Genomic DNA, 72,089 nt, shown 5'->3' with positions numbered 1-72,089 from the left:
TAGCTGGTCCCTACTGCTTCCAGCACTTGTGCTAAGCTATAGGCTAGCTGCTCCTTACTGCTTCCAGTCCTTGTGCTAAGCTAGGTAGGCTAGCTGGTCCCTACTGCTTCCAGCCCTTGTGCTAAGCTAGGCTAGCTGCTCCCTACTGCTTCCATTCCTTGTGCTAAGCTAGGCTAGTTGCTCCCTACTGCTTCCAGTCCTTGTGCTAAGCTAGGCTAGCTGGTCCCTACTGCTTCCAGCCCTTGTGCTAAGCTAGGCTAGCTGGTCCCTACTGCTTCCAGCCCTTGTGCTAAGCTAGGCTAGCTGCTCCCTACTGCTTCCATTCCTTGTGCTAAGCTAGGCTAGTTGCTCCCTACTGCTTCCAGTCCTTGTGCTAAGCTAGGTAGGCTAGCTGGTCCCTACTGCTTCCAGCCCTTGTGCTAAGCTAGGCTAGCTGCTCCCTACTGCTTCCATTCCTTGTGCTAAGCTAGGCTAGTTGCTCCCTACTGCTTCCAGTCCTTGTGCTAAGCTAGGCTAGCTGGTCCCTACTGCTTCCAGCCCTTGTGCTAAGCTAGGCTAGCTGCTCCCTACTGCTTCCAGTCCTTGTGCTAAGCTAGGCTAGTTGCTCCCTACTGCTTCCAGTCCTTGTGCTAAGCTAGGCTAGCTGGTCCCTACTGCATCCAGCTCTTGTGCTAAGCTAGGCTAGCTGCTTCCTACTGCTTCCAGTCCTTGTGCTAAGCTAGGCTAGTTGCTCCCTACTGCTTCCAGTCCTTGTGCTAAGCTAGGTAGGCTAGCTGGTCCCTACTGTTTCCAGCCCTTGTGCTAAGCTATAGGCTAGCTGCTCCTTACTGCTTCCAGTCCTTGTGCTAAGCAAGGTAGGCTAGCTGGTCCCTACTGTTTCCAGCCCTTGTGCTAAGCTAGGCTAGCTGCTCCCTACTGCTTCCATTCCTTGTGCTAAGCTAGGCTAGTTGCTCCCTACTGCTTCCAGTCCTTGTGCTAAGCTAGGCTAGCTAGTCCCTACTGCTTCCAGCCCTTGTGCTAAGCTAGGCTAGCTGCTCCCTACTGCTTCCAGTCCTTGTGCTAAGCTAGGCTAGTTGCTCCCTACTGCTTCCAGTCCTTGTGCTAAGCTAGGCTAGCTGGTCCCTACTGCGTCCAGCCCTTATGCTAAGCTAGGCTAGCTGCTCCCTACTGCTTCCAGCCCTTGTGCTAAGCTAGGCTAGCTGCTCCCTACTGCTTCCAGTCCTTGTGCTAAGCTAGGCTGGCTAGCTGGTCCCTGCTGCTTCCAGTCATTGTGCTAAGCTAGGCTAGCTGCTCCCTACTGCTTCCAATCCTTGTGCTAAGCTAGGCTAGTTACTCCCTACTGCTTCCAGTCCTTATGCTAAGCTAGGCTAGCTGGTCCCTACTGCTTCCAGCCCTTGTGCTAAGCTAGGCTAGCTAATAATTTAGGAAAAACCTGTGAAATAACAGTGTTTCACTGCTGAACTTTGAGTTCTGTCACTTAATTGAAGGGGTTTGATTGTAATAATAATGGGAAAACCTGTAAAATAACAGTGTTTCACTGCTGAACTTTAAGTTCTGTCACTTAATTGAAGGTATTTCATCGTAAATGTAGGAAAAACCTGTGAAATAACAGTGTTTCACTGCTGAACTTTAAGTTCTGTCACTTTATTGAAGGAGTTTGATCGTAATAATTTAGGAAAAAACTGTCAAATAACAGTGTTTCACTGCTGAACTTTAAGTTCTGTCACTTAATTGAAGGTGTTTCATCTTAAATGTAGGAAAAACCTGTGAAATAACAGTGTTTCACTGCTGAACTTTGAGTTCTGTCACTTAATTGAAGGAGTTTGATTGTAATAATTATGGGAAAACCTGTAAAATAACAGTGTTTCACTGCTGAACTTAAGTTATGTCACTTAATTGAAGGTGTTTCATCGTAAATGTAGGAAAAACCTGTGAAATAACAGTGTTTCACTGCTGAACTTTAAGTTCTGTCACTTAATTGAAGGAGTTTGATCGTAATAATTTAGGAAAATACTGTCAAATGACAGTATTTCACTGCTGAACTTTAAGTTCTGTCACTTAATTGAAGGTGTTTCATCATAAATGTAGGAAAAACCTGCCAAATAACAGCGTTTCACTGCTGAACGAAGTTCTGTCACTTAATTGAATGAGTTTGATTGTAATAATTATGGGGAAACCTGTAAAATAACAGTGTTTCACTGCTGAACTTAAGTTATGTCACTTAATTGAAGGTGTTTCATCGTAAATGTAGGAAAAACCTGTGAAATAACAGTGTTTCACTGCTGAACTTTAAGTTCTGTCACTTAATTGAAGGAGTTTGATCGTAATAATTTAGGAAAATACTGTCAAATGACAGTATTTCACTGCTGAACTTTAAGTTCTGTCACTTAATTGAAGGTGTTTCATCATAAATGTAGGAAAAACCTGCCAAATAACAGCGTTTCACTGCTGAACGAAGTTCTGTCACTTAATTGAAGGAGTTTGATTGTAATAATTATGGGGAAACCTGTAAAATAACAGTGTTTCACTGCTGAACTTAAGTTATGTCACTTAATTGAAGGTGTTTCATCGTAAATGTAGGAAAAACCTGTGAAATAACAGTGTTTCACTGCTGAACTTTAAGTTCTGTCACTTAATTGAAGGAGTTTGATCGTAATAATTTAGGAAAATACTGTCAAATGACAGTATTTCACTGCTGAACTTTTAGTTATGTCACTTAATTGAAGGTGTTTCATCATAAATGTAGGAAAAACCTGCCAAATAACAGCGTTTCACTGCTGAACGAAGTTCTGTCACTTAATTGAAGGAGTTTGATTGTAATAATTATGGGGAAACCTGTGAAATAACAGTGTTTCACTGCTGAACTTTGAGTTCTGTCACTTAATTGAAGGAGTTTGATTGTAATAATTATGGGAAAACCTGTAGAATAACAGTGTTTCACTGCTGAACGAAGTTCTGTCACTTAATTGAATGAGTTTGATTGTAATAATTATGGGGAAACCTGTAAAATAACAGTGTTTCACTGCTGAACTTAAGTTATGTCACTTAATTGAAGGTGTTTCATCGTAAATGTAGGAAAACCTGTGAAATAACAGTGTTTCACTGCTGAACTTTAAGTTCTGTCACTTAATTGAAGGAGTTTGATCGTAATAATTTAGGAAAATACTGTCAAATGACAGTATTTCACTGCTGAACTTTAAGTTCTGTCACTTAATTGAAGGTGTTTCATCATAAATGTAGGAAAAACCTGCCAAATAACAGCGTTTCACTGCTGAACGAAGTTCTGTCACTTAATTGAAGGAGTTTGATTGTAATAATTATGGGGAAACCTGTAAAATAACAGTGTTTCACTGCTGAACTTAAGTTATATTTCGTATTGCATCGCGTCCCGCTCTGAGCCTTACGAGATACTCCTATCTCCTGTGATACCTAATGTATCTCCCACGAACAAAAACACATGCACCCCACCTGTATGGGGCCCCGCCCCTTATGGTGGCACCGCCCATATAACCATGACCCTGGTCATGAAACACCCTTCCTCTATTTTCGTCCCAGCGTATTGGATGCGTGCACCATACGAGCTAGCGGAATGAAAAGATTAAGGAAGATTAATAATGTTGGAAGCTTACCGGAGGTTGCTGGCCCCTGGCATCTTCGACGCATGTTTTCGGCGACACGACGGGCCTGTGATGTTCCTCGTTTGATGACTGCACATCGAGGTTCAGCTGTACAAGGCTGGCTGTCGGGCCAGCTTGTACTCAGGTAGGCCCTGTGTCTTCAGGCATGGGTATTAGTGTTAGTAATGCTGGTTTGTGTTGTTAACACAACCTTGTTGTGTGTTGGCGCCAGGGGCAAGATGGTTTGGTGAACGTTCTCTGCAGGGAACGGTTTCCAAGCTGTCTTGGGCGTGCTGCTAAAACATCTAAAGCTATGCTAACATGCTATCGCTACTGCCGCATGCTATCACTACTGCTAATTGCTATGCTGTTTTAATGTCTCCGCCGTGAGATGTTGTCACTCTCCCGCCTCTTGCCCGGTTCATCAATGAAGGTCAGTCGGTAGCTGTTGTGGGGTTTTGAGTTCTATTTACCTTTTTCGGGTAAATGGGTTGACAACGGGGTAGGTCGTGGCTAGGTTCTAGCCAGGTATTACCTTGTGTTCCGGCGGGGTTTGTTGAACGGTGTTCCCATCTGGGTTGGCGTCGGGTAGTGGGGCTATGGGTCCAGCCGACATGGTAAACATGTTGCGTGTCTGTGCACAGGCAATTGTTGTCTTGGGTTCCACATTGCCTGGCGTTAGGCTGCAGTAGTATAAGGGCAGGGCCGCTTGGGAGAAATGTGAGGCCCTGTGCGTTTTTAGACGCGAGGCCCCCCATCTCCTGGGGCGGCCCTGTGTAGGGGGCTATTGTTTCATTTTGTCACTCTGCTATGAGAAGGTCTGTCTTGCTACAGCTTTCTCTCCTCTCAAACCATTCATACTGACGGTCAATCGGTATACTGGGGGAGTAGTGCGGGGGGGGGGCTTTGTTTACCTTTTTTGGTAAATGGGCTAAACTAGGGCTAGTGTTCTGTTGTGAATATTTTGAATGAAGACGGGTCTGGTCCGTCTCCCCTTAAACTTTGTGTGTATGGGTTTGCTCATTCTACAGTTTTTGTGGTTTAGCTCTTTTATTCATTTAACCTTTTCATGGTCCACACCACAGTGGAGGGTGCTGTTTGCAATCACCACTGGTGCTCCATGTTAACGTCAGTCCTTTGTTTTTGATATATTGAAACAATGCCCCGCCCGGCCGACACCATGGGTCGGCCTGGCGAGTGGCTGGTGGGCTGTTAAGGCTTGTACCGCCACGGTATGGAATTGGCAACGATTAGAACTGTGTTCGAATTGGTGTTTTTTCTATTAAAGAAATGGTGTCTGGTGGAGGGGCCTTGAGGGCCGGCCGACGTCGACACATCGCGCAAGGTTGTTGACGTTATTAGCTTTGACCCAGCCGCAAGCTATAACCGCTCAGGGTTCCCCTCTCCGCAGGGGATTTTGGTCTTCTGCTGGAGCGCGGGCGGTATTGTCCTAGGCCCTACACCGCCTCACACCGCGCAGCCAGAAGAAGAGAGAGCACGGCCTCGTCAGCGGCGATGACGGGGCCCTCGACAGGCGGCCATGTTTCCCCCGCCAGTGGTGCCCTGGTTGGAGAATCGACAGGGTATCGCGAGGCCGACAGTCTTGGCGGCCGAGGGATCGGCCATTTTGGGTGATTTCGGTGTTGGTAAACCACTCCGTCGTCATTTTGCCGCGAGCAGCCCGCTCCCCGCTCAGTCCGCTTTCTGTTACCCTCAGAAGCGGGGCTCTGGGTGTGTTCCTTTGGCTGCGGGCCGTGAACCTTCTTGAAGCGTATGCGGCCCCATTCTTCGCTTCTCATGGAGACAGGGGCTGACACCCAGTTGATGGCTGAGCCTGGGTCTGTCCGTGAGAATGTTGTGCTGTCAAGCGGCTCCCACACCTTGAACTGTGTTGGTTGAGCCTGGTGTTACGTCTGTCAACTTAAGTGTTGTCAGCAGGGGGGCTCGAAACCTTTTGAGGCACACAGTGCGGGCTTCCCCGGCCTCGCCTTCGCCAGGCCAGGTATCATGTTGGTGCTCCCACTCCTGGAATATTGGCAAGTGGTCGCAGCTCACATGGTTTGGGGTGGTAGTGATATCACTGCAGGGCTACGGTGTGTAGGAACCCATGGGGGCCTTACACCTTGCATGTCCGGCTGCAGAACAACTCCTTCAGCATGTTCTGGAGGGGTGTTCAGTGGGGGGGCTTTTTTGATCGGAAGCCCCCCGTATCAGACAGGCCCTTTTCTGTCGGGGTTCCCCCTTGGGTGCGATTGCCTCGTGGGTGGTGTCAGGGTCAGGTGTTCCGACACGGAACGCGCTCCTCGCACGATTCCAGGGTTGTCTTCGCACAGCGGGGGGGACCGGGCCAACTATCTACAGTTCCTGGCGGACCTGCGCCACGTGACGGCGGGTGCGTTGGGAGTGTCGTCACATATGACTACGGCAGTACCATATGTCGAGGTAGATGGAGAGAATGGTGAGGCGGGGACTTGTGTTTACACAACCCCACCCGTTTTCAGGTTTGGTACAGACCCTGTTGTCGGGGTCTCCAGCAGGGACAGCTCTGGTCGACGAGATCCAATCTCTGTGGACGAAGCAAGCCATCGTCGTGGCGTTCTCCTCCCGGTGTTCTCTGCCCGAGAAGTCGGGAGGGAGGGGTGTAAGACCCAGGCTGGACCTGTCCCATGGGAAGGTTCAGCATTTTTTGGATCGTCTCCTACCTGTTGAACACTGTCAGGTGGGGGTCTGGTTCTCCTCCATAGACCTGTAGGATGCGTATGCGCATCCCCGATCTTCCATCCTAGGGCTTACCTACGCTTCCTTTGCAGGGTTAGCGTATGAGTACCAGAGGCTGCCGTTCGGTTTTCTCTGGCTCCCCGCATCTTCACCAAGTGCGTGGAGGCCGCACTGGGGCCTCTGCGTCATCCGGGGTTACGGAGTGTTCTGCCCTGATGACGTTCTGGTCCTTCGCGGTCAAGGTGGATCGTCAGGTCTCGTACCAGGCAGGTCTCTACCAGCCTGGGGTTGCTGTAGACTGGATGTAGAGTATTCCTCTTCCCAGTCAACGGTTGGAGGGCTATGGGCATCCATCTCGGAGCGTGTTGTCAACACGCTCGGGAGGTTCCGTCCTAGGACGGTTACGGCGCTGTCTCACGTCGCGTTTTCACCGACGCCTCCCTCGCTGGTGATGCGTCGGGCCAACGCAGTAGGGGGCAGCTGGCAAACCATGCTGCCCGGTCTGCGCTACGTTCAATGTGTTGGTGTTGAAAGCGGTCCTTCTGGTCCACAAATGGTGTTGATCAGGACGGACGATACGACGTCAGTGTCGTGTATCGACAGACAGGGAGGAGTACGCTCCCCCTGTCTGCACCAGGCGGCGGGCGGCTGGCTATGGGCGTCCTCCATCTGCGCGGCCTAAGGGCTCCCCACATCCCCGGCAGGGAGAATGTGGGTGCAGGTGTACTGTCGCGGGGCGGCCCTCATCCTGACGGGTGAGGATTGCGTCTGGACATGGCCAGGCAGGTCTGGGACCGATGCCGTGCCGCCAGGGATTCTTCCCCATACATCTGTTAGGTCAGTTGTTGGGACGGGTACGTTGAGGGGCGCAGGTTCTTGATCCTGATGGTGTTACCATCTGGAATGCGCATGCTCCCTCCACTGTCGCGCTTACGCGGGCAGATGACGTATGTTCCAATTGTGGTGTAAGGCGGGGGGCCAGGACTCAGTCTCCTGCCCCCTGGTTGCTGTCCTTAGTTACCTCCAGTCTCTCCTTGATAGACTGTCGGCTTCGACGGTGAGGGTATATGCAGCAGCTATATCCTCCTATCATGAGGGGTTTGAGGGGATGTCTTGTTCAGCCACCCTCTTGTGAAGCGTTTCCTGCTTGGCGCTCGACGCGTTAAGCCGGTGCAACGCTCCTTGGCTCCGACTTGGGATCTTCAATTGGTCCTCGGTCGGTTGTCCTTGGCCCCGTTTGAGCCGCTCGAGCGGGCGCCGTTGGGACAGCTGTCCTTCAGGACCGCGTTCCTTCTGGCTGTCACTTCCGCTAAACGCGTAGGTGAGCTCTGTGCTCTCTCGGTACATCCAGAGTGCCTGTCTTTTCTGCGACCTAATCCTGCTTTCGTGCCTAAGAATATCCGGAGTTCCTTCCGCTCCCGGGATATTGTGGTTCAGGCGTTTCGTCCTCCTCCTCACACTGGTGAGTTAGATGCGGGCCTTCACCTGTCATGTCCAGTCCGTGCTTGGGGATTTACCTCAGCCGTACTCAGGATTTCAGGGTTACCGACCAGCTTTTTGTCTGTTACGGTGGGGCTCGTGCTGGTAAAGCACTGTCGGAGCAGCGCCTGTCCCATTGGTTGTGCGAGGGTGTTACCCTCTGCTACACGCTGGCTGGGCAGGATCCCCCTGGGGGCGTCAGGGCGCACTCCACTCGTGGGGTGGCTGCCTCTGCCGCTCTCCTGGGTGGGGCCTCGGTGGAGGCCATCTGTGCTGCAGCTTCATGGTCCTCCCCGGGCTCCTTTGTAAGGTTTTTCCTCATGGACATGACCGGGGGTTCTGTCTCCCAGGCGGTTCTGGGGTCTGTGGCCTTTCCTGCTTCCCGTCCTTTGGTCGGGTAGCAGGAGTGTATGGGTATGGGCCGCAGTGTGTTGAGTCACACGTGGTTCCGCCTGTACGGTGTGTTCAAGGGGTTCTGGCTCCCTCTTGTTCGCATTCAGGTGGAGTTGACTGCGCCCCCCCTTCGTTAGGAAGGATGGGGTGACAGGGCTCCCCGCACCCCTTGATGTGGGCTTACGGGTCCTCAGGGGGTACATCTGTCGGGTCTCGCGCCCGCTCTTCCCCATTATCTCGTAAGGCTCAGAGCGGGACGCGATGCAATACGAAATATAACGATAGGTTATGTAGATAACCTAGTTATATTAGTATTGGCTAAGCGTCCCGCTCTGCGCGCCCTGAGTTCCCTCTTGAGGGATCTTTTCCTGGGACGGGTTTTGGCGAGGAAGGGTGTTTCATGACCAGGGTCATGGTTATATGGGCGGTGCCACCATAAGGGGCGGGGCCCCATACAGGTGGGGTGCATGTGTTTTTGTTCGTGGGAGATACATTAGGTATCACAGGAGATAGGAGTATCTCGTAAGGCTCAGAGCGGGACGCTTAGCCAATACTAATATAACTAGGTTATCTACATAACCTATCGTTATGTCACTTAATTGAAGGTGTTTCATCGTAAATGTAGGAAAAACCTGTGAAATAACAGTGTTTCACTGCTGAACTTTAAGTTCTGTCACTTAATTGAAGGAGTTTGATCGTAATAATTTAGGAAAATACTGTCAAATGACAGTATTTCACTGCTGAACTTTTAGTTATGTCACTTAATTGAAGGTGTTTCATCATAAATGTAGGAAAAACCTGCCAAATAACAGCGTTTCACTGCTGAATGAAGTTCTGTCACTTAATTGAAGGAGTTTGATTGTAATAATTATGGGAAAACCTGTAGAACAACAGTGTTTCACTGCTGAACGAAGTTCTGTCACTTAATTGAATGAGTTTGATTGTAATAATTATGGGGAAACCTGTAAAATAACAGTGTTTCACTGCTGAACTTAAGTTATGTCACTTAATTGAAGGTGTTTCATCGTAAATGTAGGAAAAACCTGTGAAATAACAGTGTTTCACTGCTGAACTTTAAGTTCTGTCACTTAATTGAAGGAGTTTGATCGTAATAATTTAGGAAAATACTGTCAAATGACAGTATTTCACTGCTGAACTTTAAGTTCTGTCACTTAATTGAAGGTGTTTCATCATAAATGTAGGAAAAACCTGCCAAATAACAGCGTTTCACTGCTGAACGAAGTTCTGTCACTTAATTGAATGAGTTTGATTGTAATAATTATGGGGAAACCTGTAAAATAACAGTGTTTCACTGCTGAACTTAAGTCATGTCACTTAATTGAAGGTGTTTCATCGTAAATGTAGGAAAAACCTGTGAAATAACAGTGTTTCACTGCTGAACTTTAAGTTCTGTCACTTAATTGAAGGAGTTTGATCGTAATAATTTAGGAAAATACTGTCAAATGACAGTATTTCACTGCTGAACTTTAAGTTCTGTCACTTAATTGAAGGTGTTTCATCATAAATGTAGGAAAAACCTGCCAAATAACAGCGTTTCACTGCTGAACGAAGTTCTGTCACTTAATTGAAGGAGTTTGATTGTAATAATTATGGGGAAACCTGTAAAATAACAGTGTTTCACTGCTGAACTTAAGTTATGTCACTTAATTGAAGGTGTTTCATCGTAAATGTAGGAAAAAAATGTGAAATAACAGTGTTTCACTGCTGAACTTTAAGTTCTGTCACTTAATTGAAGGAGTTTGATCGTAATAATTTAGGAAAATACTGTCAAATGACAGTATTTCACTGCTGAACTTTTAGTTATGTCACTTAATTGAAGGTGTTTCATCATAAATGTAGGAAAAACCTGCCAAATAACAGCGTTTCACTGCTGAACGAAGTTCTGTCACTTAATTGAAGGAGTTTGATTGTAATAATTATGGGGAAACCTGTAAAATAACAGTGTTTCACTGCTGAACTTAAGTTATGTCACTTAATTGAAGGTGTTTCATCGTAAATGTAGGAAAAACCTGTGAAATAACAGTGTTTCACTGCTGAACTTTAAGTTCTGTCACTTAATTGAAGGAGTTTGATCGTAATAATTTAGGAAAATACTGTCAAATGACAGTATTTCACTGCTGAACTTTTAGTTATGTCACTTAATTGAAGGTGTTTCATCATAAATGTAGGAAAAACCTGCCAAATAACAGCGTTTCACTGCTGAACGAAGTTCTGTCACTTAATTGAAGGAGTTTGATTGTAATAATTATGGGGAAACCTATAAAATAACAGTGTTTCACTGCTGAACTTAAGTTATGTCACTTAATTGAAGGTGTTTCATCGTAAATGTAGGAAAAACCTGTGAAATAACAGTGTTTCACTGCTGAACTTTAAGTTCTGTCACTTAATTGAAGGAGTTTGATCGTAATAATTTAGGAAAATACTGTCAAATGACAGTATTTCACTGCTGAACTTTTAGTTATGTCACTTAATTGAAGGTGTTTCATCATAAATGTAGGAAAAACCTGTGAAATAACAGTGTTTCACTGCTGAACTTTAAGTTCTGTCACTTTATTGAAGGAGTTTGATCGTATTTTTTTTAAATACTGAAAGTTGCCTTATTTTCACATTCAGTAAAATGATGAGTATCTTATGTGTTTTTACATACAATTCAATGTAATTTAACATTCAACACAATTAAGCAAATACATGTATTTAAAAAGAATTACCTGTAGAATAACTGAAGGTTTTTACTGTTTTTTAATTATATTATTCTCTTTTTTAACATTATTTAACATTACATTTAAAGTTAACAGCAAAAAAACAGAAAGTTGCCTTATTTTCACATACAGTAAAACGATGTATATTCTAGGTGTTTTACATGTAATTTAACATTCAAGACAATTAAGCAATGGAATAATCCTGTAAAAAAAAGATAATTTCTTATTAAATCAATCTACAGATTACAACCTTTATTTAATGGTTAATATTTGTATTAAAGGTTATTTACTGTATTTTTATGGAATTTCCTGTATTTTTATGGGATTTACACTTAAAGTAGAAAAACAAAAGTAATCTGTAAAATAATACATTGAAAGTCCCGTAAAAATACATTTTTTTTTAAGAGTGCAGGTCTGGCTTTGAAAAATATGGCTATATAAGTGACTGACTATGCCACCTTACATTTCGTCCTGTACAGCCAGAATCTATGGACGGATTTTGTTGATTGAGGTTTTGTTGGAACAGCAGAAAATAGATCTTATAAACACTATATAATTAGTTTGAGAAATATGCAGCGCCAGGCGAAGATAGCCTTCGCAAAGTGGCGTGATTTGCTCCAAGTCTGGCTTAGCCTATTATAAATAAGGCTAAGCACTAAACCAGGTAATTTCAAATGCTTGGTTCTGAGATTATTATACAGTAAACATTTATTTCTGATAGGCGTGCTGATCAGCAGTAATGCAACGTCATGATTATTATTATATAGTGACAGAAACACAGGACGCAATGTGTCATGAAAATACAAATTAAGCAAGCTCTATACATTACGAAGTAAATGAAATACTATATGAAATGAACAGAATACTAATGGTGAAAAATACGTTATGTGCATAACATATTTTTCACCATTAGTATTCCGTTAATTTCATATTGTATTTAGTTTACTTCGTAATGGATAGAGCTTGCTAAATTTTTATTTTGTGTCTATAGTCCAACGCACACGGCGGGAGATTTTTGCCAGGCGACCGACTTTTTAAGTGAGGCGACCAACAGAATTGTATCGCTTCCATTGTTATGAATGAAACAACCCGTTTCTGTAACGTCTGGGCTTTCTCTCCCTTGTCTCCAGCCGAGCGTAACTACGACGTGGGTAATCGGGAGTTGTTGGCAATCAAATTGGCACTGGAGGAATGGAGACATTGGTTGGAGGGTGCGGCACACCATTTCATTGTTTGGACTGATCATAAGAACTTGGCTTACATCCAAGGGGCTAAACGCCTTAACGCTCGCCAGGCCATGTGGGCGTTATTCTTCACTCTATTTCGATTTTCCATCTCCTACCGGCCTGGTTCCAAGAACGTCAAACCTGACGCTCTGTCTCGTCAGTTTGATACTCCGGACCGGGAGGAGAAGCCCCACCCTATTATTCCACAGGCCCTTATTTTGGCACCCGTGTCATGGGGCATAGATAGGGTGGTAAGATCGGATCTGGCACGGGAGCCCGATCCCGGTGGGGGTCCTCTGGGGTGGATGTATGTGCCCAAGGCTGCGCGCGCACGACTACTGCAGTGGGCACATACCTCTTCACTCACCAGCCACCCTGGGGCCGCCAGGACCCTGGGCCCTCATTTATCAACAACTCTTAGAAAGTGTTCTATTTTCCTACTTAAGCGCAGAATTTAGAATGTGTGTACGCACAGCAATATTGGGATTTATCAACCGTGCGTACACGGGTCCTACGCTCCTCCGTGTTGATAAATACCATTTTGTTCTTACCGTCAATGCTCGTGCATGATTATCCATATATGGTAATGAAACACCCCCATGGGATGTGAAATAATGGACTGACCCGAGCGAACTATGAGAAACTCCATGAGCGAGATTGTTCACTGAGGCGCTGTCAACCAAGAAGACACAACCCGTGTTATGGGATAAATAAAAGGCTGGTGGACTTGTACACGGTGATGTCAGATATCAACGACTCCCTAAGACCATTGCTGCAATTCTGCCTGGACAGTTCGTTAACCACTGTTTGGCGTTGGTGTGTCATTCTAGCCATACTGGAATATGAATGCCTTTATTAGTTTTGTTCGATTGGCTACCGGGTATAATATGATTTGTACTAGAGGCATACAATCTATTTTGTTGTCGTTATTAGGTAGCCTATATGAATTACATATAATAGCAGCCATAGCCTACATTATGCAACAGTAACTTGCGCATATATAATATATCATATCATATTCCTATACATGTCTCCCAGGAATCGTGGGGCTCTGGGGAATAAAGGTTGGGAACCCCTGCTATAGCCATTATCCTTTATAATGTTATAGGCTATTTTATTTACAGTTTACTAGGGCTGACCCCTATCAGTCGATTAGTCGACTAATCGGTCGAAAGGAGCCGTAGTCGACTGGCCAACCTCTTAGTCGAATATAATAAAAAAATAATAATAATTATTTAATTTTTTATCATTCTTTCCAAAAGAAGGCCTAGAAGCGTGGCTAACGCTAATGGCACGCATACCAGATGCTAACTGCCTACGAAAACAGGCACAGAGGCACTGAAAGAGGATTTCACCCATCTAATGAACACACTAGACTAGACAAATATCAAGATGTATCCATCAGTGGACCAATTGCATGCTTTTGCAGAGGACAAGAAGCATTCAGTTGACTCCTTCAGACATTAAGCACCCCCACAGCCCAAATGGAACGATAAAAAAAAAAAAAAAAAAATTAAAATATTATATATGTAACGGTTGTGACAACGTCACCTCATCCTTCGATGCCCCGAGTGGGAGTCGAACCCCGGTCTCCCACTCCGCGGGCAGCAACACAGACCGCTATACCAAGAGGTGAATCCACTTCTAAGTACTGGGTCTATGCGTCTTTTGAGGATGTGAGAGTGAGTTTAACCCATAGCACCGCTACTCACCCCAGCCCTTCTTGACTGCGCTTCACGATACCATCCGTTACACTCACCCTCTCAAACTCACTCCACTCCACCCAAGGCATCCGGGTCACGGCACCATTGTAACGGTTGTGACAACGTCACCTTAAACTTCGATGCCCCGAGTGGGAGTCGAACCCCGGTCTCCCACGTCGCAGGCAACAACACAGACCGCTATACCAAGAGGTGAATCCACTTCTAAGTACTGGGTCTATGCGTCTTTTGAGGATGTGAGAGTGAGTTTAACCCATAGCACCGCTACTCACCCCAGCCCTTCTTGACTGCGCTTCACGATACCATCCGTTACATATATATACATATATATTTTTTTAGTCGACCAATAGTCGACTAACGGCACATTTTGGCCAATCCTAGTCGACCATCCAAATCCTTAGTCGGAGACAGCCCTACAGTTTACTCTATCAGCCTACCCAGCATGTAATACGTTTGTTGTTAGAACTCAACTCGTTATTGTTTTGCGCATAGATTGCAGAAATACGGGAACGTTTTGATTTATGTTTGAAAGGCTTTGACATTGTGGGACAGGGTGGGTGGAGTTTCGAAGTTATGCAAGCAGAATACAAGTCATATCACCCACACGATATATGCTACCTGTATCCAGAGCATTTATGCTTTTCATTCATTTAAGACACATTTATTGCAAGGGTTTTGTAATACACATAAACTCAACAAATAACCTCTGTTCTTGTTGCAATGCGTTTTTAATTATTTCTTTATACAGTAGGAAGGGGGAAGAACACTATATTGTGCGTGTTCATATAACTTGTATTCTGCTTACAGCTTCGGGGTTCCACTTGTTTCGTTTAACGTTATGTCAAAGCCTTTTGAATGTGGTCGGGGCATTCCCGTGTTTCTGCGGTCTGTGCGCAAAATAATAACGAGTTGAGTTAAGCGGAGCGCAGTCAGTACACCCCGTATATTCCGATAATGCTATATATAAACCATGCTGCATTCATTCGGAGAGAAAGACCTATTATTCCAAATGCTATTTATAGGGTTTTGACCATAATTACACTACTGTTGCTATTTTACAATGAACTACTGTATAATGAATTACGGGCCATACAGAACACGCCAGTGTTGAAACTAATGCACGGAAGCTTTTTTCCGCGTTGTAATATTCATATTCTACCACCGGGTGCCAGGTACGCATGATCTGAGCTGTGCGTAGATATACGCACAAAGTCAAGCACAAGTTCAAATTGATAAGTCCCACACTTTGCTTAGAAATGATCGTACGCACGGGTTACGCACATATCTGTGCGTACGCAACGTTGATAAATGAGGGCCCAGGAGTTTATCCGTAGGAGGTTCTGGTGGCCTACAGAGGAGGGGGATACGCGTTCCTTTGTGGCGGCCTGTCCGGTGTGCGCACGTAGTAAGACCTCTCGCCGTGCACCGGCGGGTCTCCTCCGACCGCTTCCTATTCCTAAACGTCCCTGGTCGCACATATCTCTGGATTTTATTTCTGGCCTTCCCCCATCAGATGGCAGATGGGTGGTAGTGGACCGCTTCTCCAAGGCGGCCCACTTCATTCCCCTTCCCAAACTTCCCTCGGCTCGAGAGACTGCTGACGTGGTGGTGCAGCACGTCTTTCGGGTCCACGGGTTACCAGTGGATATTGTGTCTGACCGGGGCCCTCAGTTCGCCTCCAGGTTCTGGAAGGCATTTGCCTCCAGCCTCGGCGCCTCCATCAGCCTGTCGTCTGGGTTTCATCCGCAGTCGAACAGGCAGACGGAGCGCATCAACCAGGATCTGGAGGGCGTCCTGAGATGTTGGAGTAGCAGTAGGAGGTTGGCCTGGGCCGAGTGCCCGCATAATACCCTCCTCTCCTCCTCTACTGGTATGTCTCCCTTTCAGTGTCAATATGGTTTTCAACCTCCTCTGTTTCCCGAACAGGAGCAGGAGGCTGAGGTACCATTGGTCCAGGCCCACGTGGTTCGCTGCTGCAGGACGTGGAACCGGGTTCGGACGGCGCTGCGGAGGGCCTCAGTTAAGGCTTAGCACCAGGCTAACCGCAAGCGTCGTCCGGCTCCGGTTTTCTGTTCTGGGCAGTGGGTTTGGCTTTCCACCCGTGATCTCCCTCTTCGGGGTGGAATCCAGGAAGCTAGCTCTTCGCTTCATAGGACCATTTAGAGTGGTTCGTCGGGTGAACCCTGTGGCTTACAGGCTGTGGCTCCCGGCCTCTATGAGGGTCCACCCGACGTTTCATGTGTACCTGTTGAAGCCATTCCTCTCATCGCCCTTGTCCCCGCCACTTCCTGCGCTTCCTCTGCCCCGCATCTTTGACGGTCAAACGGTCTACATGGTGCGGAGGATCTTGGGTTGTAGGCGGAGGGGTAGGGGGTTCCAGTTCTTGGTGGATTGGGAGGGGTATGGGATAGAAGAACGTTCCTGGGTGCCTCAAAGGGATATCTTAGACCGCAGCCTTATCGACGATTATCGCCGGCTACATCCCGAGGCACCCAGATGAACGTCAGGTGCAGTTCGTCGGGGGGAGGTACTGTAACGTCTGGGCTTTCTCTCCCTATTCAGGATTGGAAGCTCTGCTGTCATCCTGGAATTCTCACTCTGTCTCTGTAATTACCCTGATTGTTGTCACCTGCCTGTGTTTGTGTCACTGGTTCTGATTGGGTCTGCTGGCTGTATTGCGGCCTTTATAGTAATACCTTGCCTCTCTCTTTCTGTCGGTTCTTCAGCAGTGTTACTGGGAACAGCCGTCCACGGGCAGAAGTCGGATTTCTCGCCCGTTATCATGATTTAAAGTTATATTTGCTTAAGGTTGAGAAGTCGGATCTCTCACCGCCCTTTTCTGTCTTTGCTTCATTAAGTTGTTTATCTAAGTATCTTTCCTTGTATTACTATTACTTGCTTTACCTAATGTTATCGCTCAAAGTGGTTCTGATAATAAAATAACACATATTCGAGAAGAGCAGCACCCTCTCCGTCTCCATTCTTTCGTGCCACACTTGAACTCAACATTCTTACCTGGATTCCTAACACGTTTCCCTCTCTCTCTCCCTCTCTCCGTCTCTCACTCACACACACACACACACACACACACGCACGCACGCACGCACGCACGCACGCACGCACGCACGCACACACACACACACACTTATAGATTTCGCTCGCCTGCCGTGTGCATTGGACTTATGCCTAATTTCGGGCTTATTTTTCCACTTCCTGATATCTGCCAACAGTGCTGTCATACACGGATACACGGGTCGGTAATCCTTAAAAGTACCGAATTCGGTACCCATCACTAGCGCTATACCATGCTAAACATCACCCAGTTTCATAATAATCCAGGCTGGTTTTCTAGATTGTGAGATATAGTGTGTTTTGTGCGGCGTATGCGCAAATCTCGCGGCTGCTCACCTTAAACCTATATTATTGCCAGGTCAAAGGTAAACACATGACCTTGTTTCTTCACAAAGCCGGGGGGGGGGGGGGGGGGGGGGTCGTTTTCCGATGCTGCGATCATTACAAACGCATGTTTTAGGATGGGGTTCGGTAAAATAGACGTTACCTTTGTCAGACGGTACACGACCATATGTTTCTTCACAAAGGCCAATTGTCTTGAATCAGAACAGGATCAATACATATAATGTTAGGTGGCCCTCATCCGTTGTCTTCTTCGTCTATAGTCTGCTCTGGCCAGACTATAGACGGAGCTGTATAGGTTTCCTCATTGGCCGGTTTGACTATAGTATTTTTATGATTTACCAGAAGTGCTGAGTCCAACATAGTCTGGTGGAAACGCACCTTATCGTCCATAATCATCATCCATATAATCCATTTTGTCTTCTTCATAATATCCAATAGTTCTCTCTAGGCGATCGCCATTGTCGAAGGTTAGTTGGCTGTCCTGCTCACTGCTGCTCGCTCCCTACTAGAGTCCCTAGTGCTTTGGGTGCTGTGGGGCCGCGTGTTTGACGTGTTTTGTGCAACATGCGTATTTTCATGCGGGTTGCCTGAAACCTATATTATTTCCAGGTCAAAGGTAAACACGACTATATGGAATGTTTCTAATCTATTCACAAAGCCATCAAGGTGGGGGGGGGGGGGTAGTTTTTTTCGACGCTGGGATAATTACAAAGGCATGTTTTATGATGGGGTTCGGTAAAATAGACGTTACCTTTTTTCCAGCAGGTCCACCAAAACCCTGTCCACTCTTGTTCCAAGTGTCTTAGGTCAGAACAGGATCAATAAATATAATCTTAGCTGGCCCGTTAGCAGCGCCAGGGTAATGTTACATACAGGAACGGACATCCAATCAGCCTGTTTGCAAATACTAGAATCCAACATAGTCTGGTGAAAACGCACCTTATGTGACAGTCCAGTTGAGTTAATGGATGGAGGGGGGCGTTGGCTTGCAAAGGATGGAATAGTGTAGTGCAGTCCGGTTCACAGTTATTGTTGTAATGTAGAAGTTGGAGTTATGTCAACAGGCGTTGGGGATGGGGGGTGCGAGGGGGGGGGGGCAAGTTGATCGTTGAGCAGCCTGACAGCCAGTTGATAGAGGCTGTTGGTCAGTCTGCTAGTACTGGACTGGATGGATCTGTACCTTCGACCAGAGGGCAGCAGTTGGAAAAGATGGTGTGCTGTGCTGGGTGGAACAGGTCCTGTAGGATGTTATTCACACGACGTAGGCAGCGGGAGGTGAAGACTGTGGAGATATCTGGAAGGCTAGCTCCAGTGATCCTCCTCGCAGCCTTGACCACTCTGTGGAGGGCCTCCTTCTCTGCCCTGGTGAAGCTGGAGAACCACACCAGTAGTCTGTAGGTGAGCACACTCTCTACTGCGCAGTGGTAGAAGTTAACCATCAGTCCCTGTGAGAGTTTTGCCCATTTAAGTTTCCGTAGGTAGAAAAGGCATTGCTGTGCTTTCCCCACAGCAGAGGTAATGTTGATCCCCCAGGACAGGTCATCAGTCAAAGTCACGCCCAGAAACTTAAAATTTGAAACCCTTTCCACCTCCTCACTTCCAATGAGGAGTGGAGAGTGGCTGAGGTCACCAGTCCTGCGGAAATCGATAATCATTTCCTTGGTCTTGGTGGAGTTGAGAGCAAGGTTGTGATTACCGCACCACTCCACTAGTCTCTCGACCTCCTAACATCTGGCACAGCCATGAACAGTTGCATTTCTGAGAGCTCTCGCCATAGAATCAAAACAACAAGGTTTTGTGCACATTTCCTCCTCCTGTTAATATGGATTACGGACTCATACCTCAATTCATCAATGAAGCAACACCAATCAGAAGTGGAGAGAAGTGAAAGCGGAAAAAAGAGACCCATAGTGACTTCTCAATGGCTCGGAAAAGAAACACTTAGCCATCTATACTGTACACGCATTACTAACGGCAAGCCCGGTATGTAAAAACGTACCCCCGTCTGGCAGATTGGACCATGATCATCCTGGTCCTGCTACTATCGGGAGACATTAAATTAAATCCACGCCCGGTTTTGACCCAAACTCAAGCTAGAATACTTGGTCTGGCTGCACAAGAAGCGATGGTGGTGTCCATCATGAACAACAACAACAACACACCCCACGGCTACATCCACAGCGTGGACGGCGACTTTCCCCAAATGACGCCTCAGCAGACAAACACACGTGAGGCCGAGACGAGAGGAAGGGAATCGAGGGTCGCAACCATGACGACCAACTCGACGCGGGACACAAACAACTCAACGCCCGATAGCCGGCTGGCTAGCATAGCCAGTTTAACCAACCCTGAACAAAGGACCGATGGCATGCTAGCTAACGTTGCTAGCAGAGTCGTCCCAGGACAAAGGATACCCCCCATCCCCCCACCTACCCACTCACAGACCAAATAACAACAAAGCCCACCCTCCCCCCACCGCAGGACTGGACACAGATTAACAGAAATACCTCCAGCCTGACGACATCAATCAAATAATCAACACAAATGGACTTCATATATATATATATATTTTTTTTTTAACTTAATTTTTTATTTTCATTTTTGATTTACAAACATACAAACAACATCATCAGTGAATATTAACATCAGATCAGTTGGTCTTCCAGGTACAAAATACAAAGACAGAATTTACAATACCATTAAACAGACATAAACAATAAAGAAAAAATTATAATATCAAAAAGATAACTGAAATGAAAGTCAGGGTGTGACATGGGTTCATTGATCATTTCTATCTTTACATTTTTTATTTACATTTCAATTTATTTTCTTGTTTCCTTTTCATCCTTCTGTGATGTCGTTCCTTTTTCTTCCTATATTCCTCCCACTTTTCCCATTTTGACTCAAATTTCTCCTCTTGCAGCCTCAGCATATGTGTGATTCTCTCCATTTCCTGTATCCCCTCTATTATCTCTGTCCATTGTTCCATCGTCTGTGCTTCTACCCTGTACCACAGTTTAGTCAGTGCTTTCTTGGCTGCTACTAATAGTATCTTAATCAAATATTTGTCTTCTCCCTGAATGTCTTTCTGTGACAAGTTCCCTAGGTATAGTACTAGACCTGTCTGGGGTATTTCATATCCTACTATTTAATTTAGTATCTCTCCTATCTCTTCCCAATAGTTTCTTATTTTCTGACATCCCCAGAATATGTGTGTGTGGTTCGCTACTTCTTGTCCACATTTTCTCCAACATGGTTTCTGTGCTGGTGTGTAATTGCCCTGTATTTCTGGTGTTATAAAGAATCTAATTATGTTTTTCCACCCAAACTCCTCCATATCCTTGATCCTGTGGTTGATTGTTGTATCTTACATGTGTTATACCATTCCTCCTCTGTTATCTCTATTTCTAACTCTTTCTCCCACTTTTCTTTTATATACAAGGTTGTAATTCCCTTACTGTCCATTATTGCCTGATATAGTGCTCATATAACCCTCCCCTTCCTTCCTTCATATGATTTTATCATTATCTTAATTACCCCATTCTGTTCTCTGTCTCTGTCTTGTTTTATTTCTTTGTTATAGTAATCTCTAATCTGTAAATATCTAAAGTGGTCTCTATTTTCTAGTCCGAATCTTTCTTTCAATTTTTGTAGAGTCTGCATCTCCCCTCCTTCTATCATTGTACATATTGCTGTTACCCCCCCCCCCCCCCCCCCCGTTCCCATCTTTTGAACCCATGGTCGTCTATCCCTGGTTTGAATTTGTTGTCGTGTGTTATCCATCTCAGTATCTTGGATTCTTTTTCTAGCTTGTATTTCTTTACTATTGTGTTCCATATGTTTATAGTGAATTTGGTAATTGGGTCTAGTAGTTGTTCCTGTCTTCTGAACAGCTCCATATCTCCTATTAGTGCCTGCACTTTGAATCCCTCTCCTTTGGTTTCTATATCTTTCCATTTGGCTTCATAATTCACATTGCACCAGCATGCTACTGTCCTAAGCTGTGCTGCATAGTAATAGCCTTCTAAACTGGGTACTGCCATTCCTCCTTTCTCCTTTGGTAGTTGTAGAGTCACATATCTGATCCTTGGTCTCCCCCCCCCCCAAATTAATCTTGATATCTGTCTATCCCATTCCCTGAATTGTTTTTGTGGTATTAATATAGGTAAAGACTGAAATAGGTATAATAACCTTGGTAATATGTTCATCTTAATGATTTCGATCCTTGAGCTGAAATCTAGGGGCATTACTGTCCATCTTTCTAGGTCTCTCTTGATTTTCTGATTAATCTGTGTATAGTTTGCCTCGTATAGCCCCTTCACCCCTCTTGTAATGTTCACCCCTAAGTACTTGATCCTGTCCATGTCCCATTTCATTTTGTATTTTTCTTTGATCTCTATCGTTGGAGTGTAGTTCAGTGCTAAAGTCTGTGTCTTCGTCACGTTGAGTCTATACCCTGAGTAATATCCATATTCTGTCAGTAAATCCATCAGTGTCGGAAAGCTTGTGTCTGGTTGTCTCATATATACTATCACGTCGTCTGCGAACAGTCCCAATTTATGTTCTGTTCCCCTTATCTCCACCCCTTTGATGTCTTTGGTCTGTCTAATTAGTTGAGCCAGTGGTTCGATGAATACATCGAAGAGTGTCGGCGAAAGACAACAACCCTGTCTGGTAGCTCTCTCTAGTTTAATCCGGTCTGTCAGACTACCATTTACCTTAATCCTTGCTGTCGGTTCTTGATATAATGCCCTAATTGTTTTCATAGCGTTTTTGTCTAATCCAAATTTCTCCAATACTTTATATAGAAATATCCAGCTTACACTGTCGAATGCTTTTTCTGCATCTAGGCTAACTAATACTGCACTTCCTCCTTCCTTTTGTATCTCCTCTACCACCTGCACTGTCTTCCTTATGTTATCCTGTGTCTGTCTTTCTTTAATGAATCCGATCTGGTCTTCGTCTATAATATCTGTCATAAATGTCTCAAATCTTTTGGATATTATTGATGTATACATCTTGTAATCTGGCGCCAATAACGTCGTACAACGTGTTTCAAGGTCATGCTAATTCTGCCATTCCACGGCGTACAACGTTATTGAGATCATATTTCATTTTTTCGACATGGTATTCATAATGCCCTCACCCAGCCTCGGCTGATACAGTGGGAGCCTGCACAACTCTGCAACGCTTCAATACTGCCGCCTGGTGGTGATCGGGCGAGTTACAACCGGAAATGGATCTCTGGTGATCTCCGTGCACCGGGGAAATGCGTCCGGCACTCACATATTGTTGCGGGACTCTAGACACACATCCGTACATATGGATCGCTGCCATAACTCAATAATCGATATGATTTGGGCGTTTATTATTATTATACAAACCGGAAATGGATCTAGTCGATCCACGTCAAATAAGTGGGATATTTTTCCTCCAGTCTCATTGGCGAACGGTAAGAGGACGCTGACGTCATTTTCAGCGTGATTGTTTATTATTATTAATGCAAACTGCTCTGATCAATATATCACCCATACTACATAAAGCATTTACTGACGATCACGGAATTATAAACGACCCCCCCCCCCGTTCATCCGCGCATGATCAGTCATAATGTTTAGGATCATGTACAGTTGACATTTTTTATATAGCGTGTATCGGCAACAAACGGCAGTTGATAATCTATATATGCGTTTATGCCTATAACTCACGTTCTAGGAATTACTGCAGAAAACGATAAAAACATATTTATATTCTAGACGGTATTTTCGTATGAATCTATGAATGAAAAAGTATAACGTTCCTACATCCTGAACGATAGATAATCGATGTTGAATGGGCCATAGTAATGTCAATTTAGCAATACAATTTAAAAAGTTATAGCCCTGCAAAGAAGGTAAACATCTCCATAGGCTTAGAGTGGTGGCAGAGAGTGGTATGAGACGGGCAAACTCCGTGGCAGTTAATGTGTTGGACACTGGTCTGAAACTGCTACATAGTTCTCTATCTTTCCCTTCTTTTGGAATTGTAGTAATTATGGCTTCTTTCCATGAAGGTGGCATTGTGCCTTCTTTCATTGTGTGTCTGAATGCTGCTTCTAATATGGGGCTCAGTTCCTGTCTAAATGTTTTGTAGAATTCAGAGGGGAATCCGTCGCTACCCGGTGACTTACTGCTCTTTGCTTTACTGATCGCATTCCCCACTTCCTATTCTGTAATCTCTGCATTTAATATTTCGTTCTGTTCCTTCCCTATCGATGGTAGATCTAATTTTTCAAAAAAATTATCTTCTCTTCTCCTGCCGCTATCGGTTGTGTGTATAGTTTCTTATAGTATTCTTCAAATGTCTTCTCTATTTCAGCTGGTTCTCTTAGTATTTTGTTTGTGTTTGTGTCCCTTATTGTGTGTATTGTGTTCAGTTTTTGTTGTGTCCTGATTCGATTAGCTAAAAGTCTGGTCGCTCTCGGTCCTCCTTCATAGTATGTCTGTTTCATGTATCTAGCTTTCTTCTCTATTTCTGTCAGCAGTTCTTGTTTATCTTTCCTCTAACTTCCTTTACCTCTTTAAGTGTCTTTTGGTTCTTTGAGCTTTGGTGTTCTTTCTCTAATTCTTTCAGTTTCTTTATCAAGTTCTGGTATGTCTCTATTCTGGCCTTCTTGAGTAATGCCGTCTTTGCTATCAATTTTCCACGTATTACTACCTTTAGTGCATCCCATAAAATGTTTGGGTCTACCTCTGCATTATCATTTTCTTCTCTGTATCTAATTATGTTTCCTTTTACTTCATTAACCAAACCTTTGTTATTTAATAGTCCTACATTCAGTCCTACGTTATTATTTCAGCATTTCCCATTTCCGTTTCCGGGTTAACCCTTTAATCGCCGTTGACGCTGAAACACGTCATTCCCCGCCATGCTTATTTCTGCCGATGACGCTGTACAGCGTCTTTGATGTCAATATTTCAAAAATCTGTGATCGAAATCATATTTCTCCCCCGGAGACATTATATGTACTGGTGAACCCCTGTCAACTCTCTAACGGTTCAAGAGCGCCATCTGGTGGCCGATCGGCAGATCGCCCAGAGAAGAAACAGGGAAGTGGAGGTTGGTGCTCATTTAAATTTGGTCCGATCACTCGCTATAGGTCCCGGGACTCGAGCTCGACACAATGGATATCGATTTGTTGCCAATAACTCGATAAACAACATGATTTGGACGTATATACTATTATACAACCTGGAAATGGATAGAGTATTTCTATATCCCATAATAGAAAAAATTCTGTTCCACGCTCATCTCCCAACGGCGCGAGAAAGCTACGGTGAGTTACAGCGTTATTTTGTAATGTCTTCTATACTAACTGCTCCAATGATCATATCACCCACACTAGATGAATGATATAACGTTGCCCACGGAATTATAAACGACCCCCCCCCATCCGGTCATCATCAGATCATACGTAGTAACTTCTAGAAGTACGTCCATTTGAAATTTTTTATCTTGCGCCGATTGCTATCAAACTGTATACAATCATCAATATAATGCATTTGGGGCTATAAATCACGTTCTGGAGAAAGCTGCAGAAAACGATAAAAACATCCTTATACTTTAGACCGTATTTTAGTATGAATATGTGAATGAAAAAGTATAACGTTCCTACATCCTGAATGATAGATAATTGACGTTGAATGGGCCATAGTAATGTCAATTTAGCAATACAATTTAAAAAGTTATAGCCCTGCAAAGAAAGGGAACTTCTCCATAGACAAATAGATGTACATAAGCGTGGCAAAGAAAGTGTTAATAAATAGAATTGCATTATTTATAATATAAAAATATAAAATGCCTTTTTTTCATTAGCGAAAACTAGACAAAAATCATCAGTTTTCTGCGACTAAATCTAGACAAAAACAAAAAACACAAAATCGAGACTAACACTGACTAAGACTAAAATGCTCAGACATTTAGTTGACTAAAACTGACTAAACGAAAAATAAATGCAGATGACTAAATATGATGAAAACGAAAAAGGAGCACTTGACACATGACTAAGACTAAAACTAAAATGAAAATAGCTGCCAAAATTAACACTGACATCAACATTAACACTTGGAACTTCCATGGTAGTTGAGGGTCTCAGTCGTATCCCTCTTTCCCCCGCTGGCGGGTGGGGAGTAGCGGCTCTCCTAGTGAGAGGGCTCCCCCTAGTGGCTAAAAGATGCACACTATACATGTCCAACTCGTTCTGTGTGCGACTTCCGAGCTCCCGGTCATAAGCTCTGCATTAGTCACTTTATTTTTTTTTGTATTTTATTTTTTTTATAATTTTTTAAACATAACATAAAATTAGACATACAAGCATTAACAGTAAACATCCAATGAAATCACCATTTAAATAAATGTAGTGTAGAAGGGTGGATTATCCCTGCTTGTGGGAGTAGTAGTACACAGACACTGGGTAGTAGGATACTATAGTATTGGACCTATATGTACCGCCGTCTTTGGCCCGGAACATCGTTCTGGAGGGCTTGCAGTTGGAGTGGATGGGGCCCAGGATTTACTAACCTGGGGATTGGTACTCTGGTCTCCCTCGCCTTCCAAGGCGGTCAGCAGTAGCTCCCCACACACCCTCACTCCCTCAGTACCTCCGACAGCCCTCCCACACCCAGTGACTGTCAGTTCAATAGTATTATTGGGCTTCCCTTTAAGCAGTACCCTTCCTTGACCACCTGTATAGACCCTTCAAATGCTATTCTGTAAATGGGGTGTAAGGGTTAAATAATTACGCAGTCATAATATTTACCCAGAGGTTAGAATAGCAAATGGAACTCAAAGAAACAGACACACACAATGATCCCAATTAGGTCTACTTTAGTGAAGCCTGGGCAGGTTATACATTACAACGTTAATTCGTAATATATGGCACCGGGTGCTCTTGTTATCAATGTAGGGGAAGCTCTTCCCACCATAGGCACCGAGTGCTCAATACATTAAACCACCCCGCTTGTACTGGGGGAACCCAGGCATAGAATGTAGACACATTGGGCATTCAAGAATCAAACAATCAAATAAACAAATAACAAAATAAACCAATAAATGTGGGCCCACGTTACCAAAGAAAACCTAAACTAAGCCGGCTTAAATTGTTTGGGGTACCCCTTAGACACTGGTTGTTAGCGTTCACTTCAATGGACGTTGCTGTTGATACATGTGGTACTGTTAGTACTTAGCCAAGATGGCGGACCCACTCTTGTCACCGCTCGTCCGGGTGACAAGATGGCGTCGGCGATCCCGCGAGCACAGCCAGCAGGCTGGGGGCGAACAGCAGGCAGTGGTTAGCTGGCGGAGCTTGCTGTATGGCGTCCTCTGCTGGTGGGAAGAGGCGTCCTCTGCACCGTCTGGGAAACGTCCACCGCTGCTGTTGCTGGCTTGCTTCTGTCGCGCATGCTAATACTTTGGCTACCTTAAACACAGCTAAGCTTTGGGTCTCGACGCACCCTCCTGCTATTCGGTTACACTGCTAACGCAACGTGGCTGGCTATACCATACTGCATCTGGAGAAGAGTAGCACCTCACCTCGTCGTTAGACTGGGCGAGCTATCCAAAGGAACACTGTTAGTCTATCCAAAGGAACACTGTAAATCACACATTATACACACACAGGGAAAGTAACAGTTAGTTAGCACTACTAGATACTTTGTAGAATATTCAGGCTGCTACATTTCCCCCCACTTTAAACTTGCCAAGTCCTCTGCAAGTTACTCAATGAAACCCGTTTAATGACATGAAAACGGTCCTTAGACCCACAGTTTCACACATTGTTCCATTCGTTTCACACACTGTTCTACAACCATCAGCACTTCGTCCTGGCGATCCCGAGCGGGTAGCCGACCTCTGGTGCTCCTCTGGGGCCAGGTTCGTCCAACCTCCCCTGCATCTGATCCCGCGTCAGATTCGTCTGTCTCTGCTGGTAGGCCCTTGGCCACGGCTCCGCCCGCCGAGGCCTCTGAGGAGCCGCCCGCGGCGCCCTCCTCGCCCCCGTCTCCGCCGTCTTCTCCATCCTCGTTTGAGGGGACTGACTTTACCCCTCCTGACGCCCTCCTGACGCTCCCATCTCCACCCTCTAGGCCCGGTTTGACACCTGCCGGTGAGCGTCTGCGCCGGTATTGAAAGTTGCGCCGGTAGCGACGCCTACGAGGCCCCTGTTCTGGGCTGTCCTCATCTCCTTGACCTCCTGATCGGAAACCTCGGTGGTAACTCTGCCTCCAGAGGTCTCTGTCGTCAAGCTCTCCCCTCTCAGGCCCTCTCTCGTCGGGCTCCCTCTCCTGCTCCCCCTGGGCAGGCTCTTTCCTCTCGGGCCCTCTCTGTTCCGGCCCCCTCTGGTCAGGCTCTCTCCTGACGGGCTCTCTCTGTTCAGGCCCCCTCCGGCTGGCCCTTCTCCGAGCAGGCTCTCCCCTGTCGGGCCCTCTCCTGTTGGGCTCTCTCCTGTTGGGCCCTCTCTGTTCAGGCCCCCTCTGGTCAGGCTCTCTCCTGTCGGGCTCCCTCCTGTTGGGCTCTCCCCTGTCGGGCCCTCTCTGTTCAGGCCCCCTCTGCTCAGGCTCTCTCCTGACAGGCTCCCTCTGTTCAGGCCCCCTCTGGTCAGGCTCTCTCTTGTCGGGCTCCCTCCTGTTGGGCTCTCCCCTGTCGGGCCCTCTCTGTTCATGCCCCCTCTGGTCGGGCTCTCTCCTGTTGGGCTCTCTCTGTTCGGGCCCCCTCTGGCCAGCCCATCTCTGAGCAGGCTCTCTCCTGTCGGGCTCTCTCCTGTTGGGCTCTCTCTGTTCAGGCCCCCTCTGGTCAGGCTCCCTCCTGTCGGGCTCTCTCCGGTTGGGCTCTCTCCCGTTGGGCTCTTTCTGTTCAGGCCCCCTCTGGCTGGCCCTTCTCTGTTCAGACCCCCTCCTGTCGGGCTCTCTCTCATCGGGCTCTCTCTGTTCAGACCCCCTCCGGTCGGACTCTCCCTGGTCGGGCTCCCTCCTGTTGGGCTCTCTCTGTTCGGGGCCCCTCTGGTCAGGCTCTCTCCTGTCGGGCTCTCTCCCGTTGGGCTCTCTCCCGTTGGACTCTTTCTGTTCAGGCCCCCTCTGGCTGGCCCTTCTCTGTTCAGACCCCCTCCTGTCGGGCTCTCTCTCGTCGGGCTCTCTCTGTTCAGACCCCCTCCGGTCGGACTCTCCCTGGTCGGGCTCCCTCCTGTTGGGCTCTCTCTGTTCGGGGCCCCTCTGGTCAGGCTCTCTCCTGTCGGGCTCTCTCCCGTTGGGCTCTCTCTGTTTGGGCTCCCTCCCGTGGGGCTCTCTCTGTTCAGGCCCCCTCTGGCCGGCCCTTCTCTGTTCAGACCCCCTCCTGTCGGGCTCTCTCTCGTTGGGCTCCCTCTGTTCAGACCCCCTCCGGTCGGGCTCTCCCTGGTCGGGCTCCCTCCTGTTGGGCTCTCTCTGTTCGGGGCCCCGCTGGTCAGGCTCTCTCCTGTCGGGCTCTCTCCTGTCGGGCTCTCTCTCATTGGGCTCCCTCTGTTCAGACCCCTCCGGTCGGGCTCTCCCTGTGCAGGCTCTCTCCTGTCGGCCCTTCCCTGGTCAGGCTCTCTCCTGTCGGGCCCTCTCTGTTCGGGCCCCCTCTGATCGGCCTTTCTCTTCTCAGACCCCCTCCGGTCGGGCTCCCTCTCAGGCTCTCTAGGATCAGGTTCTGTCTCGAACGGGGTCTTAGGGGGCTGGATCCCTCGGACCATTGCCCGCCCCACTGGTTCCAGCTGGGGCCCCTCCACCTGGATTCGCTGTATCTCCACCCGGTCGTACCCGCGGTTCCTCATCTGGATCATCATTCGTATGGGGCCGACTGGCGAGTACGGGGTGGGGCCCGTGGCGATGGGGACGCCCCTCTCGGTGTCCTCCACCTCCGGTTCTGACCTCATGGGCGTGCATATCGGGACGTAAGCCTCCCGGCGGACCTGGCTGGGTTGGTGGGGAACTACCACCATGGGGCTGAAGCCGACCTCCTCGGAGCCGGGGCGATAACAGCAGTACGGGCGCATCCCCTCTATCCCGTGAAAGAGCCTGTCGCCTCCGCTGAGCACTCCCATCCTCAGAAGTATCCGGACCACGTCGCTCGCGTCAGATTCGTCTGTCTCTGCTGGTAGGCCCTTGGCCACGGCTCCGCCCGCCGAGGCCTCTGAGGAGCCGCCCGCGGCGCCCTCCTCGCCCCCGTCTCCGCCGTCTTCTCCATCCTCGTTTGAGGGGACTGACTTTACCCCTCCTGACGCCCTCCTGACACTCCCATCTCCACCCTCTAGGCCCGGTTTGACACCTGCCGGTGAGCGTCTGCGCCGGTATTGAAAGTTGCGCCGGTAGCGACGCCTACGAGGCCCCTGTTCTGGGCTGTCCTCATCTCCTTGACCTCCTGATCGGAAACCTCGGTGGTAACTCTGCCTCCAGAGGTCTCTGTCGTCAAGCTCTCCCCTCTCAGGCCCTCTCTCGTCGGGCTCCCTCTCCTGCTCCCCCTGGGCAGGCTCTTTCCTCTCGGGCCCTCTCTGTTCCGGCCCCCTCTGGTCAGGCTCTCTCCTGACGGGCTCTCTCTGTTCAGGCCCCCTCCGGCTGGCCCTTCTCCGAGCAGGCTCTCCCCTGTCGGGCCCTCTCCTGTTGGGCTCTCTCCTGTTGGGCCCTCTCTGTTCAGGCCCCCTCTGGTCAGGCTCTCTCCTGTCGGGCTCCCTCCTGTTGGGCTCTCCCCTGTCGGGCCCTCTCTGTTCAGGCCCCCTCTGCTCAGGCTCTCTCCTGACAGGCTCCCTCTGTTCAGGCCCCCTCTGGTCAGGCTCTCTCTTGTCGGGCTCCCTCCTGTTGGGCTCTCCCCTGTCGGGCCCTCTCTGTTCATGCCCCCTCTGGTCGGGCTCTCTCCTGTTGGGCTCTCTCTGTTCGGGCCCCCTCTGGCCAGCCCATCTCTGAGCAGGCTCTCTCCTGTCGGGCTCTCTCCTGTTGGGCTCTCTCTGTTCAGGCCCCCTCTGGTCAGGCTCCCTCCTGTCGGGCTCTCTCCGGTTGGGCTCTCTCCCGTTGGGCTCTTTCTGTTCAGGCCCCCTCTGGCTGGCCCTTCTCTGTTCAGACCCCCTCCTGTCGGGCTCTCTCTCAAGCTCTCAAGCTCTCCCCTCTCAGGCCCTCTCTCGTCGGGCTCCCTCTCCTGCTCCCCCTGGGCAGGCTCTTTCCTCTCGGGCCCTCTCTGTTCCGGCCCCCTCTGGTCAGGCTCTCTCCTGACGGGCTCTCTCTGTTCAGGCCCCCTCCGGCTGGCCCTTCTCCGAGCAGGCTCTCCCCTGTCGGGCCCTCTCCTGTTGGGCTCTCTCCTGTTGGGCCCTCTCTGTTCAGGCCCCCTCTGGTCAGGCTCTCTCCTGTCGGGCTCCCTCCTGTTGGGCTCTCCCCTGTCGGGCCCTCTCTGTTCAGGCCCCCTCTGCTCAGGCTCTCTCCTGACAGGCTCCCTCTGTTCAGGCCCCCTCTGGTCAGGCTCTCTCTTGTCGGGCTCCCTCCTGTTGGGCTCTCCCCTGTCGGGCCCTCTCTGTTCATGCCCCCTCTGGTCGGGCTCTCTCCTGTTGGGCTCTCTCTGTTCGGGCCCCCTCTGGCCAGCCCATCTCTGAGCAGGCTCTCTCCTGTCGGGCTCTCTCCTGTTGGGCTCTCTCTGTTCAGGCCCCCTCTGGTCAGGCTCCCTCCTGTCGGGCTCTCTCCGGTTGGGCTCTCTCCCGTTGGGCTCTTTCTGTTCAGGCCCCCTCTGGCTGGCCCTTCTCTGTTCAGACCCCCTCCTGTCGGGCTCTCTCTCATCGGGCTCTCTCTGTTCAGACCCCCTCCGGTCGGACTCTCCCTGGTCGGGCTCCCTCCTGTTGGGCTCTCTCTGTTCGGGGCCCCTCTGGTCAGGCTCTCTCCTGTCGGGCTCTCTCCCGTTGGGCTCTCTCCCGTTGGACTCTTTCTGTTCAGGCCCCCTCTGGCTGGCCCTTCTCTGTTCAGACCCCCTCCTGTTGGGCTCTCTCTCGTCGGGCTCTCTCTGTTCAGACCCCCTCCGGTCGGACTCTCCCTGGTCGGGCTCCCTCCTGTTGGGCTCTCTCTGTTCGGGGCCCCTCTGGTCAGGCTCTCTCCTGTCGGGCTCTCTCCCGTTGGGCTCTCTCTGTTTGGGCTCCCTCCCGTGGGGCTCTCTCTGTTCAGGCCCCCTCTGGCCGGCCCTTCTCTGTTCAGACCCCCTCCTGTCGGGCTCTCTCTCGTTGGGCTCCCTCTGTTCAGACCCCCTCCGGTCGGGCTCTCCCTGGTCGGGCTCCCTCCTGTTGGGCTCTCTCTGTTCGGGGCCCCGCTGGTCAGGCTCTCTCCTGTCGGGCTCTCTCCTGTCGGGCTCTCTCTCATTGGGCTCCCTCTGTTCAGACCCCTCCGGTCGGGCTCTCCCTGTGCAGGCTCTCTCCTGTCGGCCCTTCCCTGGTCAGGCTCTCTCCTGTCGGGCCCTCTCTGTTCGGGCCCCCTCTGATCGGCCTTTCTCTTCTCAGACCCCCTCCGGTCGGGCTCCCTCTCAGGCTCTCTAGGATCAGGTTCTGTCTCGAACGGGGTCTTAGGGGGCTGGATCCCTCGGACCATTGCCCGCCCCACTGGTTCCAGCTGGGGCCCCTCCACCTGGATTCGCTGTATCTCCACCCGGTCGTACCCGCGGTTCCTCATCTGGATCATCATTCGTATGGGGCCGACTGGCGAGTACGGGGTGGGGCCCGTGGCGATGGGGACGCCCCTCTCGGTGTCCTCCACCTCCGGTTCTGACCTCATGGGCGTGCATATCGGGACGTAAGCCTCCCGGCGGACCTGGCTGGGTTGGTGGGGAACTACCACCATGGGGCTGAAGCCGACCTCCTCGGAGCCGGGGCGATAACAGCAGTACGGGCGCATCCCCTCTATCCCGTGAAAGAGCCTGTCGCCTCCGCTGAGCACTCCCATCCTCAGAAGTATCCGGACCACGTCGCTCGCGCGTCCTCGGATGGGGTCGTCCTTCACGAGGAGGGTATACTCCTTGGTGAACATCATCTCTAACCCGTTGGCGGCTTCTGAGCCGTCTCTTGGCTCCCGCAGGGCCGCCTGAGCACACTGCCTCTCTTGGAGTGCCCCCTCGGTCGACCCCTTCACGGCCTCTCCTTGTTCCAGTCTCGTCACTGGTTCCTCCGGTGTCGTCGTTCAACGCTTCTCTTGCAGCTCCTCCATCTTTGCCGCCATCTCCTGCGTGGCCCTGGTCCCTTCGTCAGACGTCATGATCTCTCTACTGGTCGGTCAAGGAAGTGGAGTAGGATGTTGATCCTGTTCGTGACGCCAAATGTAGAAGGGTGGATTATCCCTGCTTGTGGGAGTAGTAGTACACAGACACTGGGTAGTAGGATACTATAGTATTGGACCTATATGTACCCCCGTCTTTGGCCCGGAACGTCGTTCTGGAGGGCTTGCAGTTGGAGTGGATGGGGCCCAGGATTTACTAACCTGGGGATTGGTACTCTGGTCTCCCTCGCCTTCCAAGGCGGTCAGCAGTAGCTCCCCACACACCCTCACTCCCTCAGTACTTCCGACAGCCCTCCCACACCCAGTGACTGTCAGTTCAATAGTATTATTGGGCTTCCCTTTAAGCAGTACCCTTCCTTGACCACCTGTATAGACCCTTCAAATGCTATTCTGTAAATGGGGTGTAAGGGTTAAATAATTATGCAGTCATAATATTTACCCAGAGGTTAGAATAGCAAATGGAACTCAAAGAAACAGACACACACAATGATCCCAATTAGGTCTACTTTAGTGAAGCCTGGGCAGGTTATACATTACAACGTTAATTCGTAATATATGGCACCGGGTGCTCTTGTTATCAATGTAGGGGAAGCTCTTCCCACCATAGGCACCGAGTGCTCAATATATTAAACCACCCCGCTTGTACTGGGGGAACCCAGGCATAGAATGTAGACACATTGGGCATTCAAGAATCAAACAATCAAATAAACAAATAACAAAATAAACCAATAAATGTGGTCCCACGTTACCAAAGAAAACCTAACCTAAGTCGGCTTAAATTGTTTGGGGTACCCCTTAGACACTGGTTGTTAGCGTTCACTTCAATGGACGTTGCTGTTGATACACGTGGTACTGTTAGTACTTAGCCAAGATGGTGGACCCACTCTTGTCACCGCTCGTCCGGGTGACAAGATGGCGTTGGCGATCCCGCGAGCACAGCCAGCAGGCTGGGCGAACAGCAGGCAGTGGTTAGCTGGCGGAGCTTGCTGTATGGCGTCCTCTGCTGGTGGGAAGAGGCGTCCTCTGCACCGTCTGGGAAACGTCCACCGCTGCTGTTGCTGGCTTGCTTCTGTCGCGCGTGCTAATACTTTGGCTACCTTAAACACAGCTAAGCTTTGGGTCTCGACGCACCCTCCTGCTATTCGGTTACACTGCTAACGCAACGTGGCTGGCTATACCACCGGTCTCTTCAGCGCCTCGCGCCCGGTAGTCTACTCAAGTCAGACGGAGCCGTTAGCAGCATACTACTATACCGCACACAGTAACTACTATAACCCGATAACGTTAGACGTTAGTCTCGTTAGCTCTAGACGTTAGTCCTTGGGTTCGGTTTCTCTTACTCACACACTATCGCTGATACTTCTAGGATAACCCGTCACTAGCAAGTATGGCTCATCACCCGCCGCTCGCTCCGACGGGGCTCTCCTTCACTGACTTCTTCAACGGGGCTATTCCAAAGCACACGCCCCTTGTGGCTGCGACCGTTCACGGCCAAGTCCAATGCCGAAGAGAGCTTCCTGCTCCCCTCGCCTCCAGGTGACTCCCACTTCCTTGTTGCTTGCTTCTCTCCACTGCTCCACCTGCCACCACTGCCACTCCGCCCCCTGCTGGCAACCTCCACTGGTCCCACACAAGGACCGCTCCAGAAAGGGAAAAAGGGCTCAATGTTATTGCTAGTAATCCATACTGCATCTGGAGAAGAGTAGCACCTCACCTCGTCGTTAGACTGGGCGAGCTATCCAAAGGAACACTGTTAGTCTATCCAAAGGAACACTGTAAATCACACGTTATACACACACAGGGAAAGTAACAGTTAGTTAGCACTACTGAATACTTTGTAGAATATTCAGGCTGCTACATTAGTATACGAGATATACACCTAATACTTGCTATCTAATACCCTACATACATATGCTCTCGCTCGCCCACCCCCCCCCGGACCCCCACTTGGATAATCCATCCATTATCATTCGTTCCTAACCAGGCACTACCATTCATATGCTAGCTTTTATTCTCTCCACCACTTCTAACCAGATTGCAATTTTGGCTTCACTGACACCTAAAATTCTTGCTGTAGATATTTCTAGATAGATCACATCGAGATATGTAAGAACCCATACCTTACGACACATTTTTTCCGGTTGAAACCATCGTGATGCTATCAGCTTTTTAGCCGCTGTGAGACCAGATAAAACTAATCTCTTTAGCTGTATAGGGGCTCCATACTGAAAAACATCATTCAACAGCAATACAGAGGGGTGTACAGGTATGTTCAGAAATAAGAAATTTGATAATTGCTGGGCCACTTCTTTCCAGAATATCTTAACTGGTGGGCAATCCCAATACATGTGCATAAATGTACCCTCATCCCCTTTTGTACATAAGGAACATCTGGAGTCTTGTTTAAGTCCCATTCTGTTCAATCTTATAGGAGTCAGGTATGTCCTATGAATATAGTTAAGATTAATTTGTTGATGGTCCGGGTTACGTGACGCAATTTGAACGTTTGCCCAGACTTCTTGCCAATCAAATTTTTTTTCCAAGTCTGGTATATCCCTCCTCCAGATTGAGTCTAGGGGGAGGATTCCATACGAGGACGTTAGTAATTGATGATAAAAATCAGATACGAAACCTCTCGATGTCTCTCTTTCATAGAAGAATTTGTGATATCTGTGGTGCTCAATTGGTATCCTTAATGGGACTCCATGAGCCTTCAAACAGACCAATAACTGTGCGTAAAAATAATATGTGGAACTGGTGAGATTAAATTTTTTATGTATGTCTTTATAGCTACAAAAACCCTGTTTGTTGAAAACATCTCCTAATGTGTGTATGCCCTGCTTTTCCCATTTAGGGTATCTTATAGGTCGTTTTCCAATCAGGAGTGCATTGTTATTGAATAGGGGAGTATGACTATGCCATTTATGTAGGTTAGAATATCTTTTTTGTGTTTCACGCCATATCCGGATCACATGAGTAATAAGGGGGCCAAATTTCAATTCGCATTGCTTAATTGATAATATGGTGTATACTATGTCCTGCAGTCTATGTGGTGCTACTATATTTACTTCTAAGTTTCTCCAGGATACAGATGCTTGGGAATCAAACCAGGTTGTCAGTGGTCTTAAAGAGTACGCCTTAAAATAGTGGTAAAAATCTGGAAATGCCATACCTCCGTCGGCTTTGTTTCTCTGTGCGGTGGATCTTTTTATACGTGGAGGTTTGTTATTCCAAATAAATTTGTATGCGGTGGAGTGTAATTTTTTCCAGTAACCATCTGGAGGGGGTAACGGTAACATTGAGCTAATGAAGTTGATTCTAGGTAGAACATCCATCTTAACTATTGATACCCGTGCCTGTACTGAGTTTTTAAGTTTGGACCACCTGTTAAGTCGTATTTGATCTTATCTTGGAATTGTATGTAATTGTACTTCACCGTTTGGCTTATAGTAGGGAATACTTCAACTCCTAAACATCTGAAGTGTTTAACCATTGGTATTTCTTCTGGAAGGAGTATATTCTTTTCAGGGGCATTAAGTGGAAGGAAAGCCGACTTTGGCCAATTTATCCTAAATCCTGATAGATTGCCAAAGTCATCAATCAACTTGAGAAGATGAGGCATTGAGGTGTTAGGATTTAGCATGAACAATATTACGTCGTCCGCATATAAACTAATATGATGTTGTTTGCACTTAATTGCGATTGGTTCTATGGATTGGGATTGTCTTATATATTGTGCTAAAGGCTCTAATGATAAAGCGAATAGTCCGGGACTAAGAGGGCAACCCTGTCTGGAAGAGCGCGATACCGGAAAGATTTCGGAGGTGATTATACCTGTTGTAATCATGGCCGATGGGTCTTTGTATAATACTTTAATCATAGCAATGAATCCTTTTCCTAACCCCATCCTTTCTAATACTGCCCATAGATAAGACCATTCCAACCTATCAAAGGCTTTCATCGCATCCAGGGACAGCATCGCCTTAGGTGTGGTGTCATCCTTGCTGGCATCTAGCACATGTAGTAACCGTCTTATATTATCCGTGATCAAGCTTAGCTTCATCACTGGAAGTGGGGGCGATCCGGAGCCTGACGTTCCCTTACACTGTATACAGTCACGAAATACACTCCAAATACAATTCCAAAACGTTCATGTAAACATGTTGTGACCTGTGTATTCACCACTTGGAGAAATAAAAAATTATTGAATTAGACAATTACGTTTTATAAGCAAATATACTCGGAACAATTTTTTGTAATGACGATGTGTTTCCTTCATGTAATCTTCGGCGTCTTCAGGCGAGCGTATCCCGATCCTTTTTCCATTTTCCCCCACAATTGAAAGAAACGCTGGGTAGCGTAGGCTGGGCTGGAGTTTTCTCTTATAGAGCTTCTGCATCACATCCTTGTAAGGGGCTCGTCGGATTATGGCCTCCCTGCACAAATCTTCGTAGAACGACACTGGTTTATCTTTATATTTCAGTTTCCCCCATTTCTTACGTGCCTTCCTGATGATCGCGTCTCTTATTTAAGTTTTACGCAGAGTAGCAATGATAACTCTCACCTTGTTGCCGCTGGGGTCCCGGGTACCGATTCTGTTACAATGATCCACTAACGGTATTGTGGGGAGGATATCTTTGCCTAGAATTTCAGCTAACACTGCTGGAAATGAGTCGTCTGTGTATTTGACTGATTTATCCAATCCCACAATACGGATATTAAATCTACGAGTGTGACGTTCGAAATCGAGCAGCCTCTCCATTGATTTCTCGTCGTTGTCATGTATCTTCTGCCAAAGCTCTTTGTCCACCTGTTTCATCTCCCCCGCTAGCTCCATGATTTCTTCATGAAAAGCCTTCTTGCTCTCCTCGACTTTCAGTGTATATTCGACCACGGTGTTTTCAACTGCAGTAATACGCTCGGATTGTTTTGCAGCCGCTGTTTTAACCTCTTCGAATTTAGCATCGATATATAACTTAAAAGCGTCAGCCTTGACGTCAGCTTTATCCATCAGGTCCTTTATCAGATTAGTCAGAGACTCTAAATCGGGTGGTGTATTCTCCATGTCTGTTTCGGGTGAGGTTGCAGGAGCGTTGGGAGTGGTGGTATTGTCGGATATTTTCTTTTCAATATCCACTGCTATCTCCCTTACGGAGCGAGTCGCCGCCGGGACCGTTATATTGTCCACTGCTATCTCCCTCACGGAGCAAGTCATCGCCGGGACCGTTATATTGTCCGCTGCTATCTCCCTCGCCGAGCGAGTCACAGCCGGGACCGTTATATTGTCTACTCCGTGTCTCTTTCCAGGTTCTTTCTTTGGTCCCATGTTGAATCTTTCTTTCTGTTGATATAGTTAGTAGAAAGTCTTATTTAATATATACGATGAGGTTTAAACACATTGGGTTTTGAAGCGAAATTAACGTTAATGGGAGCGGAGCGTTGACCAAACGTGACCGCTACATCTTGTTCTCAAACCGGAAGCATTAGTCACTTTCATGTTCCCGTCTATTTGTATTATGTGTCACGTGTAATCCTGTGGTTCTTTCATGTCCGTCTCAATATATCTCTTGAATCTCCATGTCCTTTTTTATAACTTTTGGTATAATTATCTCGTATGTACTTTACCATCTTCTCATTGCATAAGCCCTTTTCATGTTTACATTTACTTGTATTGTGTGTGTCACATGTATACCAGTCTAATGTGTATTGTACTTATCCTTCCTTGGATCACCGTGTCCCCTCTCGTCTCCTCTCTGCTCCCCTTCTCTGTGTCTTTTCGTCTTTCTTCTCAGTTGATCCGCTTTGAATCGGTTCAGATCTCCTTCACCTTCCCGTCCTCCTCTCCTCTTCCTCGTCCCTCGACCCTGGTCCATCTTCTCGCCTTCTCCAACCTCTGCATCAGCGTCGGTCTCTCTTCTTCTCCTTCCGGCACCTTCCATCCTCTCCGGTTCATGTCCCTCGTCGCTTCCCGCACGTCGTTGTACACCTTTATGCCTTCTTTCCAATGGACCTTCAGCGTGGTCATTGGTGATTGAAATCTTATTCCTTTCTCTTTCAGAGACTTTTTTATCTGAACATAGCTCCGATGTTTTACAGCCACCTCTGTTGAATAGTCATGGTCGAAGGTTATCTTCTGCCCCTCCACCTCCATCTTCATCTGCCAGGCTGCTCTGAGAATGTTTTCTTTGACTTCGAATTTCAAGAAATTAACTATAACTGCTCACTGTGGTCTGTTTATCTGTGGCTTCGGCGCTAGGGTCCTGTGTGCCCTTTGAATCCCTATCTCGTCGATGTCTGACATTTCCAATTGTCCTCGAATTAGGTTGTCTACATATTTGGTCATCGAGTCTCCTTCTATCCCTTCTCTCAGTCCCCATATTCGTATATTATTTCTCCTTGACCTCCCCTCCAAGTCTGTTAGCTTTTCTCTCAACATGTTTTGTTGTTCGAGCGTTGCCGTTAGAATTCCTTGTATTTCTGTATTCCATTCCTCCGTTTCAGCTGTCCTGTCTTCTAGCATCCTTATGTCTTTCGCTTGTTCCTGTAGTTTTCCATCAATTGTCTCGAGTCTCTTATTTATTTCTTCTCTGAGCTCTTCCTGGCTCTTCTTTAATTCTTCCCTGAGTCTGTCGATGTTGTTCTGGATGTTTTGCGTGTTAGCTTGGATGCTAGTCTGTATGCTAGCTTGTAGCTCCGCTACCCAAGTGGGCATCTCTGCTCTGTCGCCCTGCGTCATGCTAGCTTGAATGACCTCCTGCGTCACCTCCTTGTGTCGATAACTTTCCTCCTGTGTTTGTACTTCTTCTGGGGTCGCTTTTCTTTAGCTTTTTCTCGTGTTCATCCTTCCTTTTCTCTTATATCCTTGAATTGTCACTTTAAATTTTGTTTTAGATAGTTTTACTTCCTTTTTTCGATATTCTTTGACCGGGAGCTCTTTTCTATGGCCGCTTACCCGAACATCTCAAACCGGAAGTCGACTTCATATATTTCACCTAAATACAAACAGCCTAAGACATAAACTGGCTGAAATCAGACAATTATTTATTAACGGTAAGGCTAACATATTATGTTTCTCAGAAACAAAACTTAACAATTCTGTGACAGACCCAGAAATAGAAATTGAGAACTACTCAGTAGTCAGAAATGACAGGAACATGTATGGAGGTGGTGTCTGCATGTACATACATAAAGACGCCAAATTCATTATCCGTACTGACCTGAATCACAAGACTCTTGAAACTGTATGGGTTGAAATTCTTCTTGAACGGGCTAAATCAGTATTAGTCGGCACAATCTACAGACCGCCAGAACAGAGTGGCTTTTATGATACACTGGATGGGTGTTTAGCTCGAGTTGAGGATGTAGAAACAATTCTTATTGGAGACTGGAACACGGATATGCAACGAATAGATGCACCCATCTTCAAGTCATTCAGTAGGTTTTGTGATCTGCATGGCTTCAGCCAGCTAATCACCCAACCTGTTACGAACGGGTAAGTGACTTCCAAGTTGTCGAGAGAATGTTTTACTATTCCAAAACAGCTCTACTGTTTATTAACAGGGAAAAGCATATACTATAAACAGGGAGAAGCTGCAATATGTAGCGCACGCAATTGGTTACAGCTCCGCTCCCGTTATCGTTAATTTCGTTTAAAAACCTTATTTGGACAATACCTAAAGAGATTAGACCACATCGTATGTATTGATAAGACCCTCTACTAACTATATCAAAAAGACAACATGGATAAGGATAAGAGAAAGGGTGGAAGGAAACAAGACACAGCAATTCTAACGGCGCCGATTGAAACACGCTCAAGGAAAATAACAGGCGACGCTGTGGCAGATCCGTTGGGGACAAGCCCCGACGCGGGGAATATAGAGGAGAATACACAGGGACCAAGGACAACTGGCCCCGAGATGGAGACAATAGATGACAACATAACAGGAACATCAGAAAAAAGTACCGTGAAGGAAAAAGCAGGCGATTTTGAGAAGATAATAGCAAAAACATCCATCGGATCCCTCACTGCTCCAATAACATCAACTGACACAAGCAGTTCAGTTGCACAGCCCGACTTCAACGCTCTGACTATCCTGATCAAAGAACAGATGGTCGCTTTCAAAGCACACGTAGAAGAACAGATGGTCGCTTTCAAAGCACACGTAGAAGAACACTTGGTCGCACACGCTAAACACATCGATACTAAATTCGAAGAGGTTATGAGAGCGGTCGTTTTGCAGTCCGTGCGAATCACGACAGTGGAGATTTCGGTGACAGAAAACACAAAAGCAGTCAAAGCGAACGAAGGTGGCTTGACAGAGATGGGAGAAGAGATGGAAAGAGCTAAAGAGGAATATCGGAGGGAAATAAAATTGCTTAAAAACGAAGTGATGGAGAGGCAACTAGAAACCCATCGTTACCACAGGCGGAATAACATCCGCATTGTGGGGCTTGATGAAGCAGTGAACTGCGAAGACATCAACTTTCCAAAAGAGTTATCAACGATTTTGGAAAACTCCGATCCAAACAAAGTGCCAGAAGTGGAACAAGTTTACAGAATTGGTTCCCAGGGGCAAAGTATCAACGGGCCGAGAGTCATCATTGTCACTCTGCGGAAAACTACAACAAGGGATGACATCATCAAATATGCTCGCAACCAACGTGGGAAGCTGAAGTATGGTGATAAACCAATATTTATCTACGAAGATTTGAGCAGAGAGGCCATCATCCGACGTCAACCATACAAAGATGTGATGCAAAAGCTGTACAAAGCCGGCTACAAGCCAAGGCTAGCATATCCGGCGCTGTTATCATTCTTGGGCAATAACGGCCGCAGGTCAGGTCCATTTACACCCTTTGAAGCTGAGGATTTCCTGAATCAAAATGCAGCAAATAACCCAAAGCATGACGAAAATGCCGGAATCAGTTAAGCCTCTCTCTAAATATATACCAGTGTTGGAATGACTTTATTGTGTTCATCAATGAGGTCATTCCACCAGTGTTGGAATGTCATTGTTGTGTTCATCAAAGTAGCAAACGATATGCAAGTCGTCTATAACAAAGTGTACTGTGTATAATACGATTCATAATACATTATAATTTCAGTCTCTGGTCTCTGAGGGGACAAATAAATATCAATGCAAAAAGATCTATCTGGAATATTCTGGGTTTATCGCTCAAATGCCCTGGGTCTCTTAGATCATTCTGGAATGTAAAATAGTCTAGGCACTAGTATATTCTACAACCTTCTAGAATATAAGGCACCATGACAACGAAGCATACAACTATAACAATAACATTCGGTGTGCATACACATAGCAGATAATAAATTAAATGAAGTGCAATCAGTCCTTAATAATACTTTAAAATTAACCACACATAAACGTATGAGCACAGCAAGGTTATTCTAACAATTTAAGTAATCACTCCATTAAAGGCACATTGAAGCGCTAAAAGGCGCTGCTTTTCTATCTTATCTAATCAGTTAAATCGGTTCTAGTGGCTTCTCCACGTTGATAATTATTTATCTCTTATTCCTTATCTATATCTTTCCATTGATTTTTATTTTATTACATTTTTTCTTCTCATTACTCTATATTCTTTAAATATATTTTAACTTACATTGTTCTTTTCCAATGTTCTTCACATTAAGGTGTCAATATTACTCTATATTTTTTAAATATATTTTAACTTACATTATTCTTTTCCAATGTTCTTCACATTAAGGTGTCAATATTGCTCTACAATCTTTTCCTTTTTTTCCCCCCCACACGTTGGTGGAGGGTTCAAAGGAATATGTCGATAAAGGTTTATTCTCTTTTTTTTATTTTATTTTTTATTTTTATCTTTAGGTTATTTATCACAATACTTCATTACAGTAAGGGAAGGTGCAAGACCAAAAGCGACATTCTATTGCAATAGAATGGAAATGTTAGATCCTATGGCAATGAGCATAGGAAAATTAGGATTACAATGCTCAGTTTGGGCAATCCGGTGGACCATGGGAGAAAGTCAATCGCGGAGGATGTGTTCTTGGAACACAGGCATGTTCGACTTTCTGGGTGAGGGGAAAATAGGGGATTTTTATTTGTATATATATATGTTTTTAAGCTCAGCTCTCAACGGGACCTCATTAATTGGATGTGCATCTATTGTAGCTTCATACTCCAGAAACATTACCAAAAACTACACGAAAACATGCATAGACTATGGCTAGTTTGAATATAATGGTATGGAACACCGGTGGGATAAACAAACAACACAAGCGCAAAAGCGTGCTTACACTGATGAAAAAAGAACATGTGGACGTGGCTCTATTAAGCGAAACGCACATTTTAGAGGGAGACATAAATACGTTAGCGGATAACATATACCATAATATTAGTCACTCTTCTTTTGCTACGAGAACTAGAGGGGTAGCCATAGTCGTCAGACGCAAATTAAATATCGAATTGAAAGGGGTATGGTCGGATGCTGAGGGGCGCATAACTATAGCTAGGATTATACACAATAACAGGAAAATTGCATTGGCAGCGGTATATGCCCCGAATTTGTACGAAGTGGGTTTCTTCACTTCACTAACAGGAGAAATGTTAAACCATCCCGAGTACTCATATATAATAGGTGCGGATTTTAATGCCATTTGGAACCCAAGGATGGACAAAACTTACCTTTCCTTCTCCAGCGAACAAAAGAATTCATCTAAAGCATTAAAAGATTGGTCGAAATCAACAGGAGTAACTGATTTATGGCGTTCACTTAACCCCATGACCCGCAAGTACTCCTGTCGTTCGGCGAGACACAACACACTATCCAGAATTGATTACGTCTTTGCATCCCCGAGAATATTTGATAAATATGAAGTGGAAATGACACCCAATGCGCTATCAGATCACTGCTACTTAATCCTGAAAGCAACATTTGGTACACTATCTACCCGGGCCCCAAGATGGCGTTTTAATTCGATGCTGCTTAACAACAAGGAATTCATTACACAAATTAAAGAAGCTCTCACAGTATTCCTACAAGATAATGCTAACTCGGTGCAAGATCCCAGAATATTATGGATGTCGGTAAAGAATATGATCAAGGATTTCTCGGATAGATTTACCTCCATATTGCGCAAAAATCAAAACACAAAACTGTCTGAAATGGAAACGCTTTACTCAACGCTTTTTAATTCTTTAAAATACAACAACTCTACTAGACTAGATAACCAAGTTAACATTCTAAAGACAGAGATCAAAGCAATGTACAGAAAAAAATCGGAATTGCAAATACGCAGCACTAGACAACAGCAGTACTTCCAAGGTTCTAAACCTAGTCACCTATTAGCCATGCGACTAAGAATTAATGCAAAATTTGCAGATATAACTGCCATTAGGAAACAACAAGCTCTAACAGAACCCAAAATAATAAACGATACATTCAAAGAATTCTACTCCGATTTATATAACTCAGAAACGACCTTTGATCAAGACAAATTAGACACATATCTTAATCAAATTACTCTCCCTAAACTTACGGATGAAGACGCTAAACAGTTAGAAGTACCGATCACATTAGAAGAACTCAAGAAGGCCATATCCGGAATGAAAAACGGCAAAGCTCCGGGAATTGACGGTATCCCATCAGAAATGTACATTTCTTGCTGGGACATATTTGGACCCTTATTACTAAATATGATCTTATACTCAGTCAAAGAGGGAAGCTTCATTGAACACCAAAATACCGCACTCATTTCAGTTCTTCACAAAAAAGACAAAGACCCCACTGAATGCGGTAGTTACCGTCCTTTAAGCCTCCTCGGAACCGATGTCAAACTGTACTCTAAGATATTAGCCATCAGATTGCAAAAGCATATGACGTCTTTAGTTCATCCGGACCAAACAGGCTTCATAAAAGGTCGCCTGATCAATGATAACATAAGGCGAATACTGCACGTACTAGATACAGACAAAGAGGACATCACACCTAAGGCGATACTATCCCTGGATGCTATGAAAGCATTTGACAGGTTGGAATGGCCGTTTCTATGGGCAGTATTGGAAAGGATGGGGTTAGGAAAAGGTTTCATTGATATGATTAAAGTACTATACAAGGACCCATCGGCCAGGATTACAACAGGCACATTCATCTCCGATATCTTTCCGGTATCACGCTCAGCCAGACAAGGTTGCCCTCTTAGTCCCGGACTATTCGATCTATCATTAGAACCTTTAGCACAATTTATAAGACAATCCCAACACATAGAACCAATAGTAATCAAGGGCACACATCATAAAATTTGTTTATATGCGGACGACGTAATATTGTTCATGCAAAACCCCAACAACACATTGCCGCTTATACTCAAGTTGATAGAGAACTTTGGTGATTTATCGGGATTTAAAATAAATTGGCCTAAGTCGGCTTTTCTTCCTCTTAACACCAGTGCAAAAAAAGAGACAACCCTCCCAGGTGCGATACCCATGGTCAAACATTTCAGATGCTTGGGTGTGGAAATATTTCCCACCATAAGACAAACGGTGAAGCACAATTACACAAAAATACAGAACAAAATCAAGGACGACCTGGACAGGTGGGCAAAACTTAAAAACTCAGTACAGGCAAGGGTATCAATAGTTAAGATGGATGTATTACCAAGAATCAATTTCTTCAGCTCAATGCTTCCGTTACCTCCTCCAGAGGGCTACTGGAAAAGATTACAAACCTCCACATACAAATTTATTTGGAATAACAAACCACCTCGCATAAAAAGATCCACCGCACAGAGAAATAAAGCAGACGGTGGCATGGCAGTCCCAGATTTTTTACAATATTTTAATGCCTTCACATTAAGACCATTGAAGAAGATATGGTTTGACCCCGAGGCTTTGGTATCTTGGAGAAAATTAGAAGAAAACATAGTAGCCCCACAGAGATTGAAAGACATAGCATACACTAAACTTTCAATCAAGCATTGTGAGCGAGAATTTGGCCCAATAATAACCCATGCAATCAGGACATGGCGGGAAACACAAAGGAAATTTCCTAACCCTCAAGTATGGCATAATCACACTCCCATATTCAATAACAATGCTCTCTTAATGGGAAAACGACCTATAAGATTCCCTGTATGGGAAGAAAGAGGCATACACTCATTAGGGGATATTTTTAATAACAAGGGCCTCTGTAGTTATGTCGAAATATGCATAAAGTTTAACCTCACCGAGTCCACATGGCTTTTTTACATACAGTTACGACTTTGTATGAGATCTCACGGTGTTCCATTACACATACCAATTGAACACCACAGATACCACAAATTTTTCTATGAAAGAGATACATTGGGAGGTTTTGTATCAGGTTTTTATTATCAATTACTAACGTCCTCGTATGAAACCCTTCAACTAGACAATGTCTGGAGGAGGGATATACCAGACCTGGAAAATGACTTTGATTGGCAAGGAGCCTGGGCAAATGTCCGACTTACATCAAGGAACCCGGATCATCAACAAATCAATCTGAACTATATTCACAGGACATACTTGACTCCTATAAGGCTGTGCAAAATGGGGCTTATACAAGACTCCAAATGCTCCCAATGTACAAATGGGGACGAAGGAACATTTATGCACATGTATTGGGACTGCCCACCAGTTAAGGCATTCTGGAAAGATGTGTCCCAACAATTATCAATACTCGTATTTTGGAATATACCTGTACACCCCGCGGTATTGCTATTGAATGATGTTTTTGAGTTTGCAGTGAATCCACAACTAAAAAGATTGGTTTTATCGGGTATCACAGTAGCTAAAAAACTGATCGCATCACGTTGGTTTCAACCGGAAAAAATGTGCCGGAAAGTGTGGTTTCTTACATATCTCGATGTGATATATCAAGAAATATCTACAGCAAGAATTCTGGGGCTCAATGAATCCAAAATGTCAATGTGGTTAGAAGTGGTGGAGAGAATAAAAGCTAGCCTATAATGGTGATGTTTGGTTAGGAGTGAGGGATAATGGAGGCACTATCCAAGAGGGGGTCCGGGAGGGGGGGGTTTGAGCTGGAGCATATGTGTGTAGGGTTTTAGAAAATAGGTATTAGGGGTATATTATATACTAACATTTATATAATTGTAACTTCGCTGGATATACACTGTATACGGTTAAAATGTTATTATTGACTATTTTTGTTTTATCCTGTTTCTGTACTTGCATATATTTTAACCACCTTTACTGAAAGTTTCATTATACATTGTGTGTTGAGTACTGACTTTTAATAAGTTTTGTTTTGCAATAATAAAAAAAATTAAAAAAAAAAAAAAAACAGGGAGAAAGACAATATGTCTGTGCTTGTCCAGCTGTAGGTACGTCCGTAGGATTAGGTGAAGCTCTAGCAAAGAACAAGGAATAGAGCAAATGTTAAATAGGTCACATACTCAACATTCCACGCTGTCAATGAGTGACAGCAGTCTGACAACCAATGACAGCACCCAGATGTGACAGACAATTAGTGATGACAGCAATCAGTGGTGACATACAAGGTGAACCCAAAACAACAGGAGTGACCCAGGTAGACAGTGGGATACAATCCTAAGGAGGATAGTCTCCCGAACGTTACAGTATCCCCCCCCGACGAACGGCACCTGACGTTCACCTAGGGGCCTCGGGATGCAGCCGCCGGAAATCATCGATCAGGCTGGGATCTAATATGTCCCGTTGAGGCACCCAAGAACGCTCTTCTACCCCGTACCCCTCCCAATCCACCAAGAACTGAAACCCCCTACCCCTCCGCCTACAACTTAGGATTCTCCGCACCGTATAGACAGGCTGACCGTCAATAATGCGGGGCGGAGGAACCGCAGGGAGTGGCGGGGACAAGGGCGATGAGAGGAATGGCTTCAACAGGGACACATGAAACGTCGGATGGACCCTCATAGAGGCCGGAAGGCGTAGCCTGTAAGCCATAGGATTCACCCGACGCACCACTTTAAAGGGCCCTATAAAGCGAGGAGCCAGCTTCCTGGACTCCACCTGGAGAGGGAGATCACGAGTGGAAAGCCAAACCCGCTGTCCCGGACGAAAAACCGGAGCCGGACGACGCTTGCGGTTAGCTTGCCGCTGAGCCTTAACCGAGGCCTTCTGCAGCGCCGTCCGCACTCTGCTCCACGTCCTGCGACAGCGAGCCACATGTGCCTGGGCCGACGGCACCTCCACCTCCTGCTCCTGTTCGGGAAACAGAGGAGGTTGAAAACCATATTGACACTGAAAGGGAGACATACCAGTAGAGGAGGAGAGGAGGGTATTATGCGCATACTCAGCCCAGGCCAACCTCCTACTCCACGTCGCCGGACACCCAGCAACGTAGCACCTCAGAACGCCCTCCAGGTCCTGGTTGACACGCTCCGTCTGCCCGTTCGTCTGCGGATGGAACCCAGACGACAGGCTGACGGAGGCGCCCAGACCGGCGGCGAACGCCTTCCAGAACCTGGAGGCGAACTGAGGACCCCGGTCGGACACAATATCCACTGGAAGCCCATGAACCCGAAAGACGTGCTGCACCACAAGGTCAGCCGTCTCCCGAGCCGAGGGGAGCTTGGGGAGGGGAATGAAGTGGGCCGCCTTGGAGAACCGGTCCACCACCACCAGGATGGCAGTGAACCCATCCGATAAGGGAAGACCGGAAATAAAATCCAAGGATATGTGCGACCAGGGACGCTTGGGAATAGGAAGCGGTCGGAGGAGACCCGCCGGCGCACGGCGAGAGGTCTTACTGCGCGCGCACACCGGACAGGCCGCCACAAAGGAGCGTGTATCCCCCCCCTCTGTCGGCCACCAAAACCTCCTACGGATAAACTCCAGGGTTCTGGTGGCCCCAGGGTGGCCGGTGAGAGAGGATGTATGCGCCCACTGCAGCAGGCGTGAGCGTGCCGCCTTGGGCACATACATCCGACCCGTGCCTGAGCCGACCTCACCACCCTATCTATGCCCCATGACACGGGTGCCAAAATCAAGGCCTGTGGAATAATAGGGTGGGGCTTCTCCTCTCGACCCGGAAGATCAAACTGACGTGAAAGGGCGTCAGGCTTGATGTTCTTGGAACCGGGTCGATAGGAGATGGTAAATCGAAATCGAGTGAAGAATAACGCCCACCTGGCCTGGCGAGCGTTAAGGCGTTTAGCCCCTTGGATGTAAGCCAAGTTCTTATGGTCAGTCCAAACAATGAAAGGATGTGCCGCCCCCTCTAACCAATGTCTCCATTCCTCCAATGCCAATTTGATTGCCAACAACTCCCGATTACCCACGTCGTAGTTACGCTCGGCCGGAGACAGCCGGCGCGAAAAGAAGGCACAAGGATGCACCTTACCATCCTTTAAACATCTCTGCGAGATTACCCCCCCCCCACCACGGTGTCAGAGGCATCCACCTCCACAATGAACGGAGCCTCTGTGTCGTGACGGATCAGTACAGGGGCGGAGGTAAATCGACGTTTGAGGTCGCAGAAGGCCGACTCTGCCCTAGGCGACCATTCAAAGGGAGAGAGGACTTAGTGAGAGCTGTTAATGGATTGACTAAGGCGCTAAAATTGCGAATAAAGCGCCTGTAAAAATTTGCAAAGCCCAAAAACTTTTGTAACTCCTTGAGCAACGAAGGCCGTGGCCAATCCAAGACTGCACTCACCTTGGCTGGATCCATGCGAAGATCGCCCTTCGTCAACACAAAGCCCAGGAAGGAAACGGTGTCAGTGTGAAACACACACTTCCCAGCCTTAACAAACAGTTGATGCTTAAGGAGACGTTGAAGCACCTCACGAACGTGCAGTTGGTGTTGCACCATATCGCGAGAAAAAATAAGGATGTCATCCAAATATACAAACACTGACACCCCAATTAGATCCCGCAGCACGTCGTTGACCAGGGCTTGGAAAACTGCTGGAGCATTAGCTAAACCAAAAGGCATGACTAAATACTCATAATGCCCATTACGAGTATTAAATGCAGTTTTCCACTCGTCCCCTTCTCTAATCCTGACCAAGTTGTATGCATTACGTAAGTCAAGTTTAGAAAAGACCTGTGCCCCCTGTAAGCACTCAAAGGCTGTGTCCATGAGCGGTAAAGGATAACGGTTCTTGATGGAAACGTCATTCAACCCCCTATAATCTATGCACGGCCGCTGATCACCATCTTTTTTAGCCACAAAAAAGAAGCCAGCGCCTGCAGGGGATGTGGACGGTCGGATATGCCCCGCGGACAATGCCTCTCGAATGTAAGTGTTCATGGACACTGTCTCAGGGCGGGAGAGAGAGAACATCCGTCCCCGGGGCGGAGAAGCGCCGGGTAGAAGATCAATGGTGCAGTCGTAAGGTCTATGAGGCGGTAGTGCTTTAGCACGCGTCTTACTAAAAACGTCCGCCAGGTCACAATAGACCGCAGGAACACCTGCCAAATCGGGGTTGGGGGATAATAAAGAATCTGCAACGTCCACCGTCAACCTGGAGAGAGACAAAAGAGGGAGAGGGGAGGGACGGATGAACTCACGCCAGCGTCAGCGCTGACGCCGCTTCCCATGGAGAGTTCACCCGTAGCCCAATTAATAAGAGGATTATGCAGCACAAGCCAGGGGTGGCCTAAAACAATGTCGGAATGAGGAGACATAACAACAAAAAAATTCAAATATTCCCCCTCGCTACCCGCCACCCGAACCCACAGTTTCCCGGTGCGCTGGGTAATAAATCCACAACCAAGCGGTCGGCCGTCCAGCGAACGGACAGGGATGGGCACCTCTAGTGTTTCTAAAGGAACCCCCCATTCTAGAGCCACCCCCACATGAATCAAGTTGCCCGCAGCCCCCGAATCCACTAAAGCCTTGGCCGTTTTAGAAGAATCCCCCCACCTGACAGTTACACCAACCCACCCGGGTATGTGAATCAACACAGACTACCATTGATCTCATTCTGACCTCTGACAAGTCCAAGATCTCCAGTAAAGGGGTTATAGCATGCGGGTTAAGCGATCATTATATGATATTCTGTACCCGCAAAAAGCTAAAACAAAAGGCCAGCTGTCACAAAACAGTCACATCTAGAGACCTCAAAACCTACTCTAGCGAGGCCTTTAACCTAGAACTGGAGAGCCTGGACTGGTCAGAAGAGCTCAGTGGTACACTAGTTGAAGAAACATGGCTTGGTTTCAAAACCAAATTCTCAACAGTACTAAACGACATGGCTCCCCTAAGAACCACCAAGGTAAAAAATCGTGCTGAGCCGTGGATGCACTCTGAAATATTGACCGCTATGAAAACCAGAGACAAAAAATGCTCTGAGTTTCGTAAAAGTCAGTCAAAGCTTACCAAAAGCTCGAGCAGTGAACTCCAAGCCCACGTTACTGAACTCAAACTGCAAAGAAACAGACTAAGAAATGATGTAAACTCCATGATCAAAACTGCAAAAAAGAATTTCATCAATGACAAAACTGAGGAAAACTAAAATAAACCCTGTGAACTTTGGAAATTACTCAATAATCAACTAGGCTGCAGTAAAAATCTTAAAACCAGATTTTCAAACATAAACATAAAGACAGATAACACGCTCATCACAGACAAGCTGGATGTGTCCAATTACTTAAACATTTTCTTCACAAACATAGCCACAACACTGGTAAATAAACTACCCTCCCATTCAGGGCATTTTGGGGTAGAACACATCCTAGCCTACTAAAATAACCTAGGGGTCTGCAAAGACGATTTCAAACTAGAAATGGTAACAACAGCTGAGGTACTCAAAAAACCCTCCAACCTAACAAGGCCACTGGCCATGACAATATCCCCTCCAAATTCCTCAGAGACTCAGCAGCCGCCATCACCCCAGTCATCACACACATAATAAACCTCTCCATAAAACAGGGACACGTACCCAAAGACTTCAAAATCTATCAGTGAGCTGGATGCAATTCTACCTGGAGGGGAGAGAACAGATGGTGGAGGTAAACGGTCCAGTGAGCTGTGGGGTTCCACAAGGAAGCATACTAGGACCGTTACTGTTCCTAATTTATGCAAATGACATGTCGTCAGCTTGTGACTGCAACTTGTTCCTGTTCGCGGACGACTCAGCCCTGCTGGTCTCTGACAAGAACAAGTTACAGGTTGAAAAAACCCTCAGCTCGGAAGTCGGCAGAATCTGCAACTGGCTTGCTGATAACAAACTATCATTACACCTGGGTAAAACAGAGTCCATTCTCTTCGGTTCAAAAAACAAACTCAGCAAGACCGACGGCTTCTCAGTTACAGTGGGTGACAATATTGTCACAAGGAAAGATGAAATTACATACCTAGGTTCCATACTAGAGGCAAATATTTCCTGTGACAAAATGGTATCCAATGTAATAAAAAAAAGTCAACCAACAAACTAGATTCTTGTACCGGATCTCCTCTCTGGTAAACAAGAATACCCTGAAGACTCTGGCAGGAGCACTCATTCAAGGGTACTATGACTATTGTTGTGAAGGGCCAGATTAAACCGAATATATATATTTATTTATATATATATATATTTAATTGTATTTGTATATTCTCTAATATTCCCTGATATCCCTTGTATATTCCTTGTACAATATGCATTGAATATCCATTCTAGCCTACTGAACATCCCATAATAGTCTCCATTCTACTATTGGTCGAGACCTTGGTGCCAGGCTGCCATACCCCCCAGACCCAGTTCAAACGTACCGCTCAACATGTACGAACAAGTCCTAGTTCCGCGTAGGAATCTGGCTACCGCACCACTAATGGTACTATTTGTTCATAGTGCGTATATATACTGCGCTACTAAAGTAGGACTTCCTTTTTAGTCCAGTTTCTTACCCTCCAATAGAGTGACAGACGTAAAGCCTCCCCGCGACGCCACGTGTGGGAGTAAGGCCAAGTTCGGCCTACCATCGGTATTGAGACATCGTGTATATTAATATTTGAATAGTCATATTTGGCACTATATCGTCGAGTTGGACGTAGTCTATTAAGCTAATAATAGTCTATTCATATGTAGTGCTTCGTGCGGTGAGAATACTATCGTAGTCAGCACCCCCATCGTTTCGGGTAGAACTGGCTGCTTATCCAGGGTGGCCGACCCCATGTGAGGCTGCACCCGAGGAGCCCCAGAGCCGACGAGCGAGTGGACCTGCATACCGGATTATTCTACCGACGACAGCCCGCCTTCCCAGGCACGGATTATGCTTTGTATACAGTGATTATTCTATGGATAAAGACCAACACTGCCGTGTGTTGGAAACCCCCCCCCGGAGAGGACGACAGGTGAGGAGACGCTCTACACGACGAGGTCGCTTCACGTCTCTCCATCGTGGACCGGAGGAAGCCGGCCCACAGAGAGTCCAACTGCTTTCATCTGTGGATCGAGGATCGCTGAGGCACCGAGCCGCACAACCGTGGGTTCTCCCAGGATACCCTCGGCCAGACGGATACAGCCAGACTCTACCCCCCCCCCCCCTTCTCCAGTTGTCTTACAAGCGACCGGAATTCCCCCCTAGTGTATCCAGTTCTATAATCACTAAAGTATCATTGCTATTATTCCTTAAATATTCCAGGTTGTATATTTACCGCCTGCGCCACCAGAGATTGGACGTTCTCTATTGATATACCAACGAATACTCATTTGCCATAAAAGTGCATCCTATTTCAAATCATAAATGTAATTAAGTGATTGCTCTACATACCTTTTGCTATGTATTAATTATTATTAAACGCAGACTTTCGACTTGGTACATTTGTGTTGGATCGTTTCATCTACGTGGGAGTGTTTACCATAATTATTTATGCCTAGTACTGGGTGGCCAGAGTCTAAAGTACAAGAGGTAGTGGTAGTAAGTATCATATCTAACAATACAGTCAGGGAATTGTACCCCTCAGTTACAATTGGTCCTTCGAGCCGGATGGTAATTAGTGTAATATTAATATAGTGTTATTAATATTGAAATGGCCTATGATGAACACTCCACGAAACGATCCTCCTAACCAACGCCCGCAGCGCGAACGACGGCTCCCTCAGTACTTAGAGGCTTACGCTGTCAGTCAACAACCTAGTCTTCTACTAACAGTAAACGCGGTAAAACTAGAAAGTAAAAGTATGTCTAACCCCAACGCCCAGACTACCCCGACCATAGAGGCCCCTACGGGTTCTAATGTAACTGACCAAGCTCACGGTGGGGACCAGTGGGAACCAGACATGACTTCACACCCCGCCAGTACTGAAGAAGTAGTCCCCGATGAGTCCCGGGAGGAATACAACGCTACCGAGAGAGAACTCGGCACGGAAGAAGACGGGGAGAGCACCGTGGAGATAGAGCTCCAAGGCTCCGCAAGGAGTACCCCGAGGGAAGGCTCCCCTATACAACCGCCTTCTCCCAGCGAGGCAGAGAGGACCCTACAGCAGGCCTTCCTCATCAGCCTGAACGCCGCTGCTGAACGCGACCGACTGCAGATCCAGCAGCGGAGCGAAGAAGAGCATATACGTCTAGAAATAAGACGCATTCAGATGGAAGAGAATGTGGCCCGAGACCGAGCAGACAGCCAGCGAGCAGCTGCTGGTGCTCTACGGGACGCAGAGCGCGACAGACAGCAAGCGCAACTAATAGAACAGCTGATCAGACGGACAACACCCTCTCCCTCCGCCAGAGGCTCCAGGAACTCGTCTAGACACACCTCCAGGGCGGCATCCCCTAGCCGAGTAAACAACCCTGAACTTGACCAACAGACGAGGTCTATACCCCCCACAGACCACCTCCCCCCACCGGTCCAAGCGAGACCTAGCAACCGGGAAGGAGCAGCATATCCTGTGGAGAGGCTAAACCAGAGACTACAAGCACTGGATGACCTAACTGAAGACGAAGAGGAAGAGGAGGAGAACCGCGCCCGACGACAGCACAGTACTCTACCGGACCAGGAGGTCCGGTACAGCCCAGGCTATACTCCAGCGGAGCTGCGCTACAGACCCCCGACTCTATACACGGGTGAGCATGACGCACGACCCGCACCGAGGAACAGCACCTGGACAAGCGGGCCATGGTACACTGCCGGTACCAGCCCATACCAAGGAGCGGGAGGAGACTCGCCTAGGAGGCCTCTCCCCCAACGCTCGCCGATGTATCCACAGTCAGCGTCATACATTGGCACGCCTATGGTACCCGACTTCACCCAAGAGAACCGGGCCCAGTATACAGAACTCCGCATGTGTCTGGAGACCATGTTGGTGGATGTATTGGATGAACGCCATAAATACGCCATCCTACTGAAGCACTTAAAGGTACCCCGCGCACATAATATAGCGCTCGCCTACGCGACTTCCACCACCCCATACACAGCAGCGCTGGTAGCATTGGACCAGAGGTATGGGCGCATATGGGATTACGTGATCCAGGAGATCCGACACATCGACCGCTTACCCCCAGCAATAGACAATCGAGCACTGGACGACCTGTCCATCAGAGTGCAGTCCCTGGTAGGGATGTTGGGAGCGCAGAGAGAGAAGGGGAGGCATGAACTTTACGCCAACTCAAATGTGGAAAGGATCTTGGAGAAGCTGCCGCCCGCTCGACAGGAGCGTTTTAGGCGGCAGAGAGACCACCGAGACCCAAATGGCCCCGAACCGAACCTCCTCGATCTAGCAGACTTCCTGGCGAGAGAAGTCAGCAGCCTACGGCTAGATACATTCGGACGGAGCACCCCTGGCTCCAGAGAAGGAACCAGACGACTAAATGATGGAAGAAGATCGGTGACTGTGATGCACCAATCGGAGTCAGTACCGAGCAGCAGGAGCCACAGTACCCCCTCCAGAACGGAGAAGTGGAAGATAGTGTGCCCCTACTGTGAGAAAGAACACTGGCTAGCGCAATGTGACTCCTTCCCCAAGCTGAACGCGGAGGAAGCAAGTCAATGGATAAAGTCCAACAAGCGCTGTTTTCGCTGTGCGCGTTCACACATGGCAGCCGAATGCCGCTTAAAGAAAAGGTGCACCAAGTGCGATGGAGCCCATCTGGACATACTTCACGACAGTAACAGACGGCGCCCTTCACCCGCACCATCCAGCAGCAAAGCGAGCGTCATGTACATCGATCCCGCCAGCAGCAGTGGAGCCCGAGTACTCCTAAAAGTAGTGCGTGTGACACTAAGCTACCAGAATAAAGTCCTGGACACTTACGCCGTCCTCGATGACGGGTCAGAGAAGACCCTTCTGCTCGCCTCCGCTGCGGCCCAGCTAGGGCTGCGGGGAAGCGAAACCCAAATGACAATTCGGACAATAAGACGAGATTTGAAGACGATAAAGGGCGAGAATGTCTCATTCTCTATCGCAGCAAGCGGCCAGCCTGAGCGACGGTACCAGATTACAGACGCTTTCACCAGCCAAGAAATAGGACTGTCGCGGTACACATACCCCGTCGCCAAGCTGATGGAGAAATATGCACATCTGCGCAAGTTACCGATCCCGCTCATAGACAATGCTATGCCGACCCTGTTGATAGGCTCCGACCATGCAGACCTCATTGTCCCGATAGACCGGGTTCATACCGGACCCCGAGGCTGTCCTGCAGCAGTCGAGACCCGTTTGGGATGGACTCTCCAAGGCCCGCTCGCCAAATCTCTCAACCGAAGTACAGCCACTAGATGTCTCCACTCCCGAGTCACAGAGGGAGAAACCGCACTCCTGCAACACGTAGAGCGGCTATGGACCTTGGAACAAATGCCCTTTAAGAACGGAAAGAAAGACATTCGCTCTAAAGATGACATTTACGCCATTCACCTCCTCGAGACAGGGACCAAGAGAGTCCCGGTCAACGGCGTGTTGAGATACGCCACGCCACTCCTGCGGCGAGAAGGAATGCCTACTTTCCACGCCAAGACAGACGCCACAGAACGGTACCTGCTGAACACGGAGCGGCGCTTAGCCAAGAACCCCGCCCAAGAGAGTGTATACCGCGCCGAGATTGAGAAGCTCATCACAGCGGGACACGTCACAAAGATGGACATTAAAGAGGCTGACCAGACCACTGAATCGTGGTACGTGCCTCACCACAAGGTCCATCACAACGGTAAAGACCGCATAGTATTTAACTGCAGCTACCAGATCGGATCCCAAAATCTGAATAAAGAGTTACTGCCCGGTCCCACACTCGGCCCCTCCCTACTCGGCGTTCTACTCCGCTTCCGCCAGGAAAAGGTGGCCAACAGCGGGGACATTAAAGGAATGTTCCTGCAGGTGAGATTAGTAGAGGAGGACAAGCCCCTGTTACGGTTCCTATGGAGAGAGAAGCCAGGAGATGAGCACCCAGCCATCTACCAATGGGAAGTCCTCCCCTTCGGAACGACGTGCAGCCCCTGCTGTGCTACATTTGCACTACAGAAACATGTAGCAGAGGACCCAGCAGCGGACGAAGAGGTCCGACACAGCGTAAAGAACAGCTTCTACGTAGACAACTGTCTACAAAGCCTTTCAACCCAGGAAGAAGCCGAGGCTCTCCTGATTAAACTCCGCGCCTCATTGATCAAAGGCGGCTTTGATCTCAGGCAGTGGGCCAGCAGCGATCCGCAAGTACTGCGCAGCCTCTCCTCCGAGGACAAGGCAGCCAGCAGCGAGACCTGGATGGCTACAATCCCGGGAGAAGCCCAGGAGATGACCCTGGGATTGGTGTGGCGATTCAAAACAGATTCGCTTCACTACAGACACAAGCCCCTGACTACGGAGCAGGGAAGGCCGGCGGCGGCGCCGACCACCAGACGGAGTGTGTACACAACACTCGCCCGACAATATGACCCGCTAGGATGTATTCTACCGTACACCACCAGGGCAAAAATGATTGTACGAGCATTGTGGGACAAGGACCAGGGCTGGGACGACCCCATTCCCGCACCTTGCATCCACCTGGAGAGAGTGGGAGATGGAGCTCCACTCACTCCCAGGCGTTAATATGCGCCGAAGCTACTTCCCACCCACGGTGAGGCCAGAGACATGTAAAATGGACTTACACATCTTCAGTGACGCCTCAGAGGTCGCATACGGATCAGTAGCCTACTTGCGGGCCCAAGAAGAGGGGGGAGAGATCTACACAGCATTTGTCCTCGCCCACTCGAGAATAGCCCCACGCAAGCAACAATCTATCCCACGTCTAGAGCTCTGCGCAGCCCTAGCCGGAGCGCACCTAGCCACGCTCATCCAACGTGAGCTCACCATACCGGTGTCTAGAACAATCCTGTGGTCAGATTCCACGACAGTACTCGCCTGGATCAAATCGGACTCATGCAAGTACAAAGTCTTCGTGGGAGTCAGAGTCACCGAGATTCAAGACTTAACCGAAGAGTTAACCGGAGAAACAGAGTGGCGCTACGTTGATACAAAACAGAACCCAGCTGACGTCATCACCCGGGGAATGCCCCTAGATGACCTCACCCGTCGCAATGTCTACAGTGACGGCCCAGCATTCCTAAAGCTCCCGGAAGGAGAGTGGCCCACGCCTATCCCGAGGGAAGCCAGTCAAGAGGAGGCTGAGAATAAGAAACCTATGTTCTGTGGATTGAGCACTGTTATCTCCGCAGACCCCAACATAGATGATTGCACTACCATAGAGAGTGCACAACAAAGGACATTCCTACTGCACTACCTACCGTCTCTACAGACCCGCCAGAAGTGGGTAAAGGAGAGAGACAATTTGACAGAAGGAACAGTCGTCATGATTATTGATCAATCACTGCCCAGAGCTATGTGACCGGCCGGCCGCGTAAGCAAAGTGATCACCGGTGCCGACGGCAAGGTCCGAGCAGCTGAAGTGCTTGTCCAGGGTCGCACTTACACCCTTCCCGTGGCGAGGCTCATAGAACTGCCCCGACTCCCAGACACAATCGATGATGACCATGACCCTATAACCCTATGACTTTGTGAAGTTGACTGACCCCTACAGCAAACCCTTATGTGTAAATAGACAACGCGATTAATCTGTCTCTGCTTAACTGATTAGGTCTGGGACCAATCAGGGGGTGGCTGTTGTGAAGGGCCAGATTAAACCGAATATATATATTTATTTATATATATATTTAATTGTATTTGTATATTCTCTAATATTCCCTGATATCCCTTGTATATTCCTTGTACAATATGCATTGAATATCCATTCTAGCCTACTGAACATCCCATAATAGTCTCCATTCTACTATTGGTCGAGACCTTGGTGCCAGGCTGCCATACCCCCCAGACCCAGTTCAAACGTACCGCTCAACATGTACGAACAAGTCCTAGTTCCGCGTAGGAATCTGGCTACCGCACCACTAATGGTACTATTTGTTCATAGTGCGTATATATACTGCGCTACTAAAGTAGGACTTCCTTTTTAGTCCAGTTTCTTACCCTCCAATAGAGTGACAGACGTAAAGCCTCCCCGCGACGCCACGTGTGGGAGTAAGGCCAAGTTCGGCCTACCATCGGTATTGAGACATCGTGTATATTAATATTTGAATAGTCATATTTGGCACTATATCGTCGAGTTGGACGTAGTCTATTAAGCTAATAATAGTCTATTCATATGTAGTGCTACGTGCGGTGAGAATACTATCGTAGTCAGCACCCCCATCGTTTCGGGTAGAACTGGCTGCTTATCCAGGGTGGCCGACCCCATGTGAGGCTGCACCCGAGGAGCCCCAGAGCCGACGAGCGAGTGGACCTGCATACCGGATTATTCTACCGACGACAGCCCGCCTTCCCAGGCACGGATTATGCTTTGTATACAGTGATTATTCTATGGATAAAGACCAACACTGCCGTGTGTTGGAAACCCCCCCCCGGAGAGGACGACAGGTGAGGAGACGCTCTACACGACGAGGTCGCTTCACGTCTCTCTCTCGTGGACTGGAGGAAGCCGGCCCACAGAGAGTCCAACTGCTTTCATCTGTGGATCGAGGATCGCTGAGGCACCGAGCCGCACAACCGTGGGTTCTCCCAGGATACCCTCGGCCAGACGGATACAGCCAGACTCTACCCCCCCCCCCTTCTCCAGTTGTCTTACAAGCGACCGGAATTCCCCCCTAGTGTATCCAGTTCTATAATCACTAAAGTATCATTGCTATTATTCCTTAAATATTCCAGGTTGTATATTTACCGCCTGCGCCACCAGAGATTGGACGTTCTCTATTGATATACCAACGAATACTCATTTGCCATAAAAGTGCATCCTATTTCAAATCATAAATGTAATTAAGTGATTGCTCTACATACCTTTTGCTATGTATTAATTATTATTAAACGCAGACTTTCGACTTGGTACATTTGTGTTGGATCGTTTCATCTACGTGGGAGTGTTTACCATAATTATTTATGCCTAGTACTGGGTGGCCAGAGTCTAAAGTACAAGAGGTAGTGGTAGTAAGTATCATATCTAACAATACAGTCAGGGAATTGTACCCCTCAGTTACAACTATGCTTTCACTTCATGGTACCAAAGCACCTCAAAGTCGCTAAAAACTAAATTACAAACATCACAAAACAAACTGGTCAGACTACTGCTTGACCTTACTACTAGAACCCACCTCACCCCTGCCCACTTTCACAACCTAGGATGGCTTAGAGTAGACGACAGACTACAGCAACTTGCAATGTGCCTGGTCTACAAGATACACTACACCACTAAGGTACCCATGTACATGTCAAAATACTTCCCAAAGGTCAGTGAATACCACGACCACAACACCAGAGGGAGCTCCACAAATCATGTTAAACCCAGATTCGGCTCAAACAAGGGACTAAACACGTTTCACAATTATGCCACAACAATGTGGAATGCCCCTACCCACAGCTGTAAAGGAATGTGAATCACTACCCACCTTCAAAACCTCTCTAAAAGACCACCTACGGGAGACTGCAATTCGAAACTGGCCCCTGTAAATGTCCAAACCCAACCCCCTCCAATGTACAGTTTCCCCGGTGTTAATGGGCAGGGTGGGGGAGATGTGCTTGCCAATCCTGACATGTTGTGTGTGATTTGTTAGAAAGTCCAAGATCCAATTACATAGTGTGGTGTTCAGTCCAAGTTTGTGTAGTTTGCTGTGGAGCTTGTTGGGTAGAATGGTATTAAAAGCTGAACTAAAGTCAACAAAAAGGAGTCTTCCATATGTGTGTCTGTGCTCTAGATGTTTAAGCATAGTGTGTAACACAATGGCAATAGCATCCTCTGTTGACCTGTTCTTCCGGTAGGCAAACTGGTTGTGGTCTAATGATGGCGGTATGGAGGCTTTAATGTGTTTCATGACCAGTCTCTCAAAGCATTTGATGATGAATAGTTTTATTTTTGGTCTTTGTTTACAGATAAATCAAAAACACATCATGTGTGGACTTTCAAAAGGAAAAGAAAAAAAAGAAAAAAAATCACAAATGTACATATTCAAAGTAAGCTCACACACAAAATCCAAACTCAATGACCGAAAAAAAGGAATAGGCTGAAGCACATGCTTATTATTGCCTATCCTTTACAATTCTTAAAAACGAAATATACTTTAATATAAGAAAGACAATTTTAAAATATGCTGCAAGATATAATTTTTTTTCTTTAAGAGAAAAAAGAAAAGATAAAATAAATGTTTGATGTTTTACTCAAAACTGTACTCCTGAATTATTTTATCCTTCAGGGCCTTTTTAAATCTCCCCTGAGAGGTACACAACTTCAACCCGTCACTAAGACTATTCCACAATTTAACTCCCAAAATTGAAACACATCTAGCTTTTACATTAGTTCTTACCTTTTTATATGTTTTAAGAATACACAACCCTCTTAAATTATACTTTCCTTCTCTTGGTTGAAAGAGACATTGAATACAAGCTGGTAGGTTCTTACTCTTAGCACGAAAAATTATCTCCAAGGTTTTTATATAAACCATATCTACAAATTTTAATGTGCAGGACTTTATGAATAATGGATTTGTCGATTTAAGATAACTAGCTTTATTTATTATTCTAATAGCTCTTTTCTGTAGTTTAATAATAGGATCTATATTTGTTTTATAAACATTCCCCCAGACCTCAACACAATATGACATGTATGGCACCACAAGTGAAAAATACAATATATGCAAACATTTCTGGTTTAACAGCTCCCTTGTTTTGTACAGAATGCCAACAGATTTGGCTAATTTACCTTCGATATATTGTATATGTGGCTTCCAACAGAGTTTGTGATCTATAATCACACCTAAGAATTTTGTTTCATATACTCTTACAATTTCGGTTCCATTTAAATTCAGTTTAATTTCACAGTCGGTAGGAACACCACCAAATACCATACATTTTGTTTTGTTTTCATTAACACTTTCAGTGCCCAGCAGGGGGCGCACATTTAGTGCTTGAATGCCCACCATCCACTTCAATGTTAGCATTAATATCGCCTAATCTATGTTTTAAATTATGGCTATGTGTCTAATCTGCCCATCGCTTATCAATGACTCATTTTCCAGTCAACATTGTCGAAGCGGATTGTTTTTTTATGGGTTCATTTCCGTTTTATAGCATTTTGAAAAGCCCTCGTTTTCAAGGGGAAAAAAAGAATCCGTGATAAACGCCCTGTACTGTAATATTCTAGAACGTTGTAATTTTTCGGCCTATTTATGAATCGTTTTCAAATAAACGCTAGATTATCGATAGTATATGTGTACGTATGCACGCTGGTGCCGCGAGCTGAAAATCGATTCTCTTAGTTCCTGATCGCTCGCACAGTCAAACAGCCATATCACATATAGGGGAAAAGCTTATATCTCCGTGAAAACAGGTCTGATTATCCTAAGATTGGTAAAATAGATTCCTTACCTGAGATCAGATGGTATCCAAATGGATTATTCCAATTCCTGATCACCATTCCAAAAATCGATCATTTTATTGATCCAACGTGTATTCTGTAAAACACATATTACATGCTGTGCTGAGGCTCCACAATGACTGGGATCATCTCCGGTTACATGCGTGAGAAGTAAAATGTGGATTCCGGAGTTTTTTTTTCTCATCCATTTTCATTGAGTCCATTCAAAAAGGGTGCATTACCATCTGGGAGACGATAGGGGGCGCTTTTTCCACATCTGAGCTCCTGGTGGAGCTGGTTTCCCAACGGTAGACTCGGTTGATGAAATATGAATTCAGAACGCTAATAAAAAAAAATCTACGAGAATTCTCGTGATGGCCATTCAGGGGTCGGGCTGATAACACAAGTTATGTCGTGATGGGCATTCAAAGTGTTAAGAGACAACTTATTCCTATCAAACCATTTCTTTAACTTTATCAATTCCCTTTCTACTGTTTTCAATAATTATTTTATGTCCTCCCCTGAACAAAGTAAATTAGTATCATCAGCAAACGTAAAATCTTTCAAAATATTTGATACTGTAAAAATATCATTTAAATAAAGTATAAATAACTTGGGTCCCAATACGGAACCCTGTGGAACACCACAAGTTACTCTTCTAAGATGTGATTCTGTATTATTAATATTTACATATTGAAACCTATTATCTAGATAACTTCTTAACCAATGATGAGTAACACCTCTTATTCCATACCGTTCCATTTTTTTTAAAAGCAGGGAATTATCAATTGTGTCAAATGCTTTACGTAAGTCAATAAATACACCTGTAACTGAGGGGTACAATTCCCTGACTGTATTAAAGATTGTGATATATTAAACCACTACTAGTTATGTACTTTAACTACTGGCCATACAGTACATGAATATATATGGTGAACACCCAGACAAGAATACGGCATTGACACATAAAGTTCTATTTGGAGGGTATTTATTATTATTAAGCAACGTTAGGTTACAGATTGAGAATTAGGCTCGCGCTTGTATGGCGAAGAACATACGTAAAGTCAGTCAAGAGCATAAGTCAATGAGAATAGTATGAATACTAGGATGGGTCTAAGTTGACGCCACCTGTGGTATTAGCAATTACATTGCTAATTACTAGCAATTACATAGGGCACACTGGTACCAGCTGGAGACACTGGGGGGTTCCCTCCGGGGTGTAAGGCCGGAAGGGGTAGAGGAATGTTCGGGTACAAAGTCTGGGTCAACGAGGAATAACGAGGCTCCAGATACAGGAGCCAGTGCATGTACTCCCTTGATCAGCAGACAAAGCAGCAGTTGTAATCCAAGTATGCTCGCCAGCATGGACGACAGCTAGCCAGCCTCTTCCTAGAGGCGGGCCAGAGTGATAATCCTCACGGGGGTAAATCCCAAACGACAGTGGGATCGACGGTTCTCTGCTCCAGCGGTCACGGTCCCAAAGCAATACAATCCAACCAGAAATGGTTCTGCAGTCGCCGGTGTAGGTTCTCCGGTGTACATATCCAACGGTTCTCGCCTAGGACTCCTCGGGTGGGGGCACGAGTAAGTGCACTAGCTATATACACGACGAACCGGTGGTAATGCTGGTCACTGAAGAACTGTAGCCGCACGATACACTATAAATGATCGACTATTACTTCACATTAGATTAAGTCGAACTCAACGTTACTGCGTTAAACTCTGACACTTTAGCAATCTATTCGCACACGGTTCTCAATACTCTATTTAGATGCAAGGTTGCTAACTTCACTGCACGTTGACTCGTGGTGAAGGCATCAAGGTTTTGAACTGAACTGAACTACTGCTGTTTACACCTGCGCCGTATTTATACGTAAGGTGAATTATCTGTGCCAACCTCAGTTCTGTCTCGTATTACTGCGCAGACTCTGGACATGTTGAGACATGCCCGGAGTTGCCTTTGAACTTGCCGTTGGGGGCTTGGCCGTTGGCGCCTAGGGGTCGCTGTCCAATAGGAGAGCGAATATTACTCTGGTTTGTACACAGGTAAAGGGATATTCCGTGTATATATACAAATAATCTCAAGCAATAAATATATATATTCGGTTTAATCTGACCCTTTGTAACAACACCTATTGAGGGATGTTGATCTATTGCTCCTAAAACCATATTGATGGTCACTCAATAATCCATATTTTTCAATAAAGCCATCAAGTCTATTGACAAATAATTTTGGCGACGATAGGGGTGAGTGCCACAGGTCTGTAGTCGTTCAGGTCTTTTTTTTTTTTTTTTTTACTTACATTTTTATTTGCAATTTTTTTAAACATCAAAGACAATACAGTTACTGACAAAATTATACAAAAATTATATATAAAAAAAGGGGGACAAAAATAAATAAAAAGGAGTGACATGGGTTCATCGGTCCATACATTGTTAATTTACATTTCAATTTCTTTTCTTGTTTCTTTTTCTTTCTTCTGTGATGTCGTTTCCTTCTTCCTATATTCCTCCCACTTTTCCCATTTTGACTCCAATTTCTCCTCTTGTAGCCTCAGCATATGTGTGATTCTCTCCATTTCCTGTATCCCCTCTATTATCTCTATCCATTGTTTTTTCGTCGGTGCTTCTACCACGTACCACAGTTTAGTCAAAGCTTTCTTGGCTGCTACTAATAGTATCTTAATCAGATATTTGTCTTCTCCCTGAATTTCTTTCTGTGTTAAGTTCCCTAGGTATAGTACTTGACCTGTCTGGGGTATTTCATATCCTACTATTTAATTTATTATCCCTCCTATCTCCTCTCAGTAGTATCTTATTTTCTGACATTCCCAGAATATGTGCGTGTGGTTCGCTACTTCTTGCCCACATTTTCTCCAACATGGCTTTTGTGTTGGCATGTAATTGCCCTGTATTTCTGGTGTTATAAAGAATCTAATTATGTTTTTCCACCCAAACTCCCTCCATATCCTTGATCCTGTGATTGATTGTTGTATCTTACATGTGTTATACCATTCCTCCTCTGTTATCTCTATTTCTAATTCTTTCTCCCACCTTTATTTTATATACAAGGTTGTAATTTCCTTACTGTCCATTATTGCCTGATATAGTGCTGATATAACCCTCCCCTTCCTTCCTTCATATGATTTTACCATTATCTTAATGATCCCATTCTGTTCTTTGTCTCTGTCTTGTTTTATTTCTTTGTTATAGTAATCTCTAATCTGTAGATATCTAAAGTGGTCTCTATTCTCTAGTCCGAATCTTTCTTTCAATTTTTGTATAGTCTGCATCTCCCCTCCTTCTATCATTGTACATATTGCTGTTATACCCCCCCCCCGTTCCCATCTTGTGAACCCATGGTCGTCTATCCCTGGTTTGAATTTGTTGTCGTGTGTTATCCATCTCAGTATCTTGGATTCTTTTTCTAGCTTGTATTTCTTTACTATTGTGTTCCATATGTTTATAGTGAATTTGGTAATTGGGTCTAGTAGTTGTTCCTGTCTTAGAACAGCTCCCTATCTCCTATTAGTGCCTGCACTTTGAATCCCTCTCTTTTGGTTTCTATGTCTTTCCATTTGGCTTCATAATTAGCATTGCACCAGCATGCTACTGTTCTAAACTGTGCTGCATAGTAATAGTCTTCTAAACTGGGTACTGCCATTCCTCCTTTCTCCGTTGGTAGTTGTAGAGTCACATATCTGATCCTTGGCCTTTCCCCCCCCAAATTAATCTTGATATCTGTCTATCCCATTCTCTGAATTGTTTTTGTGGTATTAATATAGGTAAAGACTGAAATAGGTATAATAACCTTGGTAATATGTTCATCTTAATGATTTCCTTGAGCTGAAATCTAGCGGCATTACTGTCCATCTTTCTAGGTCTCTCTTGATTTTCTGATTAATCTGTGTATAGTTTTCATCGTATAACCCCACCACCCCTCTTGTAATGTTCACCCCTAGGTACTTGATCCTGTCCATGTCCCATTTAATTTAGTATTTTTCTTTGATCTCTATCGTTGGAGTGTAGTTCAGTGTTAAAGTCTGTGTCTTCGTCACGTTGAGTCTATACCCTGAGTAATGTCCATATTCTGTCAGTAAATCCATCAGTATCGGAAAGCTTGTGTCTGGTTGTCTCATATATACTATCACGTCGTCTGCGAACAGTCCCAATTTATGTTCTGTTCCCCTTATCTCCACCCCTTTGATGTCTATGGTCTGTCTAATTAGTTGAGCCAGTGGTTTGATGAATACATCGAAGAGCGTCGGCGAAAGACAACAACCCTGTCTGGTAGCTCTCTCTAGTTTAATCCGGTCCGTCAGACTACCATTTACCTTAATCCTTGCCGCCGGTTCTTGATATAATGCCCTAATTGTTTTCATATCGTTTTCGTCTAATCCAAATTTCTCCAATACTTTATATAGAAATATCCAGCCTACACTGTCGAATGCTTTTTCTGCATTTAGGCTAACTAATACTGCACTTCCTCCTTCCTTTTGTATCTCCTCTACTATCTGCACTGTCTTCCTTATGTTATCCTGTGTCTGTCTTCCTTTAATGAATCCGGTCTGGTCTTCGTCTATAATATTTGTCATAAATGTCTAAAATCTCTTTGATATTATTGATGTATACATCTTGTAATCTACATTAAGTATGGACACTGGTCTGAAACTGCTACATAGTTCTCTATCTTTCCCTTCTTTTGGAATTGTAGTAATTATGGCTTTTTTCCATGAAGGTGGCATTGTGCCTTCTTTCATTGTGTGTCTGAATGCTGCTTCTAATATGGGGCTCAGTTCCTGTCTAAATGTTTTGTAGAATTCAGAGGGGAATCCGTCGCTACCCGGTGACTTACTGTTCTTTGCTTTACTGATCGCATTCCCCACTTCCTGTTCTGTAATCTCTGCGTTTAATATTTCGTTCTGTTCCTTCCCTATCGATGGTAGATCTAATTGTTCAAAAAATTTCTCTATCTCCTCTTCTCATGCCGCTATCGGTTGTGTGTATAGTTTCTTATAGTATTCTTCAAATGTCTTCTCTATTTCAGCTGGTTCTCTTAGTATTTTGTTTGTGTTCGTGTCCCTTATTGTGTGTATTGTCTTCGCCCCTCCCTATCACTCTCCACTGCTGAAACACTGGTTCATGCATTCATATCATCAAGACTAGATTACTGCAACAGCATCCTCTACGGCTCACCAAACACTATTCTCAATAAACTCCAATATGTCCAAAACTCTGCTGCCCGCATGCTCACCTCCACCCGTCGCTCTGATCACATCACCCCTGTCCTCCACGACCTCCACTGGCTTCCAATCAAATACAGGATACATTTTAAAATACTACTCATCACATTTAAAGCCCTCAACAACCTTGCCCCTCCCTACCTGTCCGACCTCCTCCACCGCCACATGCCCACCCGTCGCCTTAGGTCTGCAGATGCCAACCTCCTAACACCTCCCACGACCAAGCTCCGGACCTGGGGCGACAGGGCCTTTGCTGCTGCTGCCCCCTCCCTCTGGAATGCCCTCCCCAGCCATAAACCGTGATTCAAACACCCTGACATCTTTTAAATCAGCCCTCAAAACTCACCTTTTCAATCTTGCTTTTGACCTCTAATTTTGTCGGTTTTATTTTATTTTGTCATGTATTATTTTTGTTCTGTTTTGTTCTGTTTTTTGTTTTGCCATAGTCTGTCTCTCCTGCCCATGTAAAGCGTATTTGAGCACCTGGAAAAGCGCTATATAAAATAGATGTATTATTATTATTATTATTATTATTATTATTATTATTATTATTATTATTATTATTATTATTATTATTATTATTATTATTATTATTATTATTATTATTATTATTATTATTATTATTATTATTATTATTATTATTATTATTATTATTATTATTATTATTATTATTATTATTATTATTATTATTATTATTATTATTATTATTATTATTATTATTGTGTTCAGTTTTTGTTGTGTCCTGATTCGTCTAGCTAAAAGTCTGGTCGCTCTCGGTCCTCCTTCATAGTATGTCTGTTTCATGTACCTAGCTTTCTTCTCTATTTCTGTCAGCAGTTCTTTGTTTATCTTTCCTCTAACTTCCTTTACCTCTCTAAGTGTCTTTTGGTTATTTGAGCTTTGGTGTTCTTTCTCTAATTCTTTCAGTTTCTTTATCAAGTTCTGGTATGTCTCTATTCTGGCCCTCTTGAGTAATGCCGTCTTTGCTATACATTTTCCTCGTATTACTACCTTTAGTGCATCCCATAAAATGTTTGGGTCTACCTCTCCATTATCATTTTCTTCTCTGTATCTAATTATGTCTCCTTTTACTTTGTTAACCAAACCTTTGTTATTTAATAGTCCTACGTTCAGTCTCCAAACTGTATTTCTCCGCCTACTTTTAAGATTCACTGTCAGATATATTGCGCTATGGTCTGATATGTCCGTTACCCCTATCCTGCAGTCTTCTACCCTGTATCTGTCCCCTGTTGTCATGAGAAAATAGTCTATCCTTGAATATGTTGTGTGTGGATGTGAATAATGTGTGTATTCTCTGTCTAGTGTGTGCATTTCTCTCCATATATCCATGATTCCTAATTCTGCCATTTGTATATTCATATATTTGCTAATGTTTGTCCTCCATTTCTTTGTGCTTGTCGTGTCTATGTCATAGTTCAGTACTACATTAAAATCACCTGTACAGATTAGGACCCCTTCCCCTTCCATCGCGATGATATCAAAGATTGTTTCAAATAGATATTTCTCACTTTCTGGTGGAGCATACGCATTCACTAGTGTTTCCATTTGACCTTCCATTTTCCCCTTGACCATTACATACCTCCCCTCTTTATCCCTTATTTCCCATATCATTTCAAACTTCACTGTGTTCTTAATTAGTATAGCTACTCCTCTTCTAAGGTTCTGTTTAAAAGAACCATAAAACAAATTCTCATACCCGAATCTCTTCAGCTTTTCATGTTCTTGTGATATTAGATGTGTTTCTTGTAAGAAGATAACCTGCGCCTCTTCCTTCTTAAGTTTCATCATCACCTTACTCCTTTTGATCGGACTATTCATACCATTAACATTCAACGACATCATTTTGATACCCTTAACTTGTGTCATATTTATTTTCCAAATGTTCTCCCGTTCTACCCATGTCACATAAAATTATATTTGTGGTTGTAGCCTCTGCTATCCCTGTCTGATTTACATACATATAACCATAATAAACATTAAAAAAAATTTAAATGTTTAAATTATTATTTTTTATTTCTATAACCTTTATTTACCCAGGCAAGCAAGTAAGAACAAATTCTGATTTTATTTATTGTCAAACGTATGCATAATGTTGTGTTAATTCCACAACAAGAGATATGTAACGTTAATTACCTGAAATTATTCCTTTTTCTGAGGGGGGAAACCCTGCATATATCGGTATCGGTTGATATCGGTATAGGAAATTAAGAGTTGGACAATATCGGTATATCGGTATCGGTAAAAAAGCCAATATCGAGCATCCCTAGTGAGAACTGGAGCTAGTTCAGCTGCACAGTCCTTGAGCACTCGTCCCAGGACTCCATCAGGCCCGCCATCCTGATGTTATGGATGGATCGTCACCGTTTGTCCTCTTCCTCTTCATAATAATCTCCAATAGTTTGCTCTAGGGTGGCGATCGCCATTGCCGAACGTTAGTTTGCTGTAGTCTGAACTCAAATAATGTTACCTCCTCGGCCGGTTTGTCTATAGTATTTTTATGATTTACCAGTGCTGAGTCCAATGTAGTCTGGTGAAAACGCATGTTATCATAAGTATGATCGTTTTGTCATCTTCATAATAGTCTCCACAATTCACGATCGCCATACTATTGTCTCCATAGCTGTACTCACTGCTGCTCGCTAGTGCTTTGAGTGCTAGACACTCCCCACACTAAAGTGGCCCCACACTAAACTAGCCCAGTTAAAAAAGTAGACGATACTGTCACTTGTCGGGATTTCAATTCTAACTTAATCACAGGTGCCAGGAAGGTCTGCGGGACTGTAAAAAAAACGAAAAATTAAAAGAAAAATCTGATATATCTCGTTTTTGCCGCTCAATGAGCATCGGGCAAAAACGGGGCTATTGTTTGTTTTAGTTTTTGACAATTGCATCATCATAATCAGGTGGCTTCTTCTTTCCGAAGGTTGCCTATCACTCTCCAACCCATTATGTCCCCACTTCTTCTCTCCAACTCCATGACTCCGCCTCTCATTCCGCTCCAATCACAGACGTCGTCTACCCAGCCTCTTCTTGGTCTTCCATTTCCTCTCTTTCCATCCACCTTCCCCATCACCACCTTCTTGAACATCTCCCTGCTGGATCCTCTCAGCACGTGCACATTTGCAATTTATTATACTTTATACTTATATAACATGCATGAGTCTGGTCTCTTTTGAAAGGTAACATTCTGAAGTTGCTAACATAATAAAGAAAAGTCATTTTGAGTGCTAATGAAATAGAGTAACAGAGGGTTTGAACACACTGAAGTAAAAGTTGTGTGTACTCACATTTCTGTTTAGTGGCTGCCAGATGCCTGTTTTTAAGTTCCAGCTGAGAGGTAGGAGCTGGAAAACATAATGGTTCCATAGCCTGAAGTCTTATGTAGTACAGGTAAACATTTTATAAAAATCCGATGGAAAAGGAGTGTTTGAAAAAGGTTTTTGTAATGTGTGTACCGGTAAAAATTCTGCGTGATTATCCAAAATGGTCGTTCACTTCAATTCATTCAGACACGCGTGTCAGGACAGAGGACTTCTTCGTCACCTTCCCCCACCTTCCCCCACTCTCACCCGCCCATCTGGGATCGCTTTCGGAGCAGACGCTCCTTGGCTACAATGGGGTCAGTTCGGGACCGTATACAGTCGGATGTGGTCACTTGACGGAGCGGCCTGTCAAATGACGCTCGCCGGATATTTCGTCTTGTAACTCGCGACCCAAAGCACGCAATTGGTTGAGTATGGTGGTGATCAGACGAGCCGGCAGATGAGCGCAAAGTGCTGCGAGTGCGTGCGAGTGCGTGCGAGTGTGTGCGAGTGCGAGTGCGTGACATCCGATGCTTAAGAGGTCCTCCTCCTTATATACAAATCCCTGAATGGAACAGGACCAAGCTACATGGTTGATTCTCTTGTCAACTATGTGCCCCAAAGAACACTACGATCATCTACTACTGGTTTATTGAAGGTTCCCAGCAAGAGCCAAAAGAAAATCGGGGATGCAGCCTTTGATAATTACACACCAAAGCTATGGAACCAGTGGCGGCTCTACCACTAGGGGCGCTAGGGCGCCGACCCACCTGCTGGCCAGCTGCTGTTAAATCAGAGAACAAGACAATAAAACTTTTTCGTTTTTGTGTTTTATAGCCCTATAAATAATATAAACATGTTTAAAATTAATAATATTTACTCATTTTAAGTATGTTTGTATTTCCAATGCACAATATAACGTTATTATCTAAATTAAAAAAACATCGGTTTCATGGGCAGGAAGTGACGTTTTTTTTTATTTTTTCGTATTTCTCGCCCGGGCAAGAAGCGATATCGCTCTGCGTGCGCGTCACAGTTTGATCGCTGTCTCCGTCACAGCCAATCAGTGCATACGGCGTTGTGCGTTGAAATATGACTATTATGTTGGAATCCGAGCGCGATTTGAAGCGGTCTAG

The sequence above is a fragment of the Notolepis coatsorum genome, assembly GCF_963971535.1.
Source record: "Notolepis coatsorum genome assembly, chromosome: 7".
Classification (NCBI taxonomy): domain Eukaryota; kingdom Metazoa; phylum Chordata; class Actinopteri; order Aulopiformes; family Paralepididae; genus Notolepis; species Notolepis coatsorum.
This window is presented reverse-complemented; position numbering follows the sequence as displayed.